Genomic DNA, 72,089 nt, shown 5'->3' with positions numbered 1-72,089 from the left:
TGTGGCTCACAGCACCCTGCTTAGCAACCAGGGAGTCTGGGACATGCTCTTTCCTCTGGGAGTCCAGGAGGATGAGGGGAACAGGATATGGATGAGCACTGGAAATCTCTACCCTACGTGAGAAGAATGCAACTTTTGGAACTTGACCATCTGTCTTACTGCTCACAGTTCTGTGTTTCTTCAGTAATAACAGCAAAACAAGAATGGTCACATTGTGGCTTTGCTGTGAGGTTAGGTAAGATTTCACTTAGAAAGTGCCTGTGGTTGAACTGCTATTTTCTAGTTAATCTGGACAAAAAAAGTGTGGTGTGATAGAAATAGCAAGATTGCTTCAGGGAGTTGCATGCTGAACTAGGACTTAATTCCAAGCCCCAGGGTGAGGCTGCTGGTGTTAGACAAAGTGCCTCCCTCTGTGCAGATCATCCCCCCCAACAAATGATAGTTCTTGTCTTCTCTCCTTGGCAAGACTGAAGGAGACAGTGTTAGGTTCTAAGTTTCATTCACCATGGTACAACAGCAGCAACAACTTTTTTAAACATTGTGCTAGAAAATACATAACATGAAATTTACCATCTTCCCCATTTTCAAGGGTAGGGTTCAATAGCCTTAAGGATTTTCACACTGTTGTGCAACAGATCTCCAGAACTTTCTCATCACACAAAACTGAAGCTTGACACCCATGAAGCGAGGAGTCCCCACCTCCCCCTCACCCCGGCCCCTGGAAAACACCTTCCACTTTCCATGCCTATCAATTTGTCTGCTTTAGAAACCTCTTGGAAGGGGAACAATAACAACAATTTTTAGTTAAAAGCCATGATCGAAAACAACAAATCCCCATGGGTAACAAATGTGCCCCTCTTTCACTACAAATAGAATTTTTGAAACCGAGAAAGGGTATTACAGGATCTGTGACACCGGTAGACTTGATGGATCTAACGTCTCCTCCGGTGACTGTAAAGCAATTAACAAAACACAACTGTGGAAGTTGAGATCCTTCTATTTCCTCATAAAATTCACTTCTGCTGCTTAATCTGTTACTCTCAGTAGTGAAGTTTGAGAGTCATCAATATGACAGTACAGCAATATTGCCTCATCAGTCATGATTTACTTAATGTTTTCTGAATTTAGTAATATTTGATTAAAATTTAATGTGAACATATCATATCATGCCATATATATTATTGCATCCATTAATCAGGTAACTATAGTAATGAAATGCCGGAAGGTTGGATGAAAAAGGAGCTAAAGTCTTGATATATGTTTGACATAATTCTGTGAGTGATTAACCAAAAAAGAAAAAAGCCAGTCATACAAAACTTCATTAATATATATTACTTTTAACAATCATCTATGTATCATCAGATATTTTTAACCTTTGTTAAGCTGGATTTTTAATTTACTTAAAGACACTGAATATTAATAACCATGAAAGATATACATTGTTCCATTGAATCACAAGTTGACAGAATGATTCATAGTTTATTCTAATTTTTTTTTTCGTATAACGATGTGTGTTAAAACATTATTTGGGGCTCCTGGGTGGCTCAGTGGGTTGAGCTTCTGCCTTTGGCTCAGGTCATGATCTCAGGGTCCTGGGATCAAGCTCCAGATTGGGCTGTCTGCTCAGTAGGGAGCCTGCTTCCCACCCCCCACCCCCCGCCTGCCGCTCTACCTACTTGTGATCTCTCTCTCTGTGTCAAATAAATAAATAAAATTTTTAAAAAATTTATTTAAGTTATTCAATCAGTTTACCATGGAGGAAAATAGCACATATTTGACACATGGCTGTGCAAAATACTAATTTAAATATCATATCACATTTCTATTATCTTCAACCTCCATGTCGTTGACCATAGCAGGTGATCAGTATGATGATGCATAATTTATGTTTGACACAGGCTGGTTTCTCTGTACAAAAATTCTCTTTTCCTTATTAAAACACTGAAAGTTGGGGCACCTGGGTGGCTGACATTAAGCATCTGCTTTTGGCTCAGGTCATGATCCCAGGGTCCTGGAACTGAGCCCCACATCGGGCTCTCTGTTCAGTGAGAAGCCTGAATCTCCCTCTCCCACTCCCCATGCTGTGTTCTCTCTCTTGCTGTGTCTCTGTCAAATAAATAAATATAATCTTAAAAAAAAAACACTGATAGCATTTATAACTTGTTTCTTTTAATGCTGCCATTTTAATAAACTAATAAATGACCAATTGCTCTGTAACCATCTATGTGCCCTGTTCATCAAAACAGTTAAGGAGAGGTTTGCATATGGAGAAGTAATGGATTGAATAGAAAATTATTGACTTAATGGAGGGATGTTGATTATTTAAACACGGTTTCTTCTTAGTTGTTCTCTTTTTAAAATTCTGTCAAGTTGCTCATTGTTCACTCATTCATTCATCACATTTTTTATTGAACAATTCTCGACGGCATTGTGCTAGGCTCTGGATGGTCCCTGATTCCGGAGAGCTCACAGTCCAGTGACAAACAGAAGTGTATAAAAATGCAAGCTGGGACGAGCTCCAAAATGGAGTGTGCACAAAATGCCGTGGGACACAAAGAAGAGTGTTGGAGGGAGCCTGGGGGAGTCTGGAGAGGCTTGTCAGGGGCTGCAGCTGCCTTCTGTGGAGACTTAAGATGTAAATGAAGAGTTTCCCAGACACATATATGGGAGTGGTCTGTGGGTGAGGGGCGAGGGTGGGCAGATTCTAGGAAGAACAAACAGCATGTGCAACGACTCAGAGGCATGAGAAAGCATTTTCGGGAAGAAGAAAAATTCACAAACCTGCCTCGATCTAGTTACTATAAACTGTGGTGTGATAGGGATGTCAAGATTGCCTCAGGGTGCTGCATGTGCATTCCAAGCCCTAAAGAATTGTAGCTTAGAAAGTACAGTCCAGAAAATTAACTTTAATTTTCCCCTGAAGTGTTCAGAGTAATTATAGATGGAATCAGGGAGCCTAGGACCATGATACAGGTTGTAGCTAAATTCTACCTTAGTAGGGACTCCATCCAAAGAAAGTAGACATGAAGAAGGACTTTAAAGAAAAGGGACAACTGGACTCGGGGGGTGTTGGAAGTGGAATCGTTTCTAGGATGAGACTGATTCAGAATTGGGAGGTAATAGAGTTAGGGAAGAAGGAAAGTGATATCCGGAAGGAAAGATCAAACCTGCCTGTCGTATGTATCCGAAATGCTTGACCCTGTCCTTGGGAGTGGGAAGTGGCTCCCAGTTGGAGATGAATGCTTTTCATGGTTGGATGCGTCTGGTCCATGGTGAGGTCAAACATCATTTTCAGTGACTTGTTGCAACATTCATGATTAATGTTGATTTATGACTCGATCATTGTGTTATGTAAATAGGCGGCAGTTTTTTTGTGTGGCTTGGTGTGATGCTGGTTTAATTGAGTTTGGGAATGGGGGGAGGAGGTGGGAGGTTCCAGGGTTAATACTGTTAGCTTCTTCAGTAGCAAACTCTTCTCATGATGGATGAAACAGCCAAACTGTTAATGGAATTCCATATGGAAAAGAGGGGTTTTATTATGGCAATCTTATGACAGTAACAGAGAAAGATCTATAAACTAAAAGAAAGTTAGTTATAAATGTTGCCATGAATCAAAAAAGGCAACAAAGCATATGTTAATTTGCTGACTCCTTAACCAAATTAAAATTTTATTATTTTATTCAATAGTGAGCTTATTTAAACACAGACATATATGGATACACAGACACACACACATGCGCACACGTGCACACACACACACAATTCAAATGAGAAGCAAACTTATATATTTTCCAAAACGACTGAAGTTTATGCCAAATGAAAATAGAAAGCCCCTATCTATTATAAGATTTCTATAATGAAAATGGAACTATTTTATGATCAGAAAAAAATTAATTAAATCCAGTTTGAACCAGTACTTTATTTAAGTTCCCAGTTCATTATCCAGAAGCTTCTACTGGGGATTTGAAACTCAAAGTGGAAACAAGTTTCACATCCCTGAAGGAAACCCTCTCTTCTAGGATTTACTTGGTCCCAAGAACTACAAATGATGAGAAAAAGAATCTCTACCCCAATGTTTGGAGATTCTGAATTGATACCTGAGTTTCTGATGACCAAGGAATCTTCCCTATCAATCTGCCTTGGCCAGTGGAGCTGTTGATCCAGAGTGTGGGAGGGGAGGACAAAGCCTCTTCAATTGTGACCAGATAGCTGTTCACAGAAAGGTCTTCCCAGAGTTTGCTGTATAGAAAGCCCAGCCCACACATCATCATTATTCATTCTTCCAGCTTAAGAGGCTTGTTTTTCGCAGATGTGCCCTTCCTGTTTGGCATTTGTAACTGTGGACTGTTGTTCAGTTGAGGAAAATGCGTCATCTAAATATGAACTGAGATTTCGAGCTGATTCACGAACACCTTTTGTTGAGTGAGATGTAAAAAGGAGTATCGTTGCCCAGAGTGAGGTATGCAGCCTGGCAAGATCTTACTACAGTGTGCCACCCCAGACGTCAGGGCGGAGAAGACAGCTGGAGCAAGGGACTCGAGAGAGCCCCTCTCTCAGAAAAAGTAAAATAAGGAATGAGAAGAAATTGCCTAGAGAAAATAAATAGACAACATGCTTTAGCTTCCGTTCTGCTCGTGTACACACTCTATATTCCTCTGGAAGCTTTTCCCACAGAGGTAGTGGCATTATTTTTTAAACCAACTCCCCGATTCATCCTCTGAAGCAAATTAGCCTTCCTCCCACACTTTGATTCAGACATTTGTTTTAGAGAATGTTGTATCTACTGAGGCAGGAGAGGGAGGGGAGCCACTGACTCAGTCAAACTGACAGGAGGGGATCTTGTAATTACAGGGGATATATTCATTCATTTAACATTTATTGAGCGCCTATTGTTAGCTAGGCAGTGTGTGCAATAAATGTTTGTGGAATCGATTTCTTGTCACTTCCATGACACTTTGAACTTCCTGTGTCAGATGGTGAAATATGACCCAAGCAAATTTGGTCTGGGGATTCAGAGTCCAGGACTTTGTGACCATTAGAAATCATGGAGATAGCAGCAACACCTCAAGGAATATAATATTTCTATCAGGCTGAACATTTGCTCAAAGTTGGTCTGCGAGCTATTATCGGAGACAATGAGATCATTCTAATAAAGGACACATATAGTTTCTCTCTTATGTCTTTTACTGTTTCCACAGTGAATCATCATCCTCTAAGTTCACATTTGCATTTCACCAACTGGGAGGATACAAACACTGCCCTCTTATTTCTAACCAATGTTGTATAGAAATGGTTGAATTTGGTCAGAGTTCTGGGTCTGATTCTTAGCTGTTTCTCAACTCTGTGACCTTGGACAAATCACTCCTTCTAATCTGTTTCCTTAACTAAAACAAAAATAGAGACTAATATACAAGGAATGAGACGATGTTTATAAAAATCACTTAAAAACCGTGGAGTCCTGTGCAAATGCACAGTACAGTAAGTTTAAAAAGGTTAGATTAAAATCAATTAAGTCAAAGGCAGGGAACAACTTTGGGGTAGTGAAAATTCATTTTGTTTTATTGAGCCCCTTAATTCTTTTCCACTTAATTAGAATCTCCTGGATGCTAAATTCTGAGATGAAATTAGTTATTGGTTAATGTCTGAAATTCCACCTCAAAATATGATTATCACTGTTCAAATACAAGTATACTTGAGCTGGCTATTAGTCATTTACACCTTAGTATAACTGAGAAGAGATTAAGAAGTTTATTTTAAAAGGTATCTGGGTGGCTCAGTCAGTTTGGTGGCTGGCTCTTGATTTAGGCTCAGCTCATGATCTCAGGGTCCTGGGATTGAGCCCTGAGTCGGGATCTGCTCTCAGTGGGGAGTCTGCTTGAGGATTCTCTCTCCTTTTCCCCGTGCCCTTACCTCTGCTCCCACACTCTTTCTAAAATAAGAGGCTAAATCTTTTTTTTTTTTTAAGAAGTTTATTTTAAGAAGAGAGATAGGTTGAACACCCTAATGGGGAACAGAAGTGTTGGAAAAGAGATCCACATTCCCTTAAACTGTAATTCTGAAATCTTCAAACCACAAGATTTTTTGGTAACTCATTTAGCAACAAAACCTGCCCTGAGTGGATATGAGACTGTTTAGATTCCTTATTTCTCCCACTTAGTATGACTGGATGTTCATATGCTTTGTTGGAGAATATAAATGGGTTTGACTATAGGGTGTTTTACCCATGCTCTGCTGAGGATGTAATGTAGTGCATAGCATATGCACAAAACATAAAAAAGTTTCAATTCCAAAAAACACTGGGTTCCGCTGACTTCACTGAACCTGTACAAATATTTTGTACTACCCAGATTATTTCCATATTATTGTCTAACCCAACTGAGTCCTTTTAAAAGCTTGCCTATTAAAAAGAGAAATAAGCTAAACTGTACGTAAAATTTATGATCCCATGGAGTTATAGAGAACATAGGATTAGCTTTCAACGTGCCCCATTTTACCTGCAAGCATCTATTTACTTCTTTTTGGGGGGCCTGAGAAGGGAGGTGGGGATGGGCAGAGGAAGCCGGGGAGAAAGGATCTCAGTTAGACTCCCTTCTGTGTGGGGAGCCCAACTTGGGGTTTGATCTCAAGACCCTGAGATTCTGACCTGACTGAAATAAAGAGTTGGACCCTTAACCAACTGAGCTACCCAGCTGCCCCATTTAGTTACTTTTATTGGCCTTTTTATTGCACATCCTCAGTTAATTTTGGCTTCTCTTATTGTCTGTGTGTTTCAATTCAGAGTTTTTTTTTTTTTTTTTTAACCTTCTAGACTTCAGCTTATCTCTGAATCCTGTTTTCCCTGTGTCATTGGTCTGCCTGAATTGACAGCTTCATAATGACATTGGCAGCTTCATCATGAGATTCTAATGTAGTGAACTAGGCAGTGACCCTCATTGGGAGCCTGACCCTGCAGCTAATCCCCAAATATTACTAATCAGTATTAAGGGTACCAAAGTGTTTAGTGCTGTAACATGTGGTCCCTGGGCCAGTATAGGCTTCACCTGGGAGTTTGTGAGGAATGCAGAGCCCCGGGGGGCCACCCCAGACCTTCTGAACCAGGATCTGCATTTCAATAAGATCTTGGGCTATGTTCACTCACATTAAATTCTGAGAAGTCCTGCTCTAGACTAGTGTCCCCTCTATGCTTAGCCTGATTGCAAGCTGCTGTAGAAGTTAATTTCCATTAAGAAGGTTATAAATATTTCAAACTGGAAGCTTAAAGTAAAATACATTTCTATATTAATTTATAAATCTCAACTACTCTTTTGTAAATTTTGAACAGTAGAATTCTACCTCTCATGACATCACACTTACAGGTTTTGACAAAGATCAATGTTTAGTTTTTACTTTTTTAATACCCAATTCACCAAAACCTTCATGTATATATAACATCCTACCTTTTCTTAAAAAGGTTTTAAGAAGGCGTATACTTATCCCTCCCTTTCCTCTGCTTTGTAATTACAGTTTGCCCAGAGCTACACATGAGGAATATTTTATTTATTTTTAAAATACTTTATTTATTTATTTATTCATTTATTTATTTGGAGGGGGAGAGAGGGGGCGCGCGAGAGAGCACACATGTGTGCACAAGTTGGGGGAGGGGCAGGAGGAGAGAGAATCTCTCTTTCTCTCTCTCTCTTTTTTTAAAAAGATTTATTTATTTATTTGAACAGACAGAAATCACAAGGAAACAGAGAGGCAGGCAGAGAGAGAGGAGGAAACAGGCTCCCCACTGAGCAGAGAGCCCGATGCGATGTGGGGCTCGATCCCAGGACCCTGAGATCATGACCTGAGCTGAAGGCAGAGGCTTAACCCACTGAGCCACCCAGGCGCCCCAAGAGAATCTCTCTTAAGCAGACTCCACGCTGGGCACAAAGCCTAACCCCAGGCTTGATCTCTGGACCCTGAGACCAGACCTGAACCAAAACTGACACTTTCCCTGATTTACAAAAGCCCTTTGATTTAAAAAAAAAAAAAAAAATTCTCCCCTTAAAATAATCAATATATCTCAGAACTAGTATGTTTTAAAATCTCTAGATTATCATATTTATATATAACATTTACTATTTATATATAACATTTACTATTACTATAACTAATGTTATATATAACATTTACTATAGACCCTTTTGTAATCAAACTAGTAAACCCCAATTTATCATTTTTGGTTATTGTCTTGAGCTTTGCGATGTGGGAGCATAAAAGTCCAGAAGCTCTAGTGCCTTTCCTCAGGGGAACTTACAATCTACAAGGCAGACAGAAATGGCTGTGTCATGAGGAGAGGATAATAATTGTTATAAAAGCATAAACAGGCCACCAGGAGACTTTGGAGAAAGGAAAGAACACATCTGGTTTGCGGAAGGCGGGGCTAGGCGTACATCTAGTCAGTCTTTCTTAAGCATGAACTTTCACCACACAAACTCTTTTTTTATGATTTAAGAATAGAAGGAAATCTAGCCCTGCCTACATGGTTGCTGCGGTTTTCTTTTTTATCTTCTGCTTTCTGCCTTATCTCTCCCAAGATGACCACTGGAAAAGGGGAGAAAGGGAGGGAGAGAGAGAGAGAGCACGTGCACTGTTTGCTGGTGGCTTTATCTCTGTGACTCCCAGGGTCCCAAGTGCTGGTGTGCCCTGTCACCTTCCAGACACACCTGGGCGGTGTGTCTACCGTGTAGACACGGTATTTGCCGTTGGGTGGCTTCTCCTGGCCTCTGGTGCACGGAAGTTGGAGGCTCCCTGTAGCACACGCCTGTGCTGGTCTTCAAAGATGGAAGTCTTGACTTTCAAGACTGAAGGAGATGAAAAGGAAGGAAGCGGGGGCGTGGGAGGACACTGCAGACCCACAGGAGCAGGCCAAAGGCCATTGACCTGGACAACTTCAAATGGGGCAACTATGAAAATAAGACTTTTCATAGTCTTTCAGTTACTGGAGACCTATGATATATATTCCATTTATCATATATATCAACATAATATCTTCGCTTGCCAGAATAGTAACTCAATGTAGTCGCCCTAGGGGCCAAGGAGTCAGGAAGCCTGACTTTCAGCTGAATACAAGCCATTGCCTGGCCGACATTAACGTCCATCCCTTTCATTGATGGCATTGACATGCTGGTCCATAACATTATCTAGAAGCGTTTTGAATTCTCTGGCCAAAGCTTTCTCCTTAAACCCAAAGCAATGTAAGACAATGCTTGACAGTGAAACATGAAACTCTGGTAATAAATACAAAGGAAGCAGATCACTTCACCAGGGAGGCTGTTCCGGTTTATCACGGAATTCTTGAATGGCTGGTATTTATGCAAGTTTTGTGTTTTTATTATTCATAGAAAAATAGACCCATTGAAATATTTGTGAAGGCCAATCTTAAGCGATAATTGTTTGTATGGCACAGGAAAATGAATTTGCAAAACTGTAAAATAAAATACTTGCCTCATCCCATTTTTAAACATTTTAAATGAAAACAGATTTGTGAATGGAAAATTTGTATTTCCACAAAATATTAGAGATCCAAAGTCTAAAACTGTTTGGCTAGAAATTGTGTATCATAATAAAACCAATTCTCCCCCAAAGCCTGACCTATTTAGTTTTGGCTATGCAGTATAATTATATATTTATACACCCCAGAATCCTGCCTGACAATTGAACATTCAGAGCAGAAGCACAGAAATCAGATTGGAAGCTGATAAATAGAGAGTTCCTTTCTCTTTGCAAAAGTTTGCCCGGTCAGGCAGTGTGGGAAATTTTACAAGGCTCACACTCTCTTCTTATTCTAGGGGGAAGTAAATGGCTTGAGAGCCCTTGGGCATTCTTCAGGAAGAGTGTGGTCACAGACTTTCAAAAACTGGGCTTTTTTTCACCAAGAACTTATTTGTTAATCCTCTTCCAGTCTGTAAATATACCCCTCCCCCTGTTTCCCTGAATGAATTATGAGCTAAAAAGCTGTTTAAGGGAAGATGCTTTACTCAGATAAAACGAAGAACAAAAACAAAACCAAAAAAACCTAGATGAGGCACTCAGTAAACATAACGGGGCAGTGGGGCTTCTAGGCAAGTCATCAAACCTTCTTGCACTTCAGTTTTCCCATCCGTGAAATGGGGGTAATAATACACATTCTGCTGCTTCACGAATAATTCCTTGTTAGGAGACTGTTTGCACAATAAGGAATCTCCTAGCAGAGAAGAGAGGGACCTTCCAAATATGAATGATTGTGTGTTCTTTCACTGTATTAAGGGTCTACATAACAGGTGTGTGGATAGTTCTGAGGACATAACAGTGAGAAGATGTACTGAATAAATGTATCTGAGAAAAGCAGAGGCAAGGCGGAATGTCCATTGGCCAACCTGCATGGACTTGTACTGTGATTCAGAAATAACTGTGATTGTCCGAACATGATCCGCGTGGTCTAGGGGGAGACCTGCCATAGAATGCATGGGACAGGCCATGATCCTGACTTCAGGGGCATCAGGGCCGCCATCCATCGCAGAGATAGAAGCTCTCAGTTGCTTTTGGGACTTTCAGGAGTCTCCCCCATGGCCACAGGGAGCTGGGGTAAGAGAGACGTCTCAGTTCAGCCTATTATAACAAATATGTAAACTGAAGAGTTTAAACAGCGTTTCTTTCTTGCACTGTGGAAGCTGGAAGTCCAAGATCGAGGTGCTGGTAGCTTTGGTTTCTGGTGGGGACCCTTTCCCTGCCTCATAGCTTTATCACTGTGATCTCACACTCTGGGGATCGACACAGAGAGAGAGATCTGGTCTCTCTTTGCTTTTAAGGATTGGAACTCCATCATGGGGGCCCCTCCCTAATGATATAATTTAAACCTAATTACCTCTCAAAGCCTCACCTCCAAATCCCATCACACTGTGGATTAGAGCTTCAACATATGAATTCTGGGGGAACATACACGTTCGAGTCCATAACAGGAGAGGAATGGCAGGTGACCCTCAGAGCTACGAGCTCGTGAGATCCTCTGGATGGGATCCTCTCTTGAGGAACCATTGTGGGGGAGCTTCCCAGGGAATGGTGGCAGTACCGAAACAGTGAATGAGCTAAGAGCTGGAGAGATAACTGTTCCTAATGTCATGGTGGCTTGCTACTATGACTACCGCTGCTATGGCTACTGCTGTTGTTACTACTGCAAGTACTATAACTACTATACATATGTAGATGGTGATGATGATGGTGGTGGTGGTGGTGGTGGTGGCGGCGTCGTCTCTCTAGGCACAAGGAAACAGTCTCTGCAGTAGCAGTGGTGGTAGTACTAAACTTGAACCGCAGCTGTGAAAATGGGAGAAACAAAAATCAAACTAACATGCGAGAATTTGTCTTCCAGAATTGTATCAGATTTATCACTGGTGTGATGATGTGTGAAGTTCAGTTGGTATTTTCATGGTGGACAGCATTAATCATGGCCTTTTAAAAAATAATCAATCTCTAAAAAAATTTAGAAATAAACAAATTATTACTCTTAAAAAATCATTACTCTTAAAAGCTCCAAAACAAATATTTGATTTTTCCTGATTATTATTATTTTTTTGGCTGGGGGTGGTGGTGAATAGGTTGTCGTTTTATCTTTACTGTGATATATGTTTTCATTATGTGGAAACATTCTTTTGGTGTGTTTTCTGGATTGTCTGAAGCGTCTGGCTGGAGTTCCATACAACCACACAGGATGGCTTCTAGGGTTGGCCTGTGCTTCCGTTGGTGGGGTGCAGTTTGAGAATTAGCTAGAATTTGCACCACTGCAGACTGAAGAGGGGTATGCTGTTCTGAGATAAAGCCATGTGAAAGAGAATGGCAACCCTCCAGAAGTGGGGAAAATTTCATGCCCTGAATTCAGACATTAAAAAAAAAAAAAAGGCGGTGGCGGGGGATCAGTATTGACCATTGAGGCTTCAGATTACACCGACTCTCTCAAAACCATCCCTTGGATTTTAAATGTTTGCAGTTCTTCTATTTGGTGCCATGGCTTCAGCTGGGTGCTCTGATTGACGTTGACTTCGATAAGATACAACTGTATTCTCACAGTGTTGTTTCGGCATCTATCCTACCCTCTTGGGACCAGGGATTTTCTACTTCTCTCTCCTATTGGCCAGGAAGGATCACCTCTGCCTCTCTGGCATCCTGGCCCCTCCCGGCAAAGAGCTGGGGTTCTGTGGATGTTGGGTGAATGAATGCTCACCTATATAGTCTATTATCACATGTATTCTGTTGTGGCTCGTCACAATTAAGATTCTCTGAATGAGTCAAGTTTAGGTCACAAATCAGGCAGATTTGGGGATTCATCGGATGTGGGAAAAAAGAGAGAGAGAGAGAGAGAGAATGAGATCAATCAAGCTAGGATGATACCTAAGTGTCTGGACTAAAAAATCATAAGCACTTTGAGTGACAGTCATCTAAATGAGAAATAAGGGATGAGTAGCATTTGGGGGAAAAACAATGAGGTTTAGGATTTCTATTGACAGGTAAGAACACTGAAGTTTACAGAATTAAGTCTTATGCCCGAAACCAAACAACCAACAAGTGGCAGAGCAAGGATTCAAGCCTAGGCAATTACACAAGTGCCCTGACAGCTATTATTAGAACATTCCTTAATCTCAGGCCCTGCCTACCTGCCCAGGAGGAGGCATGCATTTCAGCCAAAACAGGATGGCTGGAGAGACTGAAAGGTCTATTCCCCTAACACAGAGCACATCTGTGAGCCCAACCGGAAGCTGTGACTGGGACACGTCAAGACACACCAACATTATTAGTGTTAAGCGCTTTAAAATATCATTTTTTCGCCAAAGAAAACATCTTGAGAAATTATTTCTAAATATCAAAGTGAAGGAAGCTATATTTAGTGAAGATGTTTATTAAAAATATTAGTACTACATTAGTAAAGAAAACAGGAGTATCCCATATATGTATTTATGTATGTGTATGGGTGTTTGTGTGCCTGCTGCTCACTTTCTAAGTTTATCATCGAATTTTCTTCATTTGTTTTATGGGGGAGAATTTCATGTTATAGGGTAAGAATTTATAAGTGCTTAAAAGTCTTCCCAAACTAAAGGCAACCCTAAAAAATTTTAACAGGGTGTCCTGTCATTTTATTGTTTTTATCTGTAAACTGACAATATTATTTAACATTACTTAATTCAGAGGACTAAATGAGTTAATATACTTAAAATTCTCAGAACAATTTTTGACGCACACTGAAAACTTGATAAACTTTAACTTTTGTTAATTGTTAATAGTTTTTACTTCCCTTCCCTACAACTATTGAATACCAACTCCGTCCAAGCACATATGGGCTCACAATCCTGATATGCTTAAAAATTTTCAGGAAAATAAAGGTTAAAAAAATTTATTCTATAAACTTAGGTAAGAAAAGGGTTTTAAGAATTATTAATATTAGATGAAAAAGATGTTTTTTCTCTAGGCCATGTTAAGATAAAATTTCTAATCAGGCATGAGCCAATCATATGCCATGACTGGATAAAAATTCACTTTAAATTTATAGGTAACAACATACATTTCTTTAACAGGCTGTGAATCACATACTTATTTAAACAATTGAAAACTTTACAAATTCTTGTATTTAAGATATTACTTTTTAATATCCTTGCATTAAAATGAAAATGATTACTTTTTAATATTACTAGAAACCACCCTATCCCCAACTGTAAAGATATATTTCTTGTGTGATTTTATTATATGCTTAATAATAGTACCTGTGAGCTCGGATTTCTTTTGAATAAAATTGATTGGAAACAATATCTACCCTAAAGCATCTTTAATGTCATTATAGATGGGTAGGAGTAAATTAAGCGGTATTTAGGCACCAAAGTCTTTAATTTCATTGCATTTGAGTAGGAGTTAGACATTATGAGGTCCAATTAAAAAAGTCGCTAATGTTTTTACATCTGAGTAGGAGTAAATTAAACAAAATCACTCCTGAGCTGCTAATATCATTTTAATTGAATGTCATTCAGTTTCTAACTGCTGTTACAACACTACAGATAATGAGGCTGTTTCTACAGAGCATCTGAGACTCCAGGGTTGTGGCTGCTGAAAATAAAGTTATAGGTTAGGAGATGACAAGGCAAACACTGGCATATGGAAGAAGAAGGCAACTGATGCATTGTAAGAGGTGACATCCTGTTTGACGACATGACTTATATATATGAAAACTACTGGATCAAGGGGCCCAAAAACTTGTTGGCCAAAAGTTGCATTGTTACTCTTGCAGAATTGGCTTTGGAAAACTACATCTTCCCCAATGATGAGATTTATAGATTCTGAAAGCTAGAAGCACTAATCCCATTGATTTAGCTACCATGAATTATTCATAGAGTTTGATTCGATGGAGAATTTGAAGTTGAGACAATAGTTGAGAAAGGCATCTAAAATAATAGAGTGGTAACTTTAAGACAGTCACAGTGATGCAAATATTAAATAAAGTTTCTTCTGTACCTAACGTTATTATTTGAGACCTTGAAAGATTTTAATAATTAGAGGAGGAAAAATTTTAAAAGGAAATCCAGGTTTGGTGCATAAGCCAAACAGCCATACTACTATTAATGGTATTTTTATTGTTCACATTGAAGTTTATAAAGTATTGATTGGGGAAGCAGAAGATTTAGTAATGGAAACTACTATTGATCCTTTCAAAAATTAAAAAAGGGTTAGAGGCGCCTGGGTGGCTCAGTAGGTTGAAGCCTCTGCCTTCGGCTCAGGTCCTGGTCTGAGGACCCAGGTCTCAGTGTCCTGGGATCGAGCCCCGCATCGGGCTCTCTGCTCAGCGGGGAACCTGCTTCCTCCTCTCTTTTTGCCTGCCTCTCTGCCTACTTGTAATCTCTGTCTACCAAATAAATACCTAAAATCTTAAAAAAAATAAAATAAGGGTTATCAAAGAATGTTACATTTATGTAATTCACAAGTTAACGGCCTACAACGTAAAACACCTTTTCCCTCTACTGCCCCATTCAAAAGTTTTAAGTCGAAACATCCTAAACTGGGGACCGTCCATATAAAGAACAAATGACAAATGTCCTTTGGTAGATCAGGTAATGGTTCCTGGTTCTTTACACCCTCTCCGTAAGAGGAGTGTGCGTTATCCACTTTGCTATGAGACTTGGCAAAGCCTCCAAGTAAAATAGGTGAGTAAACATCCTGGCCTTGTGATACTAGGATTGGCCACCTGACGTGACTTGGCCAATGGAGAGTTAGCATATCTGATGAAAGCAGAGGCTTTAAATATGCTTGCATACTTTGGTTTGGCCATCTGTGCCTCTGCCATCTGTCTTGGGCATAAGCCTGTCTTGAGACGACTCTGGTCCCAGAATGAGAGACGTGGAACAGCCTGTAACTGTGTAAGCCTGGAACAGAGCTCTCCAGCCAACCTACAGACACACAGGAGAAAAGGGGTCCTGCTGTTTAAACCATTAGGCTTTCTTTGATTGTTTAGAATATTATGATGGAGGGCACCTGGGTGGCTCAGTCAGTTAAGCGTCTGCTTTTGGCTCAGATATGATCCAGGATTTTGGGATCGAGTCCTGATAGGGCTCCCTGTTCAGTGCAGAGCCAGCTTCTCCCTCTGCCCCTCCCACCCGCTCGTTCTCTCGTGCTCTCTTTCTCTCACAGAAATAAATAAATAAAATCTTTAGAATATTATGAGGGAAATATAGTCACCAATAAAAGGCTTTCAGAAATAAATCAAGGAAATACTCAAAACCTCAATTGAAAATGAGCGAAAAAACCAGGAATCGGCTAATCTGTCTGGTTCTATCTAGCGCGCTTTCTTTCGTTCTCGCTTTCTTCTGCTCTTACACACAGACGTAAAATGTAAAATGCCAATCAACACATGGAAAAGCATTCAGTCTTAGTAATAATCAAACTTAGATTAAAGTATCAATGATCTATTTCTATTTCTCAGCTTCTCAACTTCCTACTGTAATACTCTAGACGGAATTACCATTTTTTCTCCTTGCAATAGCTAATCACCTGGTCTTTCCTGACCCATTCTGACTGTTCAATAACCTATTATCCATATCTCAGCAAGAGAGAACTTTTCAAAATTCAAATCCAATCACGTCACCTCCATGCTAACCCTCCGGTTATATCCTGACCTTATCTCAAACCACTCTTAGAGTATTCTAGTCATTTCTTATGGTACATTTATCTGTAATTATATTTCAATTTGCATAATTATTTATTCAATATCTATCTGCTATACCAAATTACACACTCCAAGAGATCAGAAACTAGGTCTGTTTTTGCTTGTCAGTGTATTCCTCGATAGGTATTTTGTCTAATTAATGAATGAACATTATTATTTTATGGTTAATTGAGACTGATGAAGCAAAGTTAGCATTTGGTGTTGGCACAGCTACAATCAAGGGGCACATGGTTGGCTCAGCTGATAGATCATGTGACTTTTAATCTTGAGGTCATGAATTTGAGCCCTACATTGGGCATAGAGTTTACTTAAAAAAAAATTAAGAAAAAAAAAGTTATGATAAAATAATCACTCTCAGGAAATGCTGCCAGCAGTTTAAATAAGTATTACTCTTCTGGACAGAAATTTTTATAAAATATAACAGGTTTATAGTTTTCATGACCTTTGATCCAGTTACTTCACTTCTAGAAGTTTTATTTATTCATATATTTATTCATTCATTCATTTAAAGATAGAGAGAAAGACCGTGCACGGGCATGTACAAATTGGGAAGTAGGGGCAGAGGAAGAGAGACATAGAGAATCTTAAGCAGGCTCCATGTCCAGTGCAGAGACATGTGGGGCTTGATCTCACGACCCTGAGATCACGATCTGGGCCAAGATCAAGAGTCAGATGCTCAACCAACTGAGCCCACCCAGGTGCCCCTCAGTTTACATTTCCTTTCCTTTCTTTCTTTCTTTCTTTCTTTCTTTCTTTTTAAACAAAATTAGGTTTAATCACTTACGAGTTTTTAAGTGCTTTCAAACACTCTTCATTGTTTTGTTTAGCTTGAGGACATGGTGGTCCAAATTAGATTAGTAGAATCTAAATGCTGAAAATCATTTATGTTTTCTAGATACACTGTTTTTCTTCATTTAAAAACCCTGCTACATTATTAACATCCAGTATTTTTAACTTGCTTTATTTAGGACAACACTAATTATGGCAGAAAGTTAATTACTGGAAGACCATTCATTAGATGACGATTTTAGTTGTCTATCTTAAAGACGTATTTGGTTATGTTGATTGTCCTTATTCCTTTCCAATTTTTCCACCAGCCATATAAGTATATAAGATACACATTGCATGCTTTTATAGTGGCTAAGTCTATCCATTTTAACTAGTTAAAAATATAGTTTCACCATTAATGAAATTTTATTTATACATGTCCAATCATCCTATTTATTAGTTATATTGTATGCATTTTAAAATAAAAACTAAACTATATAATCTGCTTTAAAGGCTATAAAATATGAAATCAAATCCATAGGACACTTAGTAAACACTAATAAGCACCCACTGCATGCCAGGCAATATTCTGAGCAATGGACATACTGTAGTGAATAAAATAGAATAACAACCATGACAAAACCCAACATCAACAACCAAAAAAACAGCAAACGGAAAAATCTTTGCAAAATAAAACTCTTCCTTTAGGCCAAATTCAGTGTTCCTTATCATTCTTCCTAATTTGTTGAGATTTGGTTTTCTTTGTGTTCATCATATCCTACAAGCTCCTCCCAAACTTGGATATGTATAGATTACTATGCACAACTATGTCAAACACTGTGGACTACTCTTTTTTTCTAGCATTGGGTGAACTGTTAAGAAGAGCCCATACATTTTATCATCAATCTCAGAGAATACATTCTTCTAATAATATTGTCCCAAGAACAGGCTCATTTCTGCCATTGATGTGTCAGACAGTGTCACAACGGACATCTAGAGCCTCATTCAAAGTTAAGAGCTCTCCTTTCCTTGCGACCTGAGCCTCATTCAAGTCAGCAAACCTGTGGCTGGGAGGAGGAATGTGGTTTGAGTCTTCCATTTATTTCTATATTTTCTCCTGTTCCCCACCTCACCTGATTATTTCTGGCTACTCCTGGGTTGAATAAGGAGTTGGAAGATGAAACATCTCTAAGAACTTGGCACACACATAATTTAGTGATGGTGCCTTCTGGGTATGCAATATTCCCAATATAGTTTCCTTCTCCCTTATGTCATGCTCTCATGGGTTCCTTGTAGGATATGCACGCTTGGAACCATGTCTACACTTCCTATGGTATGAGAAAGGTCCACTTTCCTGGCTTGTCACTCAGAATTCCTGGACTTCCTATGGTCTATCCCCCTCATTTGGGCATTTCATTCCTTGAGGAAGTTCTCTTGGGCAGGATTCAATCCAGCCAGGTGCTCATGCATTTTTGCTCTGCCATTGGTATAGGTACAGTTTTCTTCCAATGCAATCACACCATCCATTTTCTCTCTAATCTTCAGGAGACACGTTGGGCTTTTGAGTGGTTGTTTTGAAACTCGCCTTCTTCCTTGGTTTAACTGAAGCACAAGTTCTCCCTTCCTTCTCCTTATTGGGGGAGGGACGGAATATACAGAAGACCAATAAATCTCCAAATAAATTCTCTTTCTTCCTTTATGACTTCAATCTTTTCATATCCTTAGGTGGGGGCATGGGTTAGGGTTCTAAAAACTATTTTTAGCTACCCCTTTGGCAAATCCTACCTAGATGATCCAGCATCCAATCTGGAATACTATGAGATTTGGCACTTATTAGCCATTAGGAATTATCTAAAATTAAGGTAGAAATTTCCCTGTGTTAACATCGTGTTGCATTGACTCTAAAATATTTGTGCTCTGGCGCAATGGGAAGAAAAATATCACTAGTTATAAAAACTCATTGCACCTGCTTCTTTCCTTCTTCTTCTTCCTCTTCCTCTTCTTCTTCTTCTTCACCTCCTTCTCTTTCTCTTTCTCCTTCTCCTTCTTCATCTTTATCTTTTTCTCCTCCTCCTCCTCCTCTTCATCCTCTTCCTTCTTCCTCTTCTTTTCTCTTTATCTTATAAGGGGAATGCCATCTCAGGAAAGCTGGATTTTTATTTATTTTAAGAAATAACCTGATGGATATCTTTGATTTAAAAAGGTGATTACAGCAGTTCTGCAAGGAGAAGGAGAAACACACAGTGTGCTGATGTGTTGGGCTCAGTAGGTGAGAGGAATTCTTGAGTTTCCCAGGACAGGGGCAGAAGGGGCCTGGAGAGCCGTGAAGTAGTTTGATGAGGGAGGTTCCATAAGCCTATTGGGAGGTCCTGGCCCAAGAAGAAAGGATGATTAATGACAGGGATGATCAAGGATGCCTACCACTAACCACTGAAGTGTTTAATGCTAATCCTCTTTTATAAGTAGGCTATAGATAGTGACCTTGTGTTAAGAGGTGGCTTTGGAAGTAAAAGCAAAAAAAGTCTTGTGTAATGTTTAGGATGATGTTAAGTACAAGAAACAAGACTCTCTTCTCTAGGTACAGACCAAGTGGGAGCAGGAAATTGAGTGAGAGTTGACCATGAGAGATGATCTGTGGCGAGGGTACTCATCTTGCCATAGTATGGGATGGAGGGATTGGGGCACTTAAATTTTTTTTCATTATAGAAATTTTTAAAAACACTAAAAAATATCAGTGATAACTTGGTTACCCATCACTCAGGTTCAAAAGCCATTGAGGCATTATTAAATTTTTAATATTTAAGGAAAGAGTGAGTTTATTAAGGATGATAGACTTGGGACAAAAATAGGGAGTCCTCATCTGAGTTATAGTAGCAAAATTGGGAGGTTTCTTATAATGTTCTAGGATCAGAGGTGGACTCAGTCCATTCACATATCAATAACTTTTTAAAAAAGATATCTATTTATTTGACACAGAGAGAGAGAGAGAGAGAGCACAAGTAGGTAGAGCAGCAGGCAGAGGAAGTGGGAGAAGCAGACTCCCCACTGAGCAGGGAGCCTGACAAGGGCCTCAATCCCAGGACCCTGGGATCATGATCTAAGCTGAAGGCAGCTGCTTAACCGACTGAGCCACCTGGGCACCCCATAAATAACTTTTCTAAATAGGAGATCTGTTATACCTGAAGGACTTCTTGCATGAAGAAGTAATTCCAACATCCCTTAATTTTTACTCAGTACTAACAATTTATTTGAGAGGGATGGGTGTTTATTTTGTCAGATGTGTTTGAGTTATGTGTATATGTGCACAGGCATTAGAGTACACAGTAGTCTTAGAAAGTTGCTTAATATTCTCCAGGTGTATAGATTCTTGGAAAGTCTCTGTAACAGTTAGGATGGTGTCACTATCCTAAAAGTGGTCAAAATAAAAAATACATTTGTTATCCTGAGTAGCAGGAAGTCCAAGGGCAGAATAGTTCCAGGATTAATTCAGTGGTTCTGAATGTTGTCAAAACTCCAGGCTTCTTTCATCTCTTCACTGTGTTATGGCCAGTGTTTTGATTTTTCCTTATCTTTGCCCTTCATGTTTACAGGATGACTGCTGCAGATCCAGGCATCACATTCTCACATGGCAGCACCCCCCAGGAAGAAAGGGAAATAATTTGTCCTCTCTTATGTCTTATTAGAGAAGACAGCTATTCATAGACAAGCCCAGCAAATTTCTGACCAAAGCCTACTGGCTGAGATTGAGTCACATTTTCATGTTCTAGCTGCAAAGAAGGCTAGGAAAGAATCAAGTAGTGCTAAAATTTATCTTAGGTCATAGGGCAGCTCTGTTTTTAACATCTTGAGGGAACTCTGTACTGTTTTTCAGAGTGGTTGTACCAGCTTGCAATCCCACAAACAGTGTAAGAAGATTTCTCTTTCTCCACATCCTCCCCAACACTTACTGCTTCCTGTTTTGTTAATTTTTGCCATTCTAACTGGTGTAAAGTGGTATTTCATTATGGTTTTGATTTGTATTTCCCTGATGGCTAGTGATGTTGAGCATTTTTTCATGTATCTGTTAGCCATTTGTATGTTTTCTTTGGAGAAGTGTCTCTTCATGTCTTCTGCCCATTTTTTGACTGGGTTATTTATTTTTTGAGTGTTGGATTTGAGAAGTTCTTTATAGATCTTGGATATAAGCCCTTTATCTGTAATGTCATTTGCAAATATCTTCTTCCATTCCATGGGTTGCCTCGTAGTTTCATTGACTGCTTCCTTTGCTTTGCAGAAGCTCTTTATCTTGATAAAGTCCCAAAAGTTAATTTTTGCTTTTGTTTCCCTTGCCTTTGGAGATGGGTCTTGAAAGAAGCTGCTGTAGCTGATGTCAGAGAGGTTACTGCCTATGGTCTCCTCTAGGATTTTGATGGATTCCTGTCTCACATTGAGGTCTTTCATCCATTTTGAGTTTAAAATTTGTCTTAGAAAATAGGTTCTGCCTAAGGAAAATATTGGTTGGAAAAGATTGTTGGTAGGCAACCATTGGTGTCTGCCACCATTATTTAGGAAGTATATATGATTAAATAATGGCATTTAATTCTGTTGCATGCCAATATTCTTAGCACCTGCTGTGCAAAAAAAATGCCGACATGATGCTGAATATGGTGCTGAACAAGGTGCCTCTAAAGCTACCATGCAAGAACAGCAAGTCCCCAAATGGTAGAGTTTTTATGATTGTACCAGGGAAGGTTAAGGAGTAGAGGAACAATCCTGGCTAGGAGTCAGAAGACTAAGGATTTAGACCTGGATTTGTCCCTTTCTAGCCTGACACTGGTGCAAATAAATCCGATCTTAAAAGTCTTGATGTTCTTAATCTCTAATTATCTGTAAAAGAGAGTTTTTTTTTGGTTTGCCTTGAATTAATTTCCCTTTATTAAAATAAGAGTGCCTCAACCTTTCCTTCCATGCTTGTTATCTTGGTAGGTCTGTTTCTTGCCTAGCTCTGGCCAAAGGATGGCAGAGAATACCAGCTTGGTCAACTAAATCCTTCTCTTGATCCTGAATCTGCAGCTACTGCCCTTGTTCCCTGCTCTACTTTAGAGAGAAATGGCTCAGATTTCTTTTTTTCTCTTCTCCCATTTTCTCTTGAACCCTCTCCCACTGGTTTTTTGCTCCCACAACACTATCTGAAGAGTTTTTCATTATTGAGAGCAGGCAGCATGTTGCTAAATTCAATAGTTAATTCCAACTTACTTGGCCTATAGCCCTCATTTGGCACAGAAACATTTTATTTGCTTGGTTTTTAGGATACAAGTCCCTTATGGTTTACTTCCCATTCCTTTGCTGAATCTCCCTCATGTCTCTGACCTGTCAATACTTATGCCTCTACATGTATTCTCTGGGTAAATTCATTCAATCCTATGGCTTTAGATGTCACTTACAGAGTGACAACTGCTCTACTAATACCTTGGGATGGACCCCTCCCCTAAATTCTGAATTTATATATACATCTCAGGATGTCCACATGAATGTTTATCAGCCATCTCAAATTAATCCATCGCAAATTAAAATTCCTAATTCCCATAACAATTTCCATGTCCACTACCTGCCATGTAACCTGTCCCACCTCATCATGATTAATTCCCCCTTCCCTTAGTGTTATTTTGACACCATCTCATTACTTTCCTTGCATTTTTTTCCTCTGATGAAATTTTGAAAAATTAGAAAAATTTGATTGTTTTATTTTAAGGGAGGGAAGGAGGAGGAAGGGGAGATGATGAGGGAGAGGGGAATCTTAAGCAGGTTCCATACCCAGTGTAGAGCTGATGCAGGATTCAATCTCACAACCTGCTTTGACCTGAGCCAAAATCAATAGTCAGATGTTTAACCAACTGAGTCACCCAGGTCCCTAGAATAATTTCACTAGTTTAAAAAGCTCTTTGGGAATTTTGATCTGAATTACATTGATTATATAACCTGATTTTAAGAAAATGAGCATTCTTACAATAGTGAGTTTTCCCTATTCCATTCACAAACCCAACACAGCTTGCCATTGGGATGCATGCCATTTTGATGGTCAAATTATTTGACCATCAATAAAAAATAAAATATTCCTTAATACAAATACTGGATTTTCCTATATTAATGATCAAAATTTTGTTTGAATAGGGAGTAATACACCCATTTGTCTTTTAAAAGAGCTTCTAAATGAAAGTTACCACAATGGCCATTGCGTTTATTTAAAAAGCAAGCAAATATTCAATGAGTATATTTTGCTTCTTTTATATTTATATAATATCTCCTTGTAATGTCAAAATTTTTCATGCACCTTTGACTCCACTTTCTATTTTTTATCTTTCTCCAAATTCCATGTCTCAGGGAACAATTCTGGAATATTACTAAAATATTTCTTCCATTTCCATTTCTGGTGCCACTAACCTAACCCAAACACTTGTTTACAAGGTTGGCTTAAACAATTATTAGTGCAGTTTTTCTAGTTGGTCCCCTACTTGTTTCTTTTTCTTTTCAGGCTACAATCTTGTTCCCTCACTCTCTTATTGTCTTTATTTGTCCTTAATACTATTGTTCATGTTTTTGTTTTTTTTTTTTTTTTTTTTTTTTTAGTTTTTAAGTTCCAGTTAGTCAATATACAGTTTCAGGTGTACAATATAGTGATTCAACACATACAATGCCCTGTGCTCATTACAACAAATACAGTCCTTAATCCCAATCACTGTTTTCATCCATCCTCCCTCCAGCCACCTCTTCTTTGATAACTATCAGTTTGTTCTCCATAGTTAAGAGTCTGTTTCTTGTTTGCATAGCTCTCTTCCCCCCTTTGTTAGCTTGTTTTGTTTCTTATATTCTACATATGTGTAAAATCATATGATATTTGTCTTTCTTCAACTGACTTATTTCCCTTAGCATAATACTTTCTGGCTCCATCCATGTCCTTGCAATGGCAAGAGTTCATTATTTTTGATGGCTGAATAATATTCCATTGGGTATATATACCACCTCACCTTTATCCATCTGTCAGTTGATTGGAACTTGGGCTGTTTCTATAATTGGCTATTATAGATAATGCTGCTATAAAATTCAGAGTGCATGTATCTCTTTTAATTAGGATTTTTGTATCCTTTGGGTAAATACCTACTAATGCAATTGCTGGATCATAGGGTAGTTTTATTTTTAACTTTAAAAAAAAAGATTTGATTTATTTATTTACTTATTTATTTGTCAGAGAGAGAGAGAGAGAAAGAGCAAGTGAACACAAGTAGGAAGAGTAGCAGGTGGAGGGAGAAGCAGGATCTCCACTGAACTGGGAGCCTGATATGGGACTCAATCGCAGGACCCTCGAATTATGACCTGAGCAGAAGGCAGCTGCTTAACCGACTGAGACACCAAGGCATCCTATTTTTAACTTTTTAAGGAACCTTCCTGCTGTCTTCCTGAGTGGCTGCACCAGTTTGTATTCCCACCAACAGTGCATTCTTTTTTTTTTTTTTTAAGATTTTATTTATTTATTTGCCAGAGAGAGATCACAAGTAGATGGAGAGGCAGGCAGAGAGAGAGAGAGAGAGAGAAGCAGGCTCCCTGCTGAGCAGAGAGTCCGATGAGGGACTCGATCCCAGGACCCTGAGATCATGACCTGAGCCGAAGGCAGTGGCTTAACCCACTGAGCCACCCAGGTACCCCCCCCTACAGTGCATTCTTGCCAACACCTGTTGTTTCTTCAATTTTAGCCATTCTGACAATTTTAGCCATTCTGACAGGTGTGAGGTGATACCTCATTGTAGTTTGGATTTGTATTTCCCTGCATCAGTGATGCTGAACATCTTTTCATATTCCTGTTGGCCATCCGTATGTCTTCTTTGGGTAAATGTCCATTCATGTTTTTGGCCCATTTTAAAATTTATTTTTAAATTTTTAAATTTTAAATTTTTTAAAAAAGATTTTATTTATTTATTTGACAGAGAATGAGAGTGAGCACAAGCAGGGGGAACAGCAGGCAGAAGGTGAGGGAGAGGTAGGATCCCTGCTGAGCGGAAAGCCTGATGTGGGGCTCCATCCCAGGATTCTGGGATCATGACCTGAGCTGTAGGCAGCTGTCTAAATGACCAAGCCAGCCAGGCACTCTCCCTGCCCATTTTTTAGTTATATTATTCATATTTGGGGTGTTGAGTTTTATAAGTTCTTTATACATTTTGGATTCTAGCCCTTTATCGGATATGTCATTTCCAAATATCTTCTCCCATTCCATAGGTTGCCTTTTGGTTTTGTTGATTGTTTCTTTTGCCATGCAGAAGATTTTTTATTTTGTTGCAGTCCCCATAGTTTATTTTTGCTTTTGTTTCTGTTTCCTCAGGAGACATATCTAGAAAGAAGCTGCTAGGCCCAGTGTCAAAGGAGTTACTGCCTCTACCATGTTTATTTCAGGTCTCACATTTAGGTCTTTAATGACATGCTGATTTTTAGACACTACTTCGTATTAATATGCTCCTTCTCACTAAGACTTTTTAGCCATCCAATAGCATGGAGTCCTAGCATCCAATTTCCAAATCTAGAGTTAAGAACAAAACAATACACCAAAGATGGAGCTGTAGAAAACAGAAAAGAACTTGGGTTCTTGATGATATTGTTGAGCCCTGAGTCAGTTTAACTGGAGACGTACAACAAACTAGGCTTCTTATTATAGAAGATAACAATTTTCCTTACCAAATTGAGCTTTAATTTCCTGATATTTGTTGCTAAAATCACCCTAGGTAATATAAGATCTCACATTAATTCTGGTGGATGGCCAAGACTGCATGGAAGGAGACTTCCTTGGTAGGTTCCCAGCCTGAATTAAAAGCAACTGGTAACTCATGGCTCTCATGGGTAATATGAAGATGAGCAGAGGGTTTGAATAACTCTAGCAAGGAAAATTTCTTGGATGCTCCCATGTCACCCTGGTCAGGACTGTGTCATGGACATGAGGAACAGGATGATTGTGATTCCAGTGGTGCCAGAGAGTCAACTACATTGACCACATTTGTGCTTCATTGAATAGATAGTGATATGTGTTTGTTGAATTTTTGCTTTTAAGACTCTTAAAATGTCTGATTCATAATTTCATAGCCTTTAAAGTTGGTAACTTAGTGCTGCCATTCCCCAACATGGTGGTTCACTCATTGAATCACTTGAAGAACCTAAACAAACAAAAAACAACTGAGCAAACTCCCTTCCTCCCGAAAGATTCTGATTTATAGATCAGATAGAAGATCTAGGAATCAGTGTTTATAAAACATTTCTCAGGGTTTGGCAATTACTCCTTTGAAGTTATCTAGTCCAATCATCCCTTTTGTACAGTAGAAAAACTGAAAACATGAGAGGTTCAAGTGACATGGGTGCTTTTCCCACTTTCCCAGGTTTAGTAAGCAGGTACCAGTGAACATATCATCTAGCTGCCAGGAAAAAACTCTCTGGTGTCTGAGAGTCATCCTTAGAAAGCCTCAATAATGGATTCAATTTGATCAAGAATAGTGCGCGCGGCGCGCGCGCGCGCGCACACACACACACACACACACACGCGCGCGCGGTTTTTCTTATCTTTTCCCTCTTTCTCTTACAAAGAAGAGAGTAAACAACCTCAGCTTAATCGCTTAATTAGGGATCTGGTTAGACAGAGTCTATTTAAAGGAGGTTTCATTTAAATCAGAGGAATAATGACCTAAGTTTTCTGCTAGAGAAAGAGGGAGCAACCAAATTGCTTTTATCTATACAAACTGAATTTATCTCAGCAGCTTCCTCTTAGTTCTTCAAGAAAGAAATACAAGATCTTGCCAACTTAAAAAAATATCATAATGACTTACTTGGAACTAAGATCATGTGGTTGTCATGCTTAATTGTGCAAAGAGTGTGTCTTTTTTTTAGTCTCCCAAGTCATTGGCAGCATTTAAGAAAAGGAATTCTATAAACCTTTCTGTGATATTTATATTATTTTCCAATTTTAAAATTCCTTTTCCTTCACAATAAAAGATTGGTTAAACTTATCAAAATCACTTTGATTTTACACCTACAATTGGAATCCTAACATCTTGATTTTCGACACTTATAAATGCTTTAATAGATACATGGACAGTAATTTAGTTTGACTTAAATGTAATAATCGAGCCCATTTATCTAGGTTGACAAGATTTCATTTCCTAATGATCTTTTATTGTAAATTTATTTGATTTCCTTTAATATATTATCTCATTTCTCATCGCCTTTCCTTTAGAAAAAAATATGAATAATTTTGTATGGAATTATGAAGACTTGGCCTTGAGCTGACAGCTCTGGGAAGCACTGAATATCTCCACCCTTAAAACAAATTACGTAGTTTGATAACAAAGTCCCAAGAAAAAGGGAACATTAGTTTATCAAGAAGTTAGTCTAAAAGATGCTGAAATTGTATTTTGCAATGTGTATTTGCGAATTGTATTTGCAATGTGTTCCTTGCAAGAATGGGAACCAAAATAATTAGGCCAGTCTGACTCCTTTTCTATATTTCCAACTGCCTATTTGAGCTCTGAGTATCCCACAGTCAATTTGCATTCAACATTTGGTTATAAAGCCAAACTTACCTTCTTTCACCCAAAATGGCTTCTCCCCTAGATCTGTGTTTATATTACATTTACAGAAATGATACCACCATCTATGCAGTCAATCAAGCTGAAGCCCTTCCACTCTCCAAAATAGTCAGCTGGCACAATATCTTGACTTTCATAAATTCCAAATCGTTCTCAAAACTGTCCCCACTTCTCCATTCCTTCCACTCTTGCCCTCATGATTCTTGCCTGAGCACTCACTGCAGCCTCCTACCTGGTTTTTCTGCCTCCAGTCTCACCCCACACCACACATCGTTTGTGCTAGTGCAAGACTGATCCTGAGGGGAATATCCATCTGACCTAACCCCCATCTGAACACTCTTCAACAGCTCCCTAGTGCCTGTAGGACTAACTCCATGGTCCTCAGCAAGCCATATGAAGCCCTTCAGGACCTGGATCCAGCCTAGTTTTCCAGCTGAAGTTCTCATCTCTTGTCACTCTTTATGTAGATCTGCTCTCCTACTTCAAACTTCTCTACATCTTTACACACACACACACACACACACACACAGAAATATAAAAGATTTTATTTATTTATATGAGATACAGAGAGAGCATGTGCAAGTGGACGGAGTGGCACAGGCAGAGGGAGGAGAATCTCAAGCAGACGACAGCCTGAGTGTGGAGCCAATGAGGGGCTCGATTTCATGATCCCGAGATCACAACCCAAGCCTAAACCAAGAGTTGCATGTGTAACTGACTGAACCAGTCACCCAGGTACCCATCTTCTCCATCTTTTGAGAGTAAACTCAAACACCCCCTCCTGTGGTGATGCCCTGGCACAGGTAGTCGCGGTCCCCACTGCACTTCTATGTCCCTGCTTGCCTCTGAGGTACTATTTACTCAGTGCTATAATCCGTCAGTTCTCTCTCTCTCTCTCTCGACTGTAAGATCCTCAAGAGGATGTACTGTATTCCACTCATTATTTTCTCAGTTCCCAGTGCAATGTTTGGCATAATAATTACATAATGGATATTCACTGAATGAAGAGTTGAATGACTGAATATGCTCCAACGGGCTGTTTAAATTATTTTCTTTGGCTGGATGTCTTACTGTTGTCTCTGTGAAATGTAACTGGAATTTGCTATTTATTATAATTATGGTTGTTGAAATGGCATTTGATCTGGGTGTCACAACGCCATAGTAGGAAGAAATGCCAAAATAAGATGGCAATTTAGAAACCTACAATGGTAATATAAACATAGGCTGTTTGCAATTTTAATAGGTTTTTAAAGATCTTATTGCAAAACCATATTTTCTTTCCCTTCCCCACCCTACCCCTTTTGTAAACACCATATACATGTGTGTTTGTTTATGTTGCAGAGAAGCCTCTGTGTTGGTTTTCCCCCCAACTTTATTGAGATATAATTGACACATAACATTATGTAAATTTGAGGTGTACAATGTGATGAATTGATATACATATGGATTATGAAATGGTTATCACAATAAAGTTAGTTAATCCATCCATCATCTCACATAGCTGTATGTGTGTGTGTGTATGTGTGGTGTGAGAACATTAAAGAGGTACTCTCTTGGCAAATTTTAAGTATACAATATGGTATTGTTAACTACCCTATGGGGTTTTGCAATAACCCTTCCCTTCTGCAGAATCAGGTAAGCATCCCTTCTATTACGCCCAGGATGTGAGGCAACTTGAATAAACACACGCAATTGAAATGCTGGAGGTATTTTTGTGAATGGAAAGAGGGCACCACTAGAATCTGCTTATTTACTTATATCCCATCTTGTTTAAAATGAGGGGTGTCTGCGTGGCTCCATTGGTTAAGCGTCTGACTCTTGGTTTCGGCTCAGGTCTTGATCTTCAGGGTTGTGAGATGGAACTCCACCTTGGGCTCCATGCTCAGCATGGAGTCTGCTTGCGATTCTCTCTCCCCCTCTGCCTCTGTCTCTCCTCCTCTTCTCTTGCACAAGTTCTCTCTCTCAAATAAATAAATAAGACTTAAAACATTTGATAGTGCTTAATACCATATACACTCTCACTCAAGTAAACCAGAAAATGCCCTGAATTTAGAAGTAGTTTCTTTAAAATATCGGACAAACAAGAAAAAAGCCAAAAAACTACTTGTCCCTCATCAAGAAGCCCCTTAATTTTATCTACAGTTATATCATAACTTGCAGATCCACCTGGTAGTCAACTGAGTCTGGAGATTACATAATACCCACTTAAGAGCTGAGTAGGAAGGTTGAGAGATTTCCAGTAATGATAAATAAAATCCTTATTTTCTTTTGGTTTTCAGCTTTTAGGTTTTCCTTAAGGAAATCTTAAAGCTGAAAAACCAAAAGCAGAAGTAGTTTAAGTATTACATGACAAATTACAGAGTAGAAGAACTGTCTACTTGAGAGATCCTAAAGGTTCAGTATGGTTGTTTTGAATTTTTTAATTAAAAATTTTTAATTTTTTTCCCTAGCAATATAAATATAAGATACTTTAAATAATTCATAGAAGGACATTGCATATTATACAGGCCTAGGGAATAACAAATATGACAATAAAACTAATTTTTCTTCCTTTAAAAAAATCAGCTCTCTGTTTCAAAAGGAAGATTGGCAATGATTTTGTTAAAAATATTTTTATTATTTTGGTATTCAAGGCCCTTCACAGTGGAGCCCTAAGGACCATTCCTTGTTGTCAGCACACCTGTTTTGGGGGGAGCTCACAACTCCCTTCTCTGTGGCTCCATGGGATCTACACATCCATCTCTCAGAGCACTCATCACCTTGGTTAGAGTTTTCTAAATGCCATTTGATTGTCCAGCTAGGCTGTAACATTAAAAAAAAAATTCTTTTCTTCTTTTTTAAATTGTTGAAATTTAAATGAAATAAAATGCACGAATATTTAGGGTGCAGTCTGATGATTTCTTAAATTCCCACCAGGTCAAGATACAGAGCATTTCTAGCATCCCAGGTTGTGCCCTTGGGCCCCTTCTTAGTTAACACCCTACCCGCACTCTTCTGACTTCCATCACAATAGATTTTTTTTGTCTTGTTCTTGAACTTGATATAAATGGAATCATATTTGGGTGTACCCTTTTGTGTCTGACTTCTTTCTCTCAACATCATACCTTTCAGATACATCCGTGTGGTTGAATGTAGCAATAATTTATTCTTGTAATTCTGGTATAGTATTCTATTATATGAATATTCCAAACATACTGCAACTTATCCATCATTCTACCGTTAATGAGTATATTGTTTTTCTAATATTTTGCTATTGTGAAAAAGCACCACAGACATTTTTGTGTGTTTCTCTGGATAGATGGATGCTCTCATTTCTTTTAGGGACATATACAGAAGTAGGTGTATTAGGTCATAGCATAGGCATCGTCCGGCTTTAGTAGCTTAGTAAATAGTGACAAATAATTTTCCAAAGTGTTTGTATCAGGTTTTTCCAGGGCTAACAGCTTCTGTCATCTTTATATCCTCAGAGTCCAGTACAATATTTGGAACATAGTAGGTGTCCAGCAACCACTTATTGAATGACTAGAGGCTGAGATGTAGCAGTAGGATCCTCTTGGTAAATAGTGGAACTTCTACCCACGTTGCCCCAGATTACCTTATCTCCTCTGTGGTGCCATTAGTTCGTATAGCTCACAACTGTCTTCCAAATCTCTTGCAGGTACATGCACTTGGTGGACCCAAGTCATATACAAGCCCTAGGTGCAAGGGCATCTGGGCAGTGTAGATTCCATTTCCAGCCTCTATACACAGGAAGTGCATCAGAGGGCTTAGAGATGATATGGGATAAGCTATTATGCAGGTTCTGATACAGAAATGAAAGGTGGGTTGGAAGACAAAATGAAAAGACAGAGAAGCCAGGACTTGTTTGGAGATCAGATGACAGAAACCAAATCACATTTTTTTCTCTTTTCTTCTCCTTCTTCTTCTCCTTCTTCTTCTTCTTCTTCTTCTTCTTCTTCTTCTTCTTCTTCTTCTCCTCCTCCTCCTCCTCCTCCTCCTCCCCTTCCTCCTCCTCCTCCCCCTCCCCCTCCTCCTCCTCCTTCTTCTTCTTCTTTATTTAGGGATATCATTCCTCCTTTGATGATAAAGATTCAAAATCTTGGAATGGAGTGTCCAGTTAGCAAAGTTCGGGTCACATGCTGGGTAGGAAAGGATTGGACTGACAGTCCCACCAGGATGGAATACAAGAGAGAAGTATCTCTCCAAACGGAAATGAATGGGATGTTATTGCCGAGATGAAGGGAAATATGCTTTGGGGCAACCACCCCCACGAATGCCCCCTATAGGGTTAAACAAAATAAGGAATGATAGTTTGAATTTCAAATTATATTTCAGGCAGTCTTCCTGAGAGCCAATATTCCCATGAATTATAGCAGAGACAAGAGAACTTAGAAAGTTCATTGTAGTGGATGGAGCTAGAGTAAAATATGTCAGAGTATGACAAATACCATATGATTTCACTCATATGAAATTTAGGAAACAAAACAGGTGAACATATGGGAAGGAAGAAAAAAAGAGGGCAGAAAACCATAAGAGGCTCTTGATGAGAGACAACAAACTGCGGGTGATGGAAGGATGTGAGTGGGGATGGGCTAGATGGGTGATGGGTGTTAAAGAGTTACTTGTGATGGGCACTGGGTATTGTGTGTAAGTGATGTATCGCTGATCTACTCCTAAAACCAATATTATACTATATGCTAACTAACTAGATTTTAAATAAAAAATTGGAAGAAATAAGAAAAGAAGTCATTGTATGGGGTCAGTTTATAGTATATTATATATACACAGTATATAAATCATAGTATAATTTACATACTGTAAACTCACCTTTTTTTAGATGTAGACAGAGCACCACAATCAAGATATGGAATATTTCCTTCACCCCATAAGTTCCCTCATGTCACTTTGTGATGAATTCTCTCCTTCATCCCTAGTCCCAACCCTAGCCCCTTGCAGCCACTGATTTAATTTCTGCACCTATCTATTGCTTTGACGTTTCCCGAATATCCTATAAAAGGAAATATATGGTTTGTAGCTTTTGAGTCTGGCTTCTTTCACTTAACCAGAGATCAATTTGTTCAGTGGTGTGCAATCTCTCTCCCCCTCCACTAGGAACCTTTTTGCTCTCTAAAAAAACTTTTGTGCAGAAACTTAATATTTGGGACAGATACAAACAGATCACTTTCATGAATCATGGGGAGGAGCCCCAGCCCAAGTTATATCTTGTGATGAAGCAAGGACATTGTAATTTGCTCACAGAATTTGTTTTTCTCATACATTCCACAGTCACAATCAGATCAGAATTTCTGTGCTTTTTCAAAATAGGTTTTTGGTTGCAGAAATGTTCACAAAGCAATTAACCTGCTTCTTATAAAGTCCCCATCAAACAATGAGAATGGCAAGTGTCCACATATCACTCCATCCAAACAAACACGAAGGCAAGCCTCTACAAGATGTGGCTTCCAGACCTGTGCTTTTCCACGTGGCAGTCATTACCATCACATTGCTACTGAGCACTTGAAAAGTAGCTAATCTGAATTAAGATGAGCTGCAGATATAAAGTCACACTGATTTGGTAGACTTTGTAAAAAAAAGTATATAAAAATACCTTGCTAGTAATTTTTATATTGATTGAATTTTGAAGGGATATCTTAAATCTATTGGGTTAACCAAATATTATTATAATTAATTTTCCTTATGTCTTGTTGCTTTTTAAAGTGTAAGTATAAGAAAATGGAAAATCACGCTTGCAGCTCAACTTATGGCTTGCATTACGTTTCCATGGCATGGCACTGACTCGGCAGATTGCTAATTATGTGTTTTGCTGATCCTTCCCAAGAAAGACCCCGAGTCTATACATTTCCATTTTGGATCTCAGAGAGCAGGAGAGACTCAGGCCACTTTCATATTTTGGCACTTCCTAGCGAGCTTAAAATGGGAAAAGTCGAAAGTGGAGTTACATAAATGATTTCGTATATTCACGGTGCAAAATTTTATACTTGATAAATCAATGCTTTTAGTATAAAAATACATTGCAATGTCAACTACTGTGCCGGCCCTAAGACAAGTTTAGGATTTACAAAAAAAAGACTAATGGAGGTAACATGGTCCAGTCTTACAACACAATTTGAAAGTTAGTAAAGTGCTTCTTTCTCCCTCTTGATTTATTTCTGTGAATTGCGTATGTAATCTTACTTGGAGAGGACTGCGGAAGCCTAAATTGCGAATGTGAGTCCTGGGACCAGAGGTCCACCTGCCTCCATCCGGTCCCCGCCCCCTCACACATCTGCTGCTTGATCGTTCTAACGTGTTGGGCTGTCTGCGACACACTTTCCAGTATCACTCTGGAGCCTCGCAGAACCTGCAAAAAAAGGTACCTCGTTAGAAAGTAAAAAGGACTACTAATTCTACCCCACACTCCTCTCAGCGGTGATGTCCTTTGAGGGGGTGGGGTGATGGAAGTTTTGGGCAGAAAGGAAAATAGGGTCATAGGGGAAGGGGGTGACAAGAAATGAAAGAGCTCTGTCGCTTGTCTACAGGCAGCTCCGCTGTCCTTCTCACCTGTGTGGCAGTCAGACTTACCCAGAAAGCTCTTTTCCTGATTGTTAGCTTCTGTGGATGCTAGACGGGCTCCCAATTGGAGGCATTTAAAAAACTATTATCTGAAGGAGCGGGAGGAAAGCTAGAGCCCGTCCTTCCGCGACAGCACCACCTCCTAGCCACAAATTACTCGCTTTAAACCCTGCATTAGGCAGACGCCGTGTGGCCGACTGGGCTCTCAGGTTTTTATTCTCCTCCATATACATGCCCTTTATGCCTGTAAAGTCGAGTTTTGTTTCATGGCTGGGTAAATCGGAGCCAACGGAGTTTTCTTTTTTCTCTGTGACTGGAACCACAGTGAGGCATTCCGGCACTTTACACACGTGTGCGCTGTGTGGGCAGAAAACAAGGCAGAGGGAGCTCTTGAATGCACTTTTCACCTGGTTGCAACAAGACCTTTGATTTCTCCTTCCTCCTAATCATTACTGGGGTGGAAGGGAAAACAGGATTCACAGAGTTGTTAAAAAAAGCAAGCACAACTGTTACAGGATGCTTGGATTTTAACACTTCAGGTTATGGCTGAAATGCGCAGCCAGGACTCCTGGAAGATGGTAGAATGCTCGGTGGTCTTTCCCTTTAGGCAGCTTTTCTGTCCTTTTCTAATGCGCCTCTGTATGGTGGTTAATCATAAAAGCCAGCGAGGCATTTTCTTTCACAAAACCAGACCTGGTTGGTAAAGCCTTCACCTCTTATACATTTATTAACCAACATTTCACTCAGCTTCTACTGCGTGCTTGTGCACAGACAACACTAGGTCCTTGCCCTTAACAGGGTGGGGATTGGGGCGGGGGGATGAGAAAGGGGACAGAGGCAACACAGCTGCCACGTGGCCCCCAGCTGCATCTTAAAGGACAGGTGTCTCTTGGCCAGGTGACGAAGGCGAGCGGGTAAGATTTTTAAGAACAGAATCTATTTTTTATGATTTAATTTTATTTTTTTACTTTTAAGTTTTTATTGAAATTTATTGAAATGTTAGCATGGAGTGTAATATTAGTTTCAGGGGTAGAATTTAATGATTTGTCACTTACAACACCCAATGCTCATCATGAGGGCCTTCCTTAGTCCCCATCACCTATTTAACCCATGGCCCCTGTGCACCTGTCCTTAAAAAAATTTTTTTTCAGAGCAGTTTTAGATTCATAGCAAAAGTGAGTATAAGGTAGAGAGGTTTCCCATTTGCCCATTCTCCCACACACATAAACTTCCCCCATCATCACCACTCGCTCACCCTCCGCCCCCGAGTCGTGCATTTGTTCCACTTGATGAACCTACATGGACACATCATTATCATCCAGAGTTTATAGTCTACATAAGATGTTGAACATTCTATGGGTTGGACAAATATGTAGTGCAATGTACCCATCATTTACTGTATCCTAGAGTAGTCTCACTGTTCAAAACCACCTCTGTGCCCTCCCCATCCCCCTCACAACCCTGTGTCTGGCAACCAGGGATCCCTTTACTGTCTCAATAGTTTTGTGTTTTCTGGAAAGTCATATGTAGCTGGAATGTATACAGTATACAGTATACAGCTTTTTTAGACTGGCTCCTTCCATGTAATAATGTGCCTTTAAGGTTCCTTCGTGTCTTTTCATAGCTTGATAATTAATTTCCTTTTAGCACTGAGTAGTATTTCATTGTCTGGATAGACCCCAGTTTCTTATCCATTCACCCACTGAAGGACATCTTGGTTGTTTCCAAATTTGGCAGGGATAGGTATTCTAAGTAGATAGAGTAGAAGTTGTAAAGGTACAAAGGGGTGAGTGCAAGGTCCTTTGGGACCTATATGCCTAAGTGGCATATAGAGTGTGGGGAGATGTTGCATGGGTGGTGTCTGAGGAAGCTCATCCTTGGCTTGGAGAATCATTCCAAAATCACAGTGTGGATCCTGCTACTCTGGTGGCATTTCCATCATTATAATGTGTCACCTTGTAGATCTTGCCTGGAAACAGAAACAGGAATGTCCTACTCACATATGATTCACACGTTTGCTTGGCTAATTTTATAATCTTACCTAAAGCCCAAAAAGCTTCTATTAGGCTGGTCTTCAGTGATGGGTTATGCTATGAAAACCAAGTCAAGGGATATGGTAACTTGTGGGTTTGAGTACAGTACAGTTTGGCCTTCATATGACTCAAAAGATTGTGTGGTTTTGGTTTTTGGTGAGAACTCTACTGCATATTTTGGACAGGAGCCTGACTTTGGAGGTTGGTGGTGGTGGTAGGGATGGCAATCCAATTTAGCAGAACACTGATGAGCCACTCTGCGTTTAGAAGTAAACTAAATAATAAACGAGTCACTCTGAAAGCGTAGTGCATAGCCTCATTAACAGGAAAACAATTACTGTTCCTGTTCAATACTTTATGAACAAAGTGTGGTTTACATGACAGATGTAATTATGTCATTAGCATGTCTGTGATCAATCAGATCAATAACTCACTTGAAGAGTCTAAAGGCACCTCTTCCCCCAACACCCTGACAGACTTTATTTCATTATAACAAACACCTGTTAATCTTGTAAAATTGTCTCTTGAACACACTTCAGTTGCTGATAAACTCCATCAGCATCTGTCCCTAAGAAACCCAAGCCTTCATAGGTTGGAGACATAGTACGTTATTTCATTTGTGAAAGCACTTCAGGAAGTGTAAGGTGTTATGTTAATACCAGATATCATTATTCTACTTTTTATTCCTCCCACCTTTTTCTAGGACTACAAAGCAACTGAATGTGGGGATTTCTGTCTTATCCTATTGAACTATTAAGAAATCATGTTGTAAGGATATTCAATCCTTTGAGTCAATAATCCCAAACTTGATGAATTTTTAAATAAATAATTCTGGGGGGATTAAAAATTGTCCCTGCCTCACGGCTTAGTCATTGTGGTGTTTTTTTCAATAGGGGAGGAATCTCAACTAAAATAAGCCATCAATGTGGAAATCTAAATATACAACATTGTGGAAGTCAACATTAAGAAAATATCTTATTGGGTGTCCGAGTGGCTCAGTCAATTAAGCACCTGCCCGTGGCTCAGGTCATGATTCCGGGGTCCTGGGATTGAATGTTGTTAGGCTCCCTGCTCACCGGAGAGCTTGCTTTCCCCTCTTCTTCTGCCCCTCTGTCTGCTCATGCTGTCTGTCTTTCAAATACATAAATAATTTTTTTAAAGATTTTATTTATTTATTTGAGAGAGAGAGTGAGCAGGGAGTAGAGGTACAGGGAGAAGCAGTTTCCCCACCGAGCAAGGAGCCCGGTGTAGGACTCCATCCCAGGACCCTGGGACCATGACCTGAGCCAAGGACAGATACTTAACCGACTGAGCCACCCAGGTGCCCTAAATGAAATCTTTAAAAAAAAAAAAATCTTAAAAAAAACTTGTCAGCTTTCATAATCAGCCAATACACAGAGGTGTGTTAGAAAAGATGTCTAAAATATTTAACATTTTAGAAATGCTTTAGTAACCAAGTGTATGAGGAAATATTATGCTAACATGAATATGGTAGTTGGGAAGGTTGGTATAGAAAGATGGAAAGATGTGTACAAGAGATCGTGTGAAAGAGCAGAATGAGGACTGACCTATGTGCACAAACATAAAAAATGAACAGGCTTGGGAAGCAAAACTATGACATTAGAATTTGGAGAGGGTTAGGGAGATGGAATTTACTGCGCTATTCTTTTACTGATATGTTTCTTAATATTAATGTGCTTTTTTTAAATAAAGATTTTACTTATTTATTTGACAGAGAGAGCAATCACAAGTAGGCAGAGAGGCAGGCGGGGGTCGGGGCGGGGGGGGGGAGGGAAGCAGGCTCCCTGCTGAGTGGAGAGCCCGATGTGGAGGCTCAAGCCCAGGACCCTGGGATTATGACCTGAGCTGAAGGCCGAGGATTAACCCACTGAGCCACCTAGGCGCCTTCTAATGTGCTATCTTATCGATGATTTTGAAACTAAAGACCTGTAACCCTTCAATCCAAAGAGAGTCAGAAAATTTCATCTTAGGGCCAACTCGATAAGAAACTATTTCTCATAGGGCCGGCAAAGGCATCATCACGTTTTAAGCAGATTCATTACAAATTCTTGGTTTGTGGCTAAGGGTTATTAATAATACTTGCCCTCTAGTGGCTTAAAGTTGGAAACAGACAATTTTGGTTTAGTTTTTGTTACTATTGCTAACGTCCCTATTTTTGAAGATAATAATACATAAAAAACCGAAGGTAAAATGCTTATAAAGTCACAGTGTGGAGTGTGACCCAAAAGCATCACAGGGTCAGTCCCTCCTAAACTTGCCCTTTGCAGCTTAGAGCTACTTGTAAGGTTCCAGAGGGCAGAGTGGCATAGGAGTTGCAAACCTGGGCTTTGCAATGGAAAGAACTAGATAATTTGAGGTTCTGCCATACACCAGCGTAGGCACGTTCATTCCCTTGTTTTCCTCATCTACTAAGTGGGGATAATAATACTGCTTTATAATGTTCTTTGGATGATGAAATACTCACAGTAATGTGTCATGTAGCATAAGTATTTGGCATGTGTTGTGCTATTGTCATTACTACTTTCCAGGACTGATTCTGGTGCTGTCAGCGTCGATCTTGATGCTGAAGACGAAGAAAGAAATGCAAGAAAAATTGGACCTTATTTTCTTTTAGGATTTTATTTATTTATTTGACACACAGAGAGAGATTACAAATAGGCAGAGAGGCAGGCAGAGAGAGGGGGGCTGGGCAGAGAGCCCAGTGCGGGACTCAATCCCAGGACCCTGAGATCATGACCTGAGCCAAAGACAGAGTCTTAACCCACTGAGCCACCCAGGTGCCCCCCAAAATTGGACTTTGAAGAGATTTCCACCTGCTTAAGAGACAAGACATGCTTCCATGCAATAACTGGGAAAATACATACTAAGTAAAGGCTAAAGGGGTAATAAAACTATACGTCATTGCTCCTAAGACAGAATTTATCACGTTTCATGTCCATGTTATTGGGATGCATTTAATAATTGGTAATGACTTGTTTAATAATTGGTAGCATCTTTTCATTTTTTTAGTGATGTATAAAATAATGGTGGATTGTAACTGATGGTGTCTTAGATGCAATGAAACATGGCAGCGAGTAGTATTATGTAACAATTAAAGCATTTACCACAGGCTAGATAAAGAATGGAATTTGACATTCCTGGGAGGAATGCAAAATTGTATAACCACTTTGGAAAACAGTTAATTCTTAAAAAGTTAAACATACGTGTAGCATTGTTTATGACTCTTATGACTCTATGACCCTTCCATTTATTTATATAACATTCTAGAAAATGCAAACTAGTGTATAGAAACAGAAAGCAGATCAGTAGTTGCCTAGGTAGGGACAAGGAGAGGCCTGATGAAACTTTTGAGAGTGAAAAATTTTCATTTACTTGACTGTGGTGATGACTTAATAGGTTTACAGACTTATTAAAACATCAGCCTGTATGCTTTATGTACAGTTGCATCTGTAGTATTTCAATAACATCATTTTTTATTTATTTTTATTTTTTAAAAGATTTATTTACTCATTTTAGAGAGAGAAAGAGAGAGAGGGAGACTGCGAGTGGGGATGGGAGGAGGGACAGAGGAAGAGGAAGAGAGAGAGAAAATCTCCAGCAGACTACCCGCTGAGCGGGGAGCCCAAGGTGGGTCTTGATCTCACGACCCTGAGATCAAAAACTGAGCTGAAACCAAGAGTCAGACACTTCAACAACTGTGCCACCCAGGTGCCCCAAAATTGTTGTTAAAAAGAAAAAAAAAATGGAATGGGTTATAAAGATCATCAAACATAATCCTTAGGAGAAGTTCTGTGAATTTGGAAAATGGGAAAACCACTGGAAAAATCAATGAATCTTAAGGCTGTGAAGTTTTAAAGGACTCCCAGGGCCACACTTGAGCTATGTTGCAAAATGAGGAGAGTTGAGGGATGCCTGGGTGTTTTCGGGTATGGTCATGATCTTTGTGTCCTGGGATTGAGTCCCTCATCAGGCTTCTTGCTCATCGGAGAGCCTGCTTCTGCTTCTGCCTGCCATTCTCCTTGCTTGTGCTCTCTATCTCTCTCTGGCAAATACATAAATAAAATCCATAAAAAATTTGAAAAAAATAAATGAGGAGAGTTCATTTAAATAAGCCCTAAGAAGGCGTGTAAGGATTCCAGGAAGAGAGATGCTGCCCCTGTGAGATCTTGCTTGGAAACGTTGTGGTCATTACCTGTGTGGCCACTCTATTTATTCCTTATTAGACCCTCTCCCATCTTTACTGTATTCCTTTAAAGGGAGGACCTGCCACAGCTTTTCTTTCATGTGATTTCTTCTCATCCATTTTGCTTTTGAATTTTAATAGCTTAAAGCAGAGTTTCTCAACCTTGGCACTATTGACATTTTGGGCAAGATAATTCTTTGCTGTGGGAGGCTTTGCTATGCATTGTGGGATATTTAGCATCTTTCCTGGCCTCTACCCACTGGATGCTAGTAACACCTCCCCATTGTGATAAACAAAAATGTCTCCAGACATTGCCAAGTGTCCCTGGGAAGGCGGGGGCAAAGTTACCCCAGTTAAGAACTGCTGGCTGAGAGAAAGGAGCATATCTGCCTTTCTTTTCTTTTCGTGTGTGTGTGTGTGTGTTAAGGAGGAACATTCATAAACGTTAGGATTTTTTTTTTTTTTGAACAACACTTCTGTCTTGCTATGAAGTCTAGCTAGTAGACCACAATTCTGCCATTGTGTGTACGTTTTACAAGCAATTGCTTACTTGCCAGTTTACTATCAATACTGAAATTTGTTGGGGGTAGGGGGGTGGTGCCTGGGGAGCATCTTTTTTTCTTTTTCTTTTGAAATAATTTTTTGTTCCCGTGTATCTCCCTCCCAACTTCCTCTAATGTTGACATCTTACATAACTGCCATACATTTATCAAAACGAAGATCTTAGCAACGATTGATACAATATTATTAACTCAACTACAGTCTTTATTTGAATTTGCTTGGCCTTCCCACAGCCTCCTTTTGCAGTTCCAGGGTCCAATCCAGAGGGCTCATTGCATTTAGAGAGAGCAAAACTTTTTTTTTTTTTTTTAATCGAAAGAATATAATGTATTCCTGGAAAATTGCCGATTCTCAGATGATGACAGTGAGCAGAATTTTTGAAGCAAGGACCTATCTGCATTATCACCCATTGAGCTAAAAAATTCCCTTATTTCTGCTTAAAGTAGAAAGTGGAATTAACACTCGCCAAGGCAAAAACAGCTACGACAGTTCATATTTTCTAAATCCCGGAAAAAATAGCCTAAAGATGGCTTTTGTCTTGACTCTCGTTCTACACCATCCTCATTTCGTAGTTTTTCTCTAAATGACAAATGCTAATGGAGTGAACCAAAAGTATAGTCCCAAATTGCTGTTTCATATTTAGGGCAAGCTGAGTGGTTCTTTTCCAATGCTTCCTGACAAATACGACATGAACACAAAGTGACATGGAAAAGCTGTAATCTATTGAACCTGGTACATGTGAGTTGTAAGTAATTGCGCTTCCTTCTTAGTCCCATTTGCTGCTCAACCATTTCTCATTATATGATCCCTTAAAGTCAACCTGAATCAGGAGCAGATCAATACTAGGGAAACCCTTTTGTCTTCTTTTAGGGCATAAAATTTAAAAGATGCTTAAGTCAATATTCCTTTTAATAATGTGTCTTACGGAAATGCCCGGGTTCCCTCGTCTTGTTATATAATTAATTGAGCTGCCTGCCACCCACAAGGTATAGTCATTCCCTCCCATAATTCTCTGTTGGCCTAATTGCCATTCTGTTTTCCGTTCTATTTGTCTTTAGATATTTCTTTTCTCCCTAGTAGTGTTGGGCATGCTTTGTGCTTAGTTTTATCTTTCTGTGCTTTTGCTTCTAAATGTCAGCATAATTTTTCTGCCTTATAATATTGGAGATGTCATAACCATTCATCAGCTCAATAGAAGAGCCGAAAAGATTAGATATCATTTATCTGTATTGGTTGTTCATTGTAATGACCCAGTGGACAACATGAACAGATAATCTGTTGCTTTGATGAAAACTAATTATTCTTAAGCATGACAGCATCGAAATAGCTTTTGTGACATTGTTTTTAAAAATGACGGCTACCTAGTCATTATTAGTGTAAGCAGACGTTCAGTGGTGTTCTCTGATGATTTCCCTACTTAAGCAACACAACAGTTTGGATCTTTTATTACTGCTTTACGGGAAAAATTGAACTAAAATTTAAGAAATTTAAAATTTTCAATGGACATTCAAATATAAGGACTACCCAATAACACTTCTCTTCTTTTCTTTTTGAAGATTTTTATTTGATAGAGAGAGAGAGAGAAAACAAGTCGGGGGAGCAGCAGGCAGAGGGAGAGGGAGAAAGCAGGCTCCCCACTGAGCAGGAAGCCTGATGTGGGGCTCCATCCCAGGACCGGGGGATCATGACCTGAGCCCGAGGCAGATGCTTAAGGGACTGAGCCACCCAGGTGCCCTCCAATCACATTTTTTAATGTAAAATAATTCATTGTTTCCTAGAAAAAAGTAAAAGTACAATTAGCAGATAATTTTTCTAGGAAGGGTTAAAATAGCTTGATTTTTTTCTTTTGCTGCTGGTGATTATACTAACCATGTGGTTTGGAAGAGAAAGTTAAAATTCATTTCTGATAGAATTTCCTAACTGAAAAGCATGGTTCTGTGATTAATCCTTAAAATAATATAATTTATCTGCACAAATAGGTGAGGAGGTTTTATTTTATGTGTACTTATGTGTAAACTGAAAAACCCCAGTATATTGACATACTTCTATTTTTATAGACTGTTCCTAAAACGCTTTTGAAACTTAACCAATATTTGAGGACACTCTTTGTATTACTAATACCACTAAAATCTTGATTTAGACTTGTGTATTATTATTGGCTATAGCAGAAATGTACTTTTACTACAGTGTGCCTTGGTTTGAGAACAGAAGAAAATTGAGTAAATGTTTCCCTTTGTTATAACAGCTTTTGTGAAGGTTTTAAGCTTCGGGGATGATTGAGATGATGACATAAACTGTGGCTGATGTATTGAAATACATTAAATAAGTTTATAATTGCACGAGTAACGCTGACTGTAAAACATTATTGCCGCAAAAGCATCTGAACAATGCTGAAGTAGGTGGAATAAAAATGAAAGCATCCTTTTACCTTTTACTCATTCTGGTTTCCTCAGTTCCCTTTTCTTCGTCACAAGGTTGCTGAATAATTTTGTGCGTATCATTCTAGGCTTTTTTTCCCAGCACTTATGTACGGGTGTGCGTGCGCGCATACACACCCCTCTAGGATTGTGCTATGGATATATTTTTTTTAATATTTTATTTATTTGACAGACAGAGATCACAAGTAGGCAGAGAAGCAGGCAGAGAGAGAGGAGGAAGCAGGCTCTCCAACGAGCAGAGAGCCCAATGCAGGGCTCGATCCCAGGACCCTGAGATCATGACCTGAGCTGAAGGCAGAGGCTTAACCCACTGAGCCACCCAGGCGCCCCTGTGCTATGGATATTCTTTAGACCGTTCTTCAAGTTGTGCTTTTCGCCTAAAAATATGTTTTGAGTATCGTTTCACACATGCATACATAGTTCTGAAAAAACTGGTCGTACCTGTTTTAACGATGATGTTGTTTTATGAAATAATGTTTGCTCTTCATGCTAGCCTCTGTTTTAGGAAGTCTCATTCAGATGCAGATAAACTGGAGGAAAAGCTCAGGTTGGGGTCTCAGCTAGTTAAATGGCTGACTTGAGTTGACCTCTTCCGACCATATCTAAAGAAGGAAGTCATCCCAGGTTAGAGAGGGTGCGAGCCCCTGATTCGGTGCAAGTGCGGAGCAAGTCACCTTTCTAGGCTTCAGTTTCCCCATTTGAAAATGGCAGCTGGGGTGGATTGGGCCAGATTTGGTTCTGTTTCTCTTCAGATATTATATCCTCTATTTCTGTTTTCTGAGCTGAACATTGCGTTTTTACAGGGGGTAATTCTTCTGGGATTAGTTGTAATTGTGTGCTCATAACAGACACCCAAAGTCTTAAGTATGGACACTGAGGTCTACTTTTTACCAGAAATGGGCATATGCCTTTGTCCTTGAAACCATTGCTTAGAATGGACTTTGTCATCACCAAGGTAGGATAACACTGACCAACAGGGAGAGAAAGAGACAGGCTGCTCCTCCTTCCTTGTTATGACAACTTGTAATTACAACCTCTTAAAGAAGATTCTTGATATACCCTCCACTGTCATTGGAAATCTGTTAGTTGGCTTCAGATTTTATACCGTACAGATGGTGCTTATCAACAGGTGTTCTCTGATCACATTTACTTTTCGAATGATATGTTCAAACACCCCAGAAATGAAAACAATGGCAGCTAGCACCGAGGAGTGCTTACTGTGCATTAGGAACTATTCAAAGAACTTCAGAAGTCACTCAATGCAACCCTATAAAATAGTTTACAGTATGGGGGAACTGGAGACTCTGAAAAGAGAAGTAACCTGTCCAGAGACAGAGAGTTGCAACTCAAGTGATGCAAATTCCTGCTCAAGGGAAGAAATTCAGGAGTAATAGACGAGTTACATAGCTGTGAAATGATTAAACATTTAATCTGATGGTGTGACCTGTTTGGCCACATGCAGAAGCTAAGTGTGGGTGCTTCTTCTTACGATGACCCTGTAAGGAGTATCGACTTGAAAGTGGTCCCCTGTTTCTCAGGCATACTCATGGTTCTGTCCATTGTTGTTAGTACTTTCTTTAAAAAATACATAAACAAAGCAATTCCTTATATTCTTTCTGCAGCTATAGATCATTCACACTGACTTTTGCAAAGCTCCTGCTCTGGTAGACAAGCCCTCGTGTTGGAATCTGCAAAGTTGATGATTAGCCGAAACAGTCTGGACTGCAGCCACGGGACATCTTGTAGCACAATCAAGCGCCACTTCATCATGCCTGGTGACAGGAGTTTCCCCGCTAAGTTTCCATCAGGAGCAAGGAGCCAGGGCACAGCTCAGCAGCTAATTAGACAAGGCAACATACAAGCCTAGTACATGCCAGCTTCAATGGGCTGGAGTGGTGGGTCTGTCAAACGGATCTGTCTTGCCCTCTGTGCTTTATATCCATTACTGTACCTGGTTGAACATTAACACTCGGAAATCTGCTGATTTTCTCCAATATCCTGGCCCATGCAGAGAAGGAGTTGAAAAGGAACTGTATGTCTTGAAGGTAGTCCCATGCTTCATTATCCTGAAAAGCATCAATCTTCAACTCATTGTTAAAGAAGCATCCCAAGATGGGGCAATGTGGAGAGGACGGGTGGAAATGCAGTGTCTGGACTTTTTAGTCTCAGCAACAATTTCCTCTTTTTCCTGTGATGTTTGTTTTGAAAAAAGTCAAAGACTTTTAAAAATGAGAAAAGTTTCCCAGTTGAGACAAAAGCCAAGAGATTGCAAGTATTTCCTTCTCTCTTGCTTCTGTACCTCCTAAAAGATTAAGGTTAAAAAAGAAATCTTAGATGTGTGTGTGTTTGTGTGTGTGTTCTTATTACGTTGTCGAAATGTAAAGGCAGATACTCCGAAAAGATCGTAACAAATATCGAGACTATAAAGTTCATATCAACAAATATTTAAAAATGCAGCAGCAGCAACAACAACAAGGCAAATATTTTCTATCAGGTTGAGGTATAATCTTGACCACTTAAACTGTTAACCCTATGCAATATATCAGTCTTAAAAGACGTCAATTCTGTGTGTGGATGTGTTTTCATCAGAAAACCTGGTCAGCCTCTACTCGCTGTGGTAGGAGAAGCAGAAGATGTTGACATTAGGAGACTTGCAGAATCATCTTGTTTGATTCTTGTCCCTTCACAGATGAGAAAACCGGAAGGGACATATCCATGAGAATCCCTGAGTGGACGGACGACTGCCACTGCTCTTTCCTTCTGGGGGCCCACTGCTTTTTCGATAAGACCACACTGTCTGCCAGCCAATGAGAATTTGGGGGTAGGACCTCTTTTCAGAAGCAGAGATACTGGGGGTCAAATCTGCCTCAGAACCCTGAGGGTTGGAAACTGTGACGACAAGGGACTACTCCAGCTTTCTACTTTGTCTGCTGATAGAAAATATTTCCTTGTGTATTTCTGAGAGAGTGAGGTACTGTCATCTTCTGATTGAGTAACTTCATGGAAAATATGTATTCAGAGGTGAGTCATGACGTGCTGTGTTAATTTGGCTACTGCTCTGCTGTGTAGCCCTGTGGACCCTGCTAATCACAGAATGAAGAACAATGAGGTTCGAGAGCTGATTTACGGCTAAGTGAACACTAATAAGTAGATAATAACAATAATGTCGTTTGTTGTCTCTGGAGCTATGGAGCTATGTGATGTGCCATCTGGGGGTAGACCGCCAAGACTATAAGTATGACTGACAAAGGATAGGATTCTTTTTGCTTATATTCCTCTTGGAGAATCATGTAGTAGTGTTGCAGAATCACTAATAGCTCCTAACACACACCATGCTGAATGGCAGAACTGGAGACTTGGGTTCTAGATCTTGTTTTGTGACAGGCTAGCTAGGTTTCTGACCATCCCTAAACACTGAATCTCTTTGAGGCTTAGTTCATCCAGGTGTAAAATGAATGAATTAAAGTCAGTTTATGTTTAAGGGCATGTTGATGTCTACTAATGACCGATTCTCCGATTTTAACAGTTTCAGTATTACTGCTATGAAATATTCTTTGCTCTCACTTTTTAGTTGATTTGTTCAACTGAGGTTCAACTCACTGTGGGCCAGCTGGCACTGCTTTGTCTCATGTCCATGGAAGTGACTCCTCATAAAGACAGTTTTTTTTTTAATAGAAAAGTGTATTCATGGCAAGAGATTATACACAGATAAGAGCTCATCAGTTGTCATAACTGAGGGAAAAAAAGTCTCAGAAATGTCTCAAAGTATGCATTAGGCCTTGACTTTATAGAGGAGGTATGGAGGTAAACAAACTCTATATTTGCTGATCCCAAAGTTTTGTGCTGCATTTACATTTGGCCGGAAGCAAGGGCCAAGAGTAGAGGGCTGGGCCTGGAGGCTGAAGGCTGAGTGGGTGAGGTAGAGAGGGATGGAAAATAAAATCTAAGGGGCAGATGAACCATGAGAGACTGTGAACTCTGAGAAACAAACTGGGGGTTTTAGAAGGAAGCGGGGTGGGGGTTGGGTGAGCCTGGTGGTGGGTATTATGGAGGGCATGTATTGTATGGAGCACTGGGTGTGATGTATAAACAATGAATCTTGGATTCATTGAAAAAATGAATCCAAAATGAAAAATCCAAATGAAAAAATTCAGTGAAAATTTTTTTCTCTGAAAAAATAATAAAGTTAAAAAAAAATCTAAGAGGCAAACCTAACTGATCTCAAGACCTGAAGGCAGAGCTTGCACACAAGTTTTTTGCTTTATTTTCTTTGTTTCTTTTCTCTTTGGTCTCCACAGTGTTACCTGGAACAGTGTCTCTTAAAAAAAAACCCCAACCAACCAACCAACCAACAAGAACAACCACCACCAAACCAGACTGAATTACCAACATGGGAAAAGTTGAGATTTTTAGCTTCTCTCAAAACTTCAGCCAGTTTAGCAGCCTTGGGTCTTGAATCTCAGCACATCAGCAAATGGCTCGAGGAGCGAAGTGGCCACCCCTTTTAGATGGGTTTATTGTGCTTCTGTTTTCCTCAGTCCCCACCATGCCCTACTACCATCACTGAGGCCTAATGTCATGTAGCGGAGGCCTCTTCTCATGTAGTGGAGTTCAGGTAAAATCTATTTCTTCTATCCATGTCTCCATTAAAAGTGGGAAAATAAAACCAGACCACACAGAATGTGTGCTTCTTATACCCAGTCTGCTTTCTGTGTTGACGTTATATGTCTTTCTCCTGCAAGGAGCTGAGTTTTCAAGCCCTGTCCTAACGTCAGCTCTGCTCTCGACTTAAATAGCAAAGAAAAAAAAAATCCAGGTAAACTAGAGAAGCATGAAGTGTAAAATATTAGCTCAAATCCTCTCCCTATCCCATTATATGTTCAATATGATTGTTATTCCTTAACCAGTTTGAAGCACTCAGGGCGAGAATTTTGAGGGTCTTCCCTATTTTGGAGCTGAAGCTAAGGGAGAAGGTACAGGGATGACACAAGCAAGACACTGATATGGGAATGGAGATGCTTCTTCTGGCCTCTCTTGCCTGGAAGCCAGCTCACCAAGGATGCCAAGGAATGCTCTGGTGTAGAATTTGCCAGAGCAGCTACCGTCTACAAGTCAGCTTGCTCTAATTATTTGCGGTTCCCTGTTTAACCTGGAAATCTCTCCATAGAAATACTTGGGGTTTGAGGTTTGCTGTCTCAAATTCTGAGGGCATTGGGAAAACCTGGAAAGATTGTGGCAATCATCTTTATTAGTTACTTTTTACGTTAGCTGAATAATGGCTGGTCTGGAGTGATTTTTTTCACTCCAGAAGGAACACTTGAATGGTAAGTCTAATTAAATATTCAAGTCTTGAGCTATGCTTTTGTTCTTGCATGACCTTTTTAGTCTCACCTTTTATGTTCCTCAATTCTTTAATTAATGAGATTATGAAAATTTCAAAGGAACTACACAAATGTGGCACCATCAAAATGCTAGTATAGACATGAATTTGGATTATGAAATTGGAAATAAAGACAAGTCATAGCGCTTAAATTTGAAGCACAATTTTTTATCTCTTTTATTTTCAGCGGCTCATTTATTCCCTCCAGAGAAAACAAAATCCAGAGATATCAAGGGTGAAATTGTTAAATGACTTTAGAAATTGGCTTGTTTTCGGGGACTCTTGTACAGACACCAAAACACTGTGTGTGTGTGTGTGTGTGTGTGTGTGTGTGTGTGTATGCGCGTGCGCGCGCTCACTGTTGGGAACTTGATGGAATATTTAGGTAGGAAAATATCATGCTCAAGACTCAGATAAACATGCCGACATTTCAGTGTTCACCCAGTGTTTAGCCCTCTTTGGTTGGGAAACAACATGAGAACAGCCTTTGTTTTTCGATTCCAGTTCATTACTGGTGGGACCTTAGCCAACAAGAAAATGCTGTCAGAACAGCTTCAGAATTCAGACAAAGAATCACGTCAGTTCTTATTTTAGACGAACTGGTTCGGCCATTTCTCCTTCAGAGAAGTAGGGTGGGTTTCCCCCGGTGAGCCTAATTGAAAGGACTTGCTTCCACTTGAAAGATGTGGTAAACATCTGGCAAAGTGAGGGGAGTTTGAAACTATGTAGAAATCTTGGAAGAGACCAGGAGCCAGAAGCATAACTAACTAGATTCAGGGCCAGGGTCACTGGTTTCATGCCTGACTTCTCCATTCATTTGACTTTGACCTTGGATGTGACTTGGTTATGTGTTTCCCCTCTGTTGAGTGGGAATGATGAGATGATGAGTCACATTTACCACTGGGACAATTAATTGTGAACAACTAAAATGTACTTTACAAGCAAGGGTTTCCATAGGAGCCCAATTACGCTCAAATAGCTGGAAAAAATTTGGTAGTGTACAAATTTCAAGGCAGTAACAATAAACCATAGATTTTGCTGCATAAAAAAACATACTCTTCCATCATTTCAGTTGCAAGCTTTTATTTATTTATTTATTATTTTTTAGAAAGATTTTATTTATTTGACAGACAGAGATCACAAGTAGGCAGAGAGGCAGACAGAGAGAGAGGGGGAAGCAGGCTTCCCACTGAGCAGAGAGGCTGATGCGGGGCTCAATCCCAGGACCCTGGGATCATGACATGAGCTGAAGGCAGAGGCTTAACCCACTGAGCCACCCAGGCACCCAAGTTGCAAACTTTTATTATATTATCAAAAGACATTCCATGGTAGAATAAGGAGTGAAGAAGAGTAGATAAGACCAAAGATATGGAAAGAGATTCCATTCATTCATTAACTCAACATATATTTATTGAGCCCTTTCTGTGATCTATGAGCTGGGTTGAAAATAGGAATAAAATACACGCAGCCCTTGCCCTTATGAACCTCACTGTCTAGTGGAGATGCAAAAAAGAAAATGGTCATAGTAAATTCTGGTCCTAGAGTCATGGGCAAGCAACCTGTTCGTGTCTCAATTTTTACATTGGAAATCTGGAGCTCATACTCATCCCTAGCATTCACTCTAGGATCAAATGAATATTTTATATAAAGTACTTAACACAGTGCCTGAGGGCAGTATTTATAGTAGTAGAGAATGTTTATTGCAAATGTATTTTTAAAAAATTTAGAGTTTTGTATAACTAATCAAACTTTTAGTATTTTAAATACTGTAATATTTTTGCTATACAAGTTACTATTAACTATGGGAAGAATTCCATAGATAGAGGTGGGTTTGAAAAAATGAAGAAATCATACATTTCAGTGCCTCATACACAATGAGAGCCTCACACTTGATGCTGGAGAGGCATCATGGTAGGCTTTACACAAACAAACACAAAATAGAAAAAAGGGGAGTAGGATTCTGGTCTTGGTTGTGCTGCAACTTAACTTTGAAATCTTGGAAAACTCAACTTTATGGGCTCTAGTTTCTTCATCTATAAACTGCATTGGTATTTATATTTGTGGCCTACTCGAATTCTAAATTTGATGACTCTCTATAATAACTCCTACTAAAGAGTAGTAGTCAACAAAATGCAGGGCTAGTGCTAGTTCCTTTTAGGTGAGGCTTAAGACATGAACCCATGCTAGTAAGTGTCATTTGTAGGTATAGGAGAATAATAGTATAAATGGGGAAAAATAATAGAAATAATCCTTGATAGAAGGATTAAGGATATATAAATATTTATATATACATATAAATATATTTATATACATATAAACATATATATTTATTTAGTGTATGTGCTTACACCTACATGTACATTACTGTTACAGTTTACCTTGGATATTGCTTAAATGGGTAAGCAAATCAGACCACTGCTTAAGAACATGCCTGAGCAAAGTGATAAGTAGGCACAGAAATCTTAAGTAGCTGAAAACCAACCTTTAAGAAAAAAGGCAAGACCCTATGCAGTCCTTGGTAAGATAAACCAGGGGTTCTCAAAGCGCTGGTTCTGAGCCAGGAGTATCAGCGTCACCTGGGAACTTGTTAGAAATGCAAATTATCAGGCCACACCTCAGACTTCTGAGTGTGGAACCTAGCCATCCACTTAACAAACCCTCCAAAGATTCTGATGAATACTCAGGTCTGAGACTCACTGAATAGACTCTTGTCCAGATAAGTGCTAAAAACTGAGTAGTAAGGAATAGCAAGAGAAAATTAAGTTTGTGATTATTTAATTCATTAAGCATCTACTAGGTGTAAAGCACTCTGCTTGATTCTGTAAGGAGATACAAAAATGTAGTCTAGTAAAGTGAAACAATGTCATGATTGACAACATGGGAGCCTAGTGAAGAAAAGATGGTCAAAGGTTAAAATCTGAAAGAGGTTGCCTTTCCTCTTCCTCCAGCCAGTGATGGAACCCTGGACACACCATCTCCTATCTCTGGATTACAGCTTCTTCTGCTGAACCAGAATCAGGGATTCTCACCCAGGAATGAATAGAGATGGTGGGCATAGCAGAATCATCCTGAAGATTTCACTCAAGACAAGAAAGCTCACCCCCACCTTCTCTTTCAGAAAGTATTGTATCCTACATAGAGACTACAGTAGGGAAAACAAAGAAAAAGAAAATGAGAGATAACTAGATTAGATGCCCTTAAAGTAACTCTGACCAGGATCTGGTATGACCTCAGGAAAGCAAACTGGGTGGAGAGTTGTGGGTGAAGAGTTTTAAAGGATAGGTGGAGTAATCCGGGGAACGAAGCCATTTATAGATGGAGAGTAAGCCCTACATTTCTCAAGAATGGAGAAGCTTCCTCTCAGCGCCCAGGTGCTCTGGCTTGGTGGTAACATGAATGAGAGCTGAGTACACAGAGTACTTTTCTTCCAAGGATTTGATCTTTATTGTTTCTTTCAATCTCTTGGCCTCTCCGTGAGATAGGCGTGGGTGGGTGCTATTTCCCCATCTCCTCGTAAACAGGAACACCAGGAGAACCCGTGCCTTTGATTGGAGCAAGCTCCATCAGTCAACAAATATTTATGAAGTTTCTGACATTCTTTCCTGGCATCCCTCTTTTTAAAGGAATGTGTAGGGATGTCCCTTCATGTGGGGGAATATAGAAGGAAACTCAATGAATTAAGGGAAAATTAAGGTTATTCTGCTTATCTACAATCACCATGTGGGATAGTACGGACCTGGACTTTTTCTAGTAAGCACAGATTATCACCATGACTCATTCCTGCCCTTCAAGACAGCTCTCTGCAGCTTGCTAATGACCCACTGTGAGGTTGGAGTGTGGTAAGGTGAGACCTCCATTAACCAGGAAATATGGTTAAATCAAGTTTTCTTATTAACAGAAGTTTCAATTAAAAAAAAATTCCAGGAATAATATAATAGTGCAAACAGTTTAAAACAGGCAGTAAGAGACCTTCGTGTAAGCCTTGTCTCCACTGTCCAGTGGCGCCATGAAGGTGACGTATCGCTTAGACTCCTTTGGCCTCAACTTTTCTCATCCATAAAATGAGAGGGTAGTTCCAAATGATCTTTATGGATCCTTTGAGCACTCTTTTGAGATTTTATACTTTCTTTCTGATGGGTAGGACCATCATCGTCCCAATGCTAATTTGTATTCAGGCTGGCAGCCATAAACTGAGAAAGTGAGAGAAAATGGGCCCTGGTATGTGCTACAAATAAGCAAAAAAGTTTTTGAAGAGAAGAATTTGGTATCAGCTTGTTTTAATATATTTTCAGTGTTTGATATAGTTCAGTAAATGGGGTGTGGGTTCATTTTGACTTACTTGCAAACTAATGTATATTTCATATAATTTGCAAATGTAGCTATCTCCAAGTGGTAAGACAGCAGGTGATTTTAATTTTGCTCTTCATTGCTTGTTACAGCTATGTAATGAAAATATATTACTTATGTAATAAGAAAAATAGTTAATAAAAAAAGAACATAGTGGAAATAGAACCCAAGAGGTTAAAGGCAGGAAACGTTCATAGGACTAGTCCAAGCAACTCATTTTTGGATTGGAATACTGAGGACCAGAGAGATATGTGACTTGCTCAAACTCTTACCCTGTTAGAAGCAATCTTGGCATATTTCATTGTATTTTTCCATTTGCTTCTTAAAACAAAATTATTCTTAAAAAGGAATAATTGGACATTCTTGCTCTTCAGATCCTGTTTAATCAAGATTTGGTAAGCCCAGGGCACTTGGGTGGCTCAGTGGGTTAAAGCCTCTGCCTTCTGCTCAGGTCATGATCCTAGAGTCCTGGAATTGAGCCCCGCATTGGGCTCTCTGCTCAGCGGGCAGCCTGCTTCCCTTCCTCTCTCTCTGCCTGCCTCTCTGCCTACTTGTGATCTCTGTCTGTCAAATATATATATATATATATATATATATATATATATATATATATATATATATTTTAAAAAAAGATTTGGTAAGCCCCGTGGAGGTGATCTGTTGGAATGCAGGCTTTACCGACAGACTGTGGCCAAAATTCCTGGGTCACGAGCTCTGCTGAGAGTGGTCCTTATCTCAGTGTTTTGTGTCTTTGCTTGGCTGTGCATGTGTAGGAGTATTTCACATAAAATGCCCTCATGGTCATCATAGAGATCATTAGGAACATGTTCAGGAGACTAAAGAGGGCAGAAGAACAAGGCAGAAATGAGGCACAGGGGACAAAAGCCAAGGAGGAGAAGAACTCCCTGAGCTTGTTATGCCAATGATGTAAGCATGCAGAATGCTGGCGCTGATTCAGTTACCAGAGCCTGTGCGCAGACATTCAACTCTTTCTTGATTTGGGTCTCATTAGCTGTCCCCCCTTCATGCTGATGATTTCAGGGAAAAAAAGGGGGGCTTATTTTGTCAACTTGGAATTAACTGATTTGTAGTAATGATCTAACTGCATTATTACCCCAAATGAGAAGTTCTTCAGGGTAACGCATGACAAGAAACGTTCTACAGAATGAAGAATGTTCGCAAGTAGGTGTGAAGGGGACTATCTTTATATGGAAACCAAGTTAGAGGAATAGTTTTGACTTAAACTGTGAACAAGTTTCTTCAAAAACAAGCTCCTTCCCCCCCCCAATCATCATATGTAATTTCTACTAATAAATATTTCTTATGCTTTACATCTGTGTGGAAAAATTGCCTCCTACACTAGCCCCACCTTCCTGCCACATCTAAACCTCTCACCACCAATGTTATCATTATACTCAGGATTCCAGCTGCCTTTGGTTATGAGGATTTCATGCAAATCTGAACCAAAGAGAGCAAAACATAAAAAGCTGCCATTTTTCCCCTTCCCATTTCCCCAAGTGAAATAACAGTTTATTCTGCAAGCTTTCAAATCACTCCCACAAAATTGGCAATCCAATACAATTGACACATTCATGCTAATCCACCCAGAAGTAAATACACTGTGGTAAAATTGTGACATTTGCAAGGACCATGGCTCCCCAGTTACTGAAGAATTAACTAGGGCTATAATGAGGGCGGGCTAAGTGTGATTCAGCATAGAGAGAAGCAGCCTTGCCATTCATTCTAAGTCTAATCCTCAAGTAGAAACTTTCTATACATTGGAGAACTTAAACGAGAAATGTGGATACCTTCAACATTTGCTCTAAATGAAAAGGTTGCACCACCATGTTTTCTTGGTTTCAACCTAAGGACTGTCACAGTGCCTGAGAGATACTGGCTTTGAATTCCTTTTTTTTTTTTTTTTTAAGATGTAGCCACTACTTGAATATACTCAAACTCTTGCAGGAATGTTTCTCATGGAAGCATATTCCTTTGGGTCCAACACTTGTTGGATGTCTATAGAAAGAAAAGGGAATTAGTTGACTTAGCTTTTCTTGGGTCTTGGAATGGGAGTAGGCAAACGGGCATTTGAGCCCCAGATTTACCCTGTTACTAATAAGGGCACTATGAAGAACCATTTATTCAGCAACGTACAAATTACTGGAGTTTTTATATGCATTTTTGCCTTACATTGACCTTGTGAGGCAACAGAGGCACTGGTTAGTCATTCCTGTTTTATAGGTGAGGAAGCCGCGGATCAGAAAGGTGGTTAGTTAATGTGTTTGTTATCTCCCAGCAGCTCCTTCCCTCAAGAGGCAGGCGAGCCCAGACAGAAATCCAGAGAAGGGAGCTGCCTCACCTGCTATCACACAGCAACTCTGTTGCTGGACAGGGCATAATTGGTCTGGAATTTCCAGCCCATTGCTTAGGTTACTGGACCATGTCGTCTATGAGCGTCCAGCCTGGCTTGGAAGGTGGGCCACCTCGCATTTTATCCCCTAGGCCAGGAAACTGTTCCTGAGCTCTGACTGGTGCAAAGTGAGCACAACAGTCATAGACAGGTATTTGGGAGAGGAAATAAAACACTAATGATGTTCTTTGCATTTATAAGAGCATCCCCGTCCATATAAATGGACAGCTTGGATAGATGACTCTGGAGTCAAAATAAATAAAGACTGCCACCACTTTAATCTCCACATCCATCCCAGGCCACCCACCGCTTTCAAGAAAATGCCTGACTGGGCACACAGCTTCACAGACTCTAGCCGGTGTCCGATCAGGAGGGGAAGAACATTCCGGGGGCGTGGGCCCTCGGGGAGAAGGCTAGTCTGCTCCTAGACAGCTACTAGACTGCACGCAGGCAGCTTTGCCTAGAGAGCATCGGACAACCAAACGCCAGGGTAGCAAGTCAAGGGAAACATTTTTCTTTCCCTGGACACTTGAGTGTAATGAGATAAATTTTATTGCGCACATACTATGTGTGGGACTAAATTCAAATATCTAACGAGTGCTAATAATCAATGGAGCAAAACTTCACATGCTGAACCTTCTGCTTCTCCCAAGATTTGAGCCTCATTGAAAAAATTTAATCGTGGTGGGAAAAGAAATCTAGTTTTTGAAGAGAGAAGAGGGTGAAAGAATTGTAATAGATTGTTTTGTTGTTACACTTGTTAAAAGTGCCATTTATAAATTTGAACTCACTTGGTTTAGGAACAAAAGGTGCATTTTGTGCAATTTGATTTGTTCAGAAAATGATCATTCTTTGTATGTTCTTAGATATGAAATCCCAAAGTGAAAATTTTTTGAGAGAGATAGGACAAAGAGCTTCTCCCAGAACAGTCTTCAGAAATAGATATTTTTTACAGATATTTTTTCCTTCTATTTTAGTCTAAGAACTTAAATTATAAATATATGTTCTTTTTTATAGTTCCTAAATAACTAACAAAGATTGTTGTGAGTAAAAAGTATGGTTGTTAGCAAAAACGGACAAAAAACCTCAACAGAACCACCCGTAGACCCACAAAACAAAGAAATTGAGAATCTCACTCATCCATCCAATTAAAGCTATTTTGTGTTCTTTTCTTATTTCCCTGCATTTCATATACCTGGCCTCTATGTATAAAGGCCAACTAATATTGATTATCTAATGGTAATTAGATAAGTATTGATTATCTAAGTATTGATTATCTAATGACTCGATAATTTCTATGGTGTTTTCCCCCAATAAATTCGTTCCTTTTTGACCTTAAGTACCTATTTCTTTTAGCTGCCTTCAGGGGGACCTCTGTTCTCTGCAGACTTTAATCCTCCCATCTCCCCAGCAGGGAGGAGCTCAGCAGGGGGAGCTCCAATTTCCACCTGTCAGACACAGGCCCGCAGTTTCCCTCAGGTTCCCCTCTGGAGCTGTGGGAGGGCACGGGAGGCGGAGCCAAGAGGATTTGGACCGCCACACTAGGATCTGAATTTAAACGTTTGGTTTCTGCTGCTCCTTAATGAATAATGTCTGATGCTTTTGGTAGACATGGAAAATGGGGAATTTTATTTTAAAAAACGAAAGAAATGGTAATTTAAATATAAAAGATAAGGAGAACCAAAGCGGTTATATTTTACTGAGTTAAAGCCTTTGACTTATGTGTGTATGTATTTTACCCCTCTCCGTGTCTGCTCCCTTTTCAATGAATATTCAGTAAACATGTACTAGTGTGTGCCAGGCCCGAGACTTTATACTGGAGATTTGGAAATGAATGATACAATCTTTGCCGTATCTGGGCCAGCCATTTCTCACACATTGTATCACCCAGCACCCCCTCAACCAACTGCCCCTCTCGCCCCACCCCGGCCAAGAGTGCTCTAAGGTACATCTCTTTATTCCCATTTCACAGATGAAGGAACAGTCTTGGAACATGTAAGCAACTTGCCCAAGGTCAGGTAGGAAGTAAATGGATAACTTGGAATGGCCTGATGACCCCAAAGTCCCTGCTCTGTCCCCCTGGCTGAGGCTGGTTCAGCCTCCCAAGCATCTGGTGCAAGACTGAAGATGTCAGAAGAGCTCCAGAGAAGGGCCTTGGAGTGCTAGAAGGACGAGAACATCAGAATAGGACTTGGGGGGGGGGTGGTGGGAAATGGGCCAGTTGCAGAGGCTGGTGAGGTATAACCATGGTGAGTGCCATGTGTGTATGGGTGTGTGTGTGAGGGGGGCAGGGGTCGTGGGGAGAGGGGAGTGAAGCTGAGGGAGGTGGGTGTCATGGGGGAGGCTGGCTAAGTTGGCAGTGCAGACCAGCTTGGGGAGGAGCTTAAAAAGCAGATCAAAGAGTTTGAAACTCAAGCTAAGTTTTGAATCTGAGATTAAACTCTCTAGCTATTGGAGGATGGCAGAGATTGAATTTTGGTGGGAAAAAATCAGTTCCCAATGCAGCCATACCAAAAGCAGAGAGAATGAGATTGCTCTCTATTTCAAGGTCCATCTGTAGTCACTCACTCTTAGATTCTTCTACAGTTTCAAGATGATTATTCTACTCAGGTCTTAATGTGATATACACATGCCTAAGAAATTCCCTGAGGAAGGATTTCAAAGGTCTCACATACAGGACCTCCTGTTGGTTGAGTCCAGAAGAAGGAACCAGAGAATAAAGTCACTTATTTGCTGAGGACATACAATGTGCCAAACATTGTTCTAGGCACGGTTGGGAACAAAACATAATGCAGGAGAAATGTACCTAGCAAAACAGGGAAATCTTGAGACATGATGTCATAGTTATGCTGTGAAAGGCTTTCTGTTGATATGAATTAATATGGACAGTGTCCATGAGACAAGGCAGAATTGCTAAGCATCAGAGAATTTTACCATCTGGGTAAAATGGCACGGGATTGGGCACACCTGTGTAAGTTGGGGCCGATGGAAAGATGCACAGGAAACTTCTTGGTGAATTTGAACTTCTGTTTTATAGTAAAGAAGTGCTAAAGGTAAAAGGGATCATGAGGAAGACCATGGGATTGATGATGTCTGGGAGGCAATGGGTCTGACCACTTACTGCCTTTTTCATTTGAACGTGATAGGACTGAAACTTGATGGTACCTGAAACACATTAAGCCGGCTGCAAACCAATATCTCATTTACCACAAATCTTTTCTTCATGTTAATAAACTTTGGCTAATAGGATTCCTTGGGGCAGGGAGTATATATCCCAAAAATAAATATTGAAAAATTAGAGAAACGTTCTTACTGCTAATGACTTGGTCAGCTGAGAGTGGGTAATAGGCCTCATTTCTGTTTGTTATTAGGCATAACATGTTTTATTCCTTAGTGTAGAAAATATGAGCTTTTGATATCACTGCTTTAGTGTAATTGACTCTCTGAGCCCTGTCTGAACTTAGTGATTCATCATTTTTCAAATTAGTAGGGACACGGGTAGGGTAATCTGAGGCTGTAATCAGTAAAACCTTCCGAATGCCTTCCACAATAATGGATTAGGCTGTCATTTGTTGTATCTGTTACTTCTGTGATTGTGTGAGCTTAGGATGTCAATTTCAGCTCATTAGTTTAATTTTTAAGATGTTTCTCCTTGTTTCTGACAGCAATAAGAAGCATGTCCACTGGATGCGTGCTGCCTTATTTGTTGAATTTGGCAGCAGTGACACCCCCCACCCCAAAAGACAAGATACTCAAGTGTCAAACGCTTACAGGTCATCCATCTTCCGCCTTCCACCCACTGGGCTGGACCACATGCACCCACTGCTGGGGCCCCTTCTCTGCTCTCTTTTTGTCATTATGCTGTTGTCAATTCCACCGTTTATTCAGTGATTAATCATCATTTGGAAGGTTCTGCTGGGAGCTAACAGAAAGGGGAGTATTCCTGCAGGTGGTTTCTCTCTGATTAGTCAAAAGTGATAATGACTTACTGCTGAGGCTTTGTTATGAAGGGAAGAGGGTGCCTTCTTTTTCTTTTGTGGAAATGCATTGGAATTTTATAAACCTGGGAAATAAACTTAATTGTACAAATATTAGAACAGGTCTTTTTAAAGTGTTCCCTGGAGACACTGTTTTCAGTTAAATCACATTCAGGATCACAATTCGCTTACACGCTTATTCTGATTTTTTTTTTTTTTTAAACTTTAGGGCACATTTATCAACTTAAGTGCCTAAAAATAACTCTAAGGGAGATGAAATATCTGGAGGCTTACCAGCAATCCCTTCTCACTGAAGTCATGTATTTAATATTTTTACCTTTGTAGCCACAAAGACGGTTAATGTTGGTATTTAACTGGGTGCATGACTCTTTTATATTATTTCTTTAGGAAAAGAATTTTCAATGATGAAGGTTTCAGTTAAATGATTTAGTGATGACTACTACTTCCATTAAAAAAAACTAAAGGCATTTAGAAGGATGGATACGCTGGAAGGCTTTCTAAAGAAGCTCAGGCCCTGTCAGAAAGAGGGTGCCTGGTTTGTGGTGGGGAGGTGGGGCCAGGGCAGGAAGTAAAGCCGCCTCTGGGTGGTGAAAGGAAGGAGGAGACCAGGGAGGGTGAGGAGGAGGGAGGGAATGCGGTTCAGCCCACTTCCAGCCCAACCAGTCTCTCCACCAATTCTTACACATGTATGTGATTTTTAAGTGAGTGGGTAGGGTTTCCAGCACGAGGAAAGTAAGACCTTCTGTGGACAGTGAGAAAGAGTATGAGTCTGTATGAACTTTTTTTCACTTCTCACAAAAGTGAGAAGGATGAGTGGGCTCAGAGAGTGACTTATTTCAGTCTTATTCCCGTGGGCAAATTCAGAGATCCCGGATACTGCTCTGTGGGTTTATTCATTATTTTCATCTGCTCTTAATGTGGAGTTTCTTTCAGCTGACATGTGTGGATGAAAGAGACTAAACATGTCAAGATTCCAGAGCCAAATATTCGTGTCTGCTATTTACTTTGACTAGCAAATTATCTCCTCCTCCCCAGGCTCCCTCTTCTTGGCTGGTGATTCAGGTTTCTCCTTGGATCTTTGCTGTCTTTGGTCTGAGGCTGAGCATGGTATTTGGAACCCAGGAGTGATCCCTGAAGTGATCTGTGGGTGGAGGAAACAGTGGTCACTTGAAGCAGACTGCTGGTGGGCCTGGCTGGCGCACGCGTAAGAAGTGAAGTGGGGAAGGGGTCCCTCCCCCAGGACAGCTGCCTCTTGGGCAGGAAGCTTGGACCAGTACTGAGGCGATTTGCAATTCACCAGTTACTCTTTAACAGGCCAGTTCCCTGGGGACTGGGAGCAGCTGTTGCCTGACAGGGAGATGCGCAAGAGTGACAGCTGAGCTGCCAGGCTGGGAGGTGGCTAGGAGTCCCGTGGTGGAGAAGGGGCTCATGTAGAAGACGGCTCAAGACTAAGGGATCCACATGGGTGTGTGAGGGACAGAGGTGAATGGAGGGAGCAACCCAAAGTCCTCTCCTGGGCAGAATCAGCAGAGTGCTGAACACAAGCTTCAGTGTTTCCTCCTAACCTTCCAACTGTCTGCCCACCAACCCCAAATCTAAGCCCATTCTTGGAGCCTTTGTCAACCTTCAACTGTAAAATGTCTGATGACAGGGGGAGGATAAGTTCTTCCAGGTGGAGATTGCTTTTGAATGGACATCATGACCTATAGCAGTGGCTCCCGGAGTGTGGTCCCTAGGCCAGGAGAATTAGCATTACTTGGAAATTTGTTCGAAAGACAAATTTAAAAAAAAAAAAAAAGGGAGGCAGATTCCTGGACCCTACTACACACCAACTGAGGCAGAAACTCTGAGAGTCAGGAGAGTTGGAAGCCCTCCAGGTCGTTCTGATGTATGCTAAGGTTTGAGAATCACTGACCTACAGTGACTGCGCTATGACCCAGTGACATCCAGGGCACTTACCAGTGAATTAAGGCAAAAGAACATTAAGGACGACAGGGCCTCATGAGCCTCTCTTTTCTCCTCTCAGGACACAGCCCATGCTACATGTGACTAAAGCCATCCTACCCATGGGTCCTAAGCTGCTGAACTCAATAGAGTAAAAATAGTCTTTAGAATTTAATTAGCCAGAGTATTTCAACTGTGGACAAATAAACTGTTGAAAAACTTGAGCAGATGTGGCTCCCCCTTCTTGTTCCTAGTGCTCAAGTTTGGGCCTCCAATTATTCTCCTGGAGCAGAGCCATTGTCCTTCAGTGAGTGGTTCTCCGAGGCTGGGGTGAGAGAGAAAGGGGATCCGAATTTATTAAGATTGGCAAGCAAATGGTGCTGATAAAGAATGTTAGAGTATAGATTTCCCCGTGGTGAGCAAGCTCCTTAAGAGTGACGCCAAGGAATATATAATGGAAGAGAATGGGACCTTCAGAAAGTTAGGATTGTGTCCAAAGCAGTGGTCAGTACAGAACAGTAGGTGCTTAGTAGATTCTTACTGAATTGAAAACCTCTTTAACTTCATCTGAAGAGCCTGTTTGTAACTCTTCATTCATATGTGTATCTCAACCTCCTTGAACCTAATTTTAATTTTGGTTTATACAAGATCTTGCAGTAACAAGTCCCAGATGAGGTAATGAATTTACTACTCACAGTGTAAAAGAATGTGTCCCTTTATTCATCCTAAGACGACCTCTTCCAAGTTTCAAGGTGCTTATCTGAAATCTTAACTCTTAGATTTGGGTGTTGATTGCTTCCGACTTGGTCTGAGATATTCTTTTTGGGATTGAGCAAAGATGAGTCAGTAGCACTGATCAGCCCTGCCACACCACGCCAGGCTAGAAACTCTTCAAGCAGAGGACTGCCATCTGGCTCCATTCCAGGGCCTGGCTTACCTCTACTAGGGTTGGTGGTCATCTCCATCATGTGCTTTAAGAACTTGCAAAGATCCCCACCACATTCCTCCTGAATCAGTGCTTAAAATTCTACCTGGAAACCCATAGCTTTGGGTAAAACATTTCTTTTACAAGTATTTTCTATTACTGGGTTTGACTTTCATAAAGGCAGGGAGCACGGCTCCGTCATTTTTTGTTACCCATTCTCCCTGTCATAGAGCCTGAAATAATAGGTTTGTCATAACTCTTTGCGCTGGTATGTACATAGAGTGTTGAAGAGGGAAAACAAGTTAGTCATTTACTCCTTGGTGTGAATGGGATGTGAGGGTGGAAAGGATTGAGGCATGCTGCTCGTCTTCATGAAAGTTAAATCTAGTGGGAGAACATACTTGTAAAGCAGTTACTTTGCCCAGAGAAATGAGTTTCCAACAGTAAAAATTTAGGCATTTTTGATCTGGCCAACCTGGCGAGCCAGCCAGGAGTCATCTTGTCCCTCAACTCCTCTGCATGGTGTCTAGAAGGGATCTCAACTTAGAGAAAAAGTTTGGTCTATTCTCTGAAAACCAGGACGAGCAGGGCAGCACGTGTTCTGGGTGAGTGGGGCAGGGGGAAGGGGAGGAAGAAAAGGATATGCTGACAGAGCAGCTCACATGTACTGTGTGCCAGGAATTCTTCAACGCACATTGTAGTCATCAACTCACTAGATTCTCATGATAACCCTAGGAAGTGGGCACTCTTGGTATCCCCGTTTCAGTGAAGAGAAAATCAAGGGGCAGAGAAGTTAAGTAATTTGCTAAGGTAGATCCGGCGAGGAAGGGGAAGAGCAGGAATTCAAACCTAAGCTGTTTGATTGCAAAGCTTGGCTTGGAAACAATATGGTGTGCTGCCTCCCTGCAGAGGAAGAGCGACACAGAAAGGCAACCTCAGGGCAGAGGACCAGCTACTTCTACTCTCCCACTGTGTCGAGGATGAACCCGGTATGGCAGGTGGCAGTGTTTCAGGGAACCAGGGTGGGATACCGCTAGGATCCTGGGAGCAAATGCATGAAGCACAGGCAGGTCCTCTCACAGACACAACCCTGCTTTGCCAGGTAGGGGAGGGAAAGGGTTATTCCGAGGCAGATCAGAGGCCCCCTAATAATTTGATCAGTTCTCTGTGGAAAGCACTTAGTTGCTATGGTAATGAGTACTCTATAAATATTAATAGAATAAGGCCAAACAGAATATTACCCCATTAACACAGAGGCTCATGGAATTAGCCTTGAACATCATGGTCTAATGATGGACTACTCAGTCATTTGGTTTTAAATCCCACTGAACACAGGAGCTAGCTCCGGACCTCATAGTGATTAGTAACAATGGTCTGGAGTAAATGCTGTCATGTTGCTTTGGAAGTCCGGCCCACCTCCTCTCGAGGGCTGTGTGCATCCCATATGTGCACTGTTTCAGTGGAAATAGTGGCATTTAATAAAAACAACTGTGATTCTGATTACTTGATATTGTATTTGGTCACAACCCATGGGACTTTAGCATGGAAGGACTACAGATATATTCGTCCAGTTATAAGCAGAAAACCGTCTTAAGGATTGGTTAGACCAGGAGTCTCAAACTCAAATGCTAAGGGTTGAGGCCGGTAAGGTAAACGAGAGAAGCAGGCTGTGAACAAGACAGTTGGGAGTGGCAGGCACTGTGACATGTCTGCTGCTCGGACTCTTATTTCAGTTGCAGTGTGTTTGTTTATTCATTTCCCTCCCTTTTGGGATTGAAGGTGATACAAAGAAATGCAATAAAAAAAAATAAGGAATAGGATGAGGGGGAAATAATGATAGGTAAAATAAAACTAAGGATAAAATTAATGAACATAATGATTCAAAGTTCTGTACAGTTCTGCACAAATCTCTGAGCTTCCTAGCAGCCTAGGAAAAGAAAGGAAGAGAACCAAATATTTAGAAGCCCAGATTACTTTTGGTTCTGTAACTTGAAGGCTCCCTTCTTTATACTCTGTCCTTCTGTCCTTCTTTCTTGGTTCTCCTCCCATTTCCGTAATAATTCCTCCTGAGTGACTTTTGTAAACGACTTTCCCTCACTGATCCTTTGGGTTCATCCCTGCTCACCTACTACTGAGGTTTCACCCACCAGCTCAGAGCTCTCTTCTACCTTCTAGTTCTAGACTTCCCAATCAAGTTCCCTAGTACAGATATTCCTCATGTCATCATATCCCCAGCCTTCGTTGGCTCTACTCTTCACTCTTGGACAGACCCCTTCTCCTGGTCTAGTAAGTTCCACTGTGAACTCTAGCTATTGGGTTGCCCTGAGCAGACATCTGGGATTTGTGTTTGAGCCTTTCCCTCATTCTGTATGCAGTTGAAGAGGCTCACTAGTCTTGCATCTTCTGTATTCCTCAGATCTCCAGAGTCTTCACGCAAAGCCTACCTCTCATGCTTCAGTCATATGGAAATGACCAGTCACATAGAAAATGACTCTAGATGAGTTATGCACGGTCTCCTTCACAAGGACTAGTCCTCTGCCAGGTACTTTTCTTCCACCATGTCTGTACTACATGTCTATTTTTAGTTACCCAGAGACTTTCTCTTTCAGGAATCCTTTCCAGAGCCTCCTTCCCCAGGTTTAGGTTGGGAACCTTTCCTTATTGCTCCAAGAGCAGACATTTTAGTCTTGGCATCCAAGGCCCCCTTCATTATTCCAATAAACTCTGGTTAAGGAACCTAATGGTTTATGAAACTCCAGGTATCAATGAACTCAGGGACCAGGGGCTTACAGAAGCATTCAAAAGCTGATTTCTCTTCCACTTGTCTGCTTTGATCTTCTCTCTGTTGAATTCCTTTCCTGGAATGCTCTCCCATGTGATGGCTCCTACAGCTTCATACCTATCTTAAAAAAAAAAATCCACAAATATGCTCTTTGCTTTTTTTTTTTTTTTTTTAAGATTTTATTTATTTATCAGAGAGAGGGGGGGGGAGAGAGCGAGCACAGGCAGGCAGAATGGCAGGCAGAAGCAGAGGGAGAAGCAGGCTCCCTGCCGAGCAAGGAGCCCGATGTGGGACTCGATCCCAAGAGGCTGGGATCATGACCTGAGCTGAAGGCAGCTGCTTAACCAACTGAGCCACCCAGGCGTCCCTGCTCTTTGCTTTTTAACAACTTCCCATTTTTCTTCCAAAAAAGACGAAAACCCTTAACGTGGTGTACAACACACTACATGATAACCTCTTCCTAACTCTGCAACCTCATTTGTTTTGTTGAGAAGTCTGTTGTCAATCTCTTGCTATTCCTTTAAAGCAAAGTACCTTTCTCTCTGTCTGCTTTTAAAGATTTTTCTCATTGTCTTTATTTTTAGAAGTTTTCGTACAATAGATTGAAGGGTTTTGGTTGTTTGTTTTGGTATATAACCTGTTCACTGTGCTTCTGGAGTCTGTGCTTTTATGTCTTGTATCAATTCTGAATATTCCTGGGTTTATTTCTTCACACATTTCTTCTGCCTTATTCTCTCTCCTCATCTTCTAGGATTCAATGATACATAAATTAGAACTCTTCACTCTGTCCCACATGTCTCATGAACTTTTATGTGTATTCTAGGCTTTTCTTTTCTGTCCTTCATTCCAGATATTTTCTCCTGACCTGTCTTTTTCACTTCTCTTCATCTTTCTCACATTTTCTGTTTTAAAACATCTGATGAGTTTTTAATTTCAGCTACTGTATTTTACAGTCCTAGAATGTCCATTTTTTTGGGTAGATTCCAGGTCTCTGCTAAAATCCTCCATCCTGACCTCTATTTTTACTAAATACATCAATCACTGTCATTTAAAAGGCCCTATTGATAGTGTTGAATTGGTATCATCAACAGGGTCTATTTCATTGTCTAGATATTTTTTTTCTCTTGGTCCTGTGTCTTGATGCATCTGATAACTTTTGACCGAATGCTGAACATTTTTAATGAAAATCCCTCCAGAGAAGATTCAGTCTCTGGCAGACATTTAGAGTAGGAGTAGCTTGCATTAATCCAATTAGGGACTGAACCGGTTCCAGGCTGGGTTTCAGACTTTGTGAGGTCCAATCAATCCCCCAATTGCCCTTATTCCTAAAAAGTAGTCCGGTAGGAGTCTGATCGGAGGTAATTACCTGATGCCCTTTTCCTTGGTGTTCCTGAACTCCTGTTTTTATCTCTCTGTTCCGAGCCTATTAATTGCTTGCTTTAGGTTCCCACCCTCTTCTCTGCTGCCTTCTGCTGAGCCCCTGTGCCTCTGAGTCCAGGCAGCTTCTGAGTCAGCAAATGCCTCAAGGGCAAGAGAGGTTCAAATGATCAGCCTCAGTCTCCCTTCTCTAGGCTGCTTTTTCTTACTTGCAGTCTTGGTCCCTTATATCCTGGGTGACTTAGAGGCTATGAACCTCAATTTCTGTACTCCAGTCCCACGAGACTATTACCATCTACTTCTCTCCCGTTGCTTTCTGCTTGGCTCCCAGCCTCTCTGCCTGAGCCGTGTCATTTGGCAAACCAGCAGATGCTCAGAGGGCAAAGGTAGGTGGAAGTGGGGCTTATTTCAAACCAGTCCCTTTCCTCTGCCCTCTCCCTCACGTCTTCTGCTGTTCCCACACCCCAACGCCCGCAAGCAGTTGTTTTTTTCATATTACCCAGGAGAGGGTTTGATCTTTTTTTTTTTTTTTTTAAAGATTTTTTATTTATTTATTTGACAGAGAGAGATGACAAGCAGGCAGAGAGGCAGGCAGAGTGAGGGGAGGAAGCAGGCTCCCTGCTGAGCAGAGAGCCCGATGTGGGGCTCGATCCCAGGACCCTGGGATCATGACCTGAGCCGAAGGCAGTGGCTTAACTCACTGAGCCACCCAGGCGCCCTGAGGGTTTGATCTTTTGTTTATGGAGAAGCCCCCTAAAAACCAAGGAACCTCACTCAGTTCATTCAACAGCAATATTAACTGTTTACTTCTAAGATCATTAAATTAAATGTTTTAAGATTGTTTGCTTCCAAGATCGTTAATCTCCTGGAGCTCTTTCTAAGAATAGATGTGTTTTGTAATTATGGCACCACTGCACAGGTTTTTAGGAGGAGTTTTTTGGGGAAAAATTTTCAATTCTAACTCAGTGATACATAACTAGCTAGCTAACTAACTAACCTCACCAGTTACCATTTGGGGGGTGGGTGCTTACTATGTGCCAGTGACTGCTTTAAGAATTATATGTGCGTGATTTCATTTACTACCCACAAGGAGTTTGAGAGACGTGTTCTTTTATAATTCCCGTTTTTCAGATGAGAAAACTAATACACAAAGATGTTAAGTGATTTTTGTAAGATTACTTACTGCCTAAGTGGCAAAACCAGGGTTTTAACCCCAAAAGTGAAACCAGAGTTCCAGTTCCTGGCCACTAAATTATTTGCCTTTTCCTAACCACCAAAGTATTACCTTTGCAGTGATGGCAAAGTCAATTAAGAAGTTCTGAAAGTATTTTGAACAATGACAAAGTCTTAGGAATAAGTTTATGAACTTAGTTCTGGGGACAAATCTTATTTAAATGCATAGATTCAGTGGTGTTTGTTATTATAAGCTAAATTTTTAATGGAAACACACAGCACACACTCATATATATATATATATATATGCAAGCATGTACATAAATGCACATACATGGCAAAATCTTGCAGTGTCTTTACTTAATGATTAATTTGTAGTGAATTGACTAGATAGAATCAAATTTATAGTCTATTTTCTGTCAAAAAGAAACAAGAAAACAGTCATTTAGACTGAACATTCAGGTCTTTTTGGTTTATTACAATCATGACTTTGAGAAGATGCTCTGTACTTAGATTTTCTGAGGATATATATGACTCACATGCTTTTCTCATTACTGAGCAGGGTTTTTCCCTAGTCAGTATTACTTCAAGATCACAATTCACCATTTTAGGATGGTACAAGTTCTCTTGAAAGCTGTTCTCCTCAGAGACAAATCAAAACGCTGTAAGTAAACCTAATTGTAGCTGTCTATTTCCATAGTTTAAGCTCAAACGTCAGAATGATTTAAGTTCTAGGTATTGAGATCCTATCTAGAATTTTCTGGGACTATATTGGCTTCAAATATTCTAGTCCATTGTCTTCATAAAAGTCAACCATATTTTCTAATTTGGGGTTCAGAAAATCTGGGGACCATGGTTTAATCTTTTTGTCTACCTTCTTGCAGTAGAAGACTTTTCTATATGAAAAATCCACCCCATTCATCCTTGAGTAGCTAACTACCTCAAAAGGTACTGTATTTACTGTTCAGTATTTCCTGTGTTGAGAGTTACAATTGTTTTTGTTTTTGTCTTTAGCCTCTAAGTGGAACTGACTCATCATATATTAAAGTGGCTTTGTTTATAGGAACTATCTCTGCCAGGAAACAAATACATTTCTTTCATTTTCGTAGTTCAGATAAACGTGGAGTTTGTCTTTCTCCCAAGATGGAATCAATTATTATATCAGTTTATAATTACTGTATGTCGAATGACCTGAAAACTTAGTGGCTTAAAACGATCTAAAACATTTATTGTCTCACAGTTTCTGTGGGTCAGGAATTTGGAAGTAGCTTAGCTGGATGGGTCTGGGTCAGGGCTCTTTACGAGGGTGGAGTCAGGAGTGTTGTCCAGAGAGCACCAGTTATCTGAAGCCTGGACTGGGGCCGGAGGGTTCAATTCTAAGATGGCTCACAGTGGCAAGTAAGTGCTGGTTGTAGGCAAGAGATTTAATTCCTTACCAAGTGGACCTTGCCATAAGGCTACTAAAGCGTCTTCATGATACAGTAGCTGGATTCTCCCAGATAGGGGAATGTGAGAGAGAAGAAGGCAGGAACTCAAACATCTTTTATGGATCTGGCCTTGGACATCATAAATGTTCATTTCCACAATATCCTATGAGATATGGAAGTCTGCCCTATTTAGGGTGGGGGAGGACTTCACTAGGGCATGAACACCAAGAGGTGGGAATCATTGGGGACATCTAGGAGACTGGCTTCCATAGTTATTCAGTTAACAGTTCCTATTGAGTATTCATTTGCTAGTGTGAAACATTGGAAGAAATACCAAGTGCAAGCCTGTCTTCATATGCCTTTGCAGTCTAGAGAAAAACACGAGCAGTCAAAGATAACTCATGTTAAATAAATAATGCTCATTTTAGGCAATGGTATCTATTGAGAGTTTCTCCTAACTTGGGAAGTCAGTGAAGTCTTCAAGGATACATGTGGTGGGTGCTGGAAAGATGGATGGGGTTGGGAGATTTGAATGAGCAAGTGAAAAAAAGAAGCCCTGGTTCTTTCTATTTCCCTCTCCTAGACATTGTCCATTCCTAAAGCAAAACACCAAACTATTTCAGGTAAGGTGCTTTGGTTCAAGAGAAGATGACAACTCTGGCCAACTCAAGAAAGGAAAAGCAAATTATCAGGAGAATGCTGGATTTTCTCCTACGAGCCAAGGATGGGTAGATAACAAGATCTATAGAAAGCAAGTGTCACAGCAGCCCTTGGGAGCTTGGTGGTGGAATGCATAGTCAAGTTCTTTAGGGTAAGACATCAAATGAATCTGCTTCATTGCCATTCCTTCTGAGTGCCCAGAAGAGAGTTTGGTTGGCCATCCCAGTGGAGGAGATGAGAGAGCCTATGATTAGCTGTTCCCCAGAATCACAAGGAGCGAGGAAGGACTGATTCCTCCAAGAGAGAGAGCCTGGACAGACAGTGGACCTCTTCTTAAACTCAAATAATTCTCTATTAAAAAAAAAATTGTCTTTGCCTTTTAAAGAATATGGAAGTCTCATTAAGTCTCAAACATTATCCTATTTATTTTTAATTTCTTTATGTTGACAGTTTTGTTGGGGGGGATGCTACATTTCAGAGGGAAAATAGCAGAACAATCGCCTTAGGCATTGAATTTTTTTCCCCAGAAAGGCACCCAATTTATTTTGGGTTTCTAGTGTGTTTGGGTTTCTAATTAGTTTGCCTGAGATTTTTCAGAATTCTGTCCTCTGGAAATGACCAGTTATCCTTTCCTGCCAGAAGTAATAAGGCACCGAGAGAATTTCCCAATAATTTGTTTTCATGGTATTTCTCAATCTTTTTTTCCATTGTACTTACCAGTTTCTAATTATTATTTATTATTATCTGTAATGATTAATCTGTTTACATATTTGAAGCATCTGTCCTCAGCACTGCCAAAGTCGTTACTAGCACTTATTATAAAGCAAGATTTCCCCATCTCAGCCCTATTGAAACTTTGAACAGAGTAATGCTTTGCTTTAGGGATTGTCCTGTACATTCCTGTGCATTGCAGAATGTTTACTGACATCCTTGTCCTCTTCACACTAAATGCCAGTAATCCTTTCCCTGGGTGACAACCAGAAAATGTCTCCAGATACACTGTGGGGGGCAAAATCAGCCCCCGCTGAGAGCCCCTCATGTATCTGTAACTTATGTACAAAGGTATGCATTAATTAAATAATGGACTCACTCAGAAATATGATGGTATCTCCAAATCTTTGAATCCTTGGGATTTTCTAATTCTTGAACGAATGTTGCCAATTCATTTATTCTGAGTCATTCATTCACTCATCCATTCACCAAACATTTATTGACGACTTATCATGGAAAGAGTTCAGAGGTGCTGATAAGCAATCTACAATATTCAGGGGGGCCTGTGCTAGGCATTAGGAGGTTAAGGCTGACAAAAATATGAATTATCCTCAGTTTATTGTGCTCCAGAGAAGATGGTAATTCACATGACCTATTCAAGCTTCTCTGTCCTGCAATGCCTTCCTGGTTCTTCCCTGCTTTTCTGCATTGTATCCACCCTTCACAGCCAGTTCAGATCTGCCTTCTGGAAGCCTGTGCAGAGAGGGTGTGGATTTAAAGTTCTCTCCCCATAGCTTCCTTAACTCATCTGATACTTGTCATTTGGCCTTTGCATCTTACCATACTGCCTTGGCATTTTAGAAATTGTATAAATATGTGTGGGCTTCCTAAATAAATGTTCAGAAGAAGTTTATAACGGTGGAAAAAATTCTTAGATATGAATGTAGTTCTAATCCTACTTCTGCCAGTGGTCTAGCTTTGTGACCCTGGGCAGGTTATTTAATTGTTGAATATATAAAATGAATATGGTTTTACCTGTTCCACAACTACCTTATAAGAATGTCAAAGGTGTTCAGTTAGATGATGGATAGCGGTATATCTGGTAAATTTAAAAGCACAAGTGTAATATGCCAGCATTCTCCCCACTAAGAATAATGATACAAACTTCTTGAGGCAGGGGCTGTATTTGACATACCTTTGTATCTCTCTGCCCTACAATATGGCTGCCTGTCTAGTAGGGAGCTCCACCATGATAGCTAGAGATGCCAGTATGGTGTCTTGCGAAGTGTGGATCTCATTCATTACATAAACTTGTTATCTCTGATTATATACTAGTCAATAGATAGTTGTGGAGTTAAATTGAATTTCAGATAATCATCCAAGAAGTCTGTATTATTGCTCATGCATATGTATACTAGCAGCTTCTGAAGCTATGAGTTGTAAATATTCTATATGAAACATATTTTAAGGACCTAATGGTGTCTTATGGATTTTTATTGAGAACTTTAAAGAATGTTTTATTTTATACAGGAACACATCAAATAAAGTAGAAGATTTCACTCTGAAGTCTATTAAGACTAAA

The sequence above is a fragment of the Mustela nigripes genome, chromosome 4 (genome assembly GCF_022355385.1).
Source record: "Mustela nigripes isolate SB6536 chromosome 4, MUSNIG.SB6536, whole genome shotgun sequence".
Taxonomy (NCBI): Eukaryota; Metazoa; Chordata; class Mammalia; order Carnivora; family Mustelidae; genus Mustela; species Mustela nigripes.
This window is presented reverse-complemented; position numbering follows the sequence as displayed.